General features: G+C 40.3%; 1 protein-coding gene and 1 pseudogene across 2 annotated transcripts; both read right to left on the reverse strand.

Moving 5' to 3' along the window:
• Positions 1 to 32,551: 32,551 nt before the first annotated feature.
• On the reverse strand, positions 32,552 to 35,686 carry LOC306655773 (la-related protein 1B-like; annotated as a pseudogene). Its single transcript has 3 exons — positions 35,669 to 35,686; positions 32,866 to 33,798; positions 32,552 to 32,755 (listed from the first exon to the last, which is right to left on the reverse strand). The product of its transcript is annotated as a la-related protein 1B-like (transcript).
• A 16,509-nt stretch (positions 35,687 to 52,195) lies between these two features.
• LOC306655774 (sperm motility kinase 3A-like) lies at positions 52,196 to 53,533 on the reverse strand (the record flags this gene model as incomplete). The annotated part of the gene is made up of 1 exon (XM_079130390.1): positions 52,196 to 53,533. The coding sequence occupies one exon, from the start codon at positions 53,531 to 53,533 to the stop codon at positions 52,196 to 52,198; it is 1,338 nt and encodes a 445-aa protein (XP_078986516.1).
• Between the last annotated feature and the right edge of the window lie 18,556 nt (positions 53,534 to 72,089).

Here is a 72,089-nt window from a genome sequence, read left to right on the forward strand (position 1 = left end):
TAGACCAATGGCTTTATATGGAAGAGACAGAGATTCAGGGAGGTTTCATAGTAGCCCGAAGTTCGCCAAAGCCAGTTAGTAATAGAGAGAACGAGGGAGAAAGTCTTCCCTTCTTGTTCTGCTCTTGATTCTTCCTCTTTCAGAAGACAGTGCCTCCTATGTGAGTTTACCTGACAGCACAATCCATACCCTGCCACCGTCCTTCAGCAGGATCTTCTCCTTTGTTAGTCACTGTCCCACTTTTCTCATTCCCCAGACAGAAACTGCCCACATCACCCTCTCTCAACAATGAAATGAATCAAGCCACCACCGCTTGATTCTGTCACCTCTGAGTTTCCTCTCATCTCTAGACTTCTGAGGGTGCCTCACGGCAGCTGTCAGCTCTACCGCCCAGCTCACTCCTAAAAATCTTGTGATGTTTTCCTCCTTTTTTCCTGAAGCTGTGTGCTCAGAAACTGCTGGCTACTGTCTTTCAGACATTCCTATCCCTTGTCTTCTTGAATCCACAATCGTTTTTCTCCAGCCAATTTCACAGGTATCCATTTTCTTACTCTGGTTTCCCTTCTTCTCTCTTAAATGGAGCCATTGCCCAAAGCTCTTAGCTGCCTTTTCTTTCTGTCCTCCCAGCCACAAACTGGAAATATAGTCATATGTAGCTTAAAGACAGAGATTCATTCTAAGAAATGTATCATTAGGTGATTTTGTCATTGTGCAAGTATCATAACATGTATTTATACAAACCTAGATGATATGGGTCTATCACTCTGTGACTTTGATGTGATTGAGAGACATCATAAACATGAGATGTTTGAGGCTGCTGCACAACATAAGACTTTACAGTAAACTCTTTTGTGTAAGTAGAAGGGGTACATATAAAGGTAGCAATAAAAGTGTAGTATAGTAAATGTGGTAGCATAGTCATTTATCATCGTTATGAAGCATCATGTACCATACATAATTACATGTGCTATACTTTTATATGACTGGCAGTGCAGTAGGTTTGTTTATACCAGCACCACCACAAACATGTGAGTGATACATTGCACTATGGCATTTTTGTTAGGAAGACCTGGACATAGGCAACACCATTTTGAAATATGTCCTCCATCTTAGAACAGGAGTTACCTCATGGTCACTCTGATTCAGCCTGACCTTAAATCCCAGACAATACTCCATCATCATATACAAAGAAAGGAAATTGCTATCTTGGACTGGAATCCTGAAAGCACCTAGTTCGACATGGAACAGTAACCACCTCAAGAATAGCAACAACCACAAGGATGTGGGTTCCCTGACAACCCCCTACCAACAGCCCAACCACAGAAATTCCCGATTCCCTCATTCCCCTGTATCTACCCCAGGCTGTAAGCAGAAGACCAATTGGTCTTAGTCTCCACTGGGCCCCCTTCTTTAGGTTTGTCCTGAATGCTCCTCTCCTCTCCATTTCCTTCATTCAGTTCTTTCCTCACAATTTCAACAGTTGCAACATCACTAAGTGATAGGAATTTTTCAACTCTGTTATAATCTTATGGGAAACACTCTCATGTGCAGTCCACCATTGACTAAAATGTCATTACATGGTACCTGACTATATACATTTGCAGGCTCATCTGCTTCTCACGTGACCTACTGACATCATCCCTCAACTCCAACAGGAGCTGGAACTCAGTATGTCTGAAACTGAACTCCACACCCTGTTTTCGATTCTGTCCCTCCTCTTCAACTCCACTTCAGAGTCCTTGCCACCATTTTTTCCTGTGGCTTCTAACCAAATCACTCACAAACACAACTCTAAACACTTCTGGCATGCCTAGTACATGCAGGCTCTGGCCATGGGACCAAGAATATGAGATGAGTGAGACCTGCGAATTTCTGCACTTGTACTTACGGACTCAGTGAAGGTCCTGTCCACTCAGAAGATGCCACTTTCCTTCCACACTTGCTGCCAGCCTCCTATTGCAAGCCATCATTACCTCTAACTAGCAGAGAAGCCCCTTAAGAGATTTCACTGGAACCAGCCTGATCAAATGGAGTTGTCTCTGTCTTCACGTGTTTTGCATCCACTCTTGCTTTGTCCCCTCTGATCTGCCCCTGCTGCATCTTATTTGTCCTTTAAGGCCCATCTCAAATCCCAGGTCCTCTTTGATGTTTTCACTGACTTTCTGAGTCAGGAGTTGTGTCTTCTTTCTCACATAGACTTAACAGTCATCCTTTCTGCCCAAGCTGGTAGCTCCATGACTTATGAGTAGAATGTAGAAAACAGTTTTATGTGATAGAAAAATGGATAAGGGATCAACTTCAAGAGAATCACTCTCTAATTGCTTATGCGTAATATACCTTTTTTTTTTTTCCTGGAGGTTTGATAAACTACTAGGGAATAAGAAGATGCTAGGGTGACTAAATTTTATTTGGTTCTCTTAAGGAAAGCATATGTGACTTCAAGAACTTTGCAGGAGTACTCTGGACTTCAGTTCATTATCTAGAAAACAGAAATACTGTATGCATGGTCTTCAAGTCCTCTTCCAGATCTAATATTCTGGAATTAAGGGTTCCTGGGGATTTGGCTCTGTGGCACACTCAGTCTGTTGACTAATTCAACACCCATGCTCAGCTCCTCTCCTTTCCTCACCATCTCTACAGAAGTTGGGAAAGCTAGAAAACCCACTTACCAGCCTTCCTTGCAGCTCCTGGTGGTCATGTGACCTAGTCATGGACAATGAGATATAAACAGAACACTATAAAGGAGGTTTCTGGGAAGGCTTTTGCTTTCCAGGTAATATAGATGGTCACAGCTATCATCACTCTTTTGGCTGGCAGAATTCCAACACAGCCCTGGTGTGGGCACCCTTGACTATGGACAGAACCACGGATATAGACCTCAACTAATCAGTTGCATTGTGTCAATCAAAGGGAGATTATCCCAGGAGGGCCTGATATCATCAGGTGAGTCTTTTGCTGATTTCCTATTGGTTTTCAGGAAGAAAGCAGGGGGTCATGCAACAAGTTGGCTAGTAACAGCCTCTAGAAATTGCATTCTACCCACAACCAGTGATCTTGAGAGAGGACCCTGAACTGCAGATGCGATTCAGCTCCAGCTGACCCCTTGATTGCAGCTTGGTGATTTCTTAAGCAGAGAAGTCAGTTAACCAGTAACCAGACTTCTGACCTTAGAAACCATGAGATAATTCATGTGTTGCATTAAGGTGCTGTTTGTAGCAATTTGTTAAGCAGCAATATAAAACTAAAATAACTAATACATTTCCTTCCACCTTATCTCAAGTCAGGTCAGGTGCTTCAAAAACCATTTTGTAATCATGAAGGAAAGACCGGGGATTACAAAGCTCCTGGTACTGACCTTTTCTTCTTCTAAACCAAGGTCAGCAACTGCCTTTTTCTAAACTTTTTTTAAGCCATAAAAAGAAATGTCTATCTGTATAAACCCATACAAGTTAGCATGCTTTTCTTTTACTTGCAGTTGAAATCATTTCCAACTGATCAAGCAAGCTTCCAAAAGCAGCATGAGCAAATTCTTATTTATTCATTGGCAAGCATTTATAAGGAATATGTAATGTTCCAGATAGGGAGAAAAATCCACCAGAAATTAAAAAAAAAAAAAAAAGGCAACCAAAACACCAACTTTGCCCTCTATAAGCTCAGAGCCTAGTGTTGGGGAGGTAGGAGATGGAAAGGCAGAGACATAAAGATAAAATCAAAATGTCATGCTTAGGCTGGGATAGATATAAGCAGAAGGTTTGGGGAAAGCTCAAAGAAGAAGCACCTAGCACAGACTTTTGAGGTGGTGGGGAGAGAATCCAGAAGTTTGGAATGTGCAGCAGAGTTATGAGAAACGAGAACAAGTTACTTGGAAGAAGTAAAGGTTTTATAAGAATTCTGCTGTGGATGCTGCCCACCCACCCTGCCCTGGGACAGAGCATTATGTCACCCAGAGAAATGCAAAAGGCACATGCTACTCTGTCCTGCCTTGCTCCCTAGATTATTGCCTTAGGCAGCTACCCCAGACAAAACCACATCCAGAGAGCGGCTGACTGATGGGGAATCTAGGTCAAGGTCTTTCAGGAATGTGCTGTGCACAGGGAATGTAAGAAAAGAGAAATGGATTTGACAGGGAGGGTAAGCCCCTCAGTCTTTGAAGTAGAATCTTGGAAGACTTCAGGCTGGGTCAAACTATGTCATCTCTCCTATTGGATTATGGTTCTTAAGCCTAGGAATTTGCTTGGAAATCATAGAAAGCCATTGTAAATCTCCTTTCAAAAAGCAAAAGAACAAATATGTTGAAATTACAAAATGTGAGTTCCAAAACAGGGCCTAGGGAAAAACACTGAAGGTAAAAAGATATTGCAGAAAGTTGAGAGCCACAATAAAATAAATCTTATTTTATCCATTGACCTATTTATTTGAGGAGCAAAAATAGTTTGGAATGGCTGGGAAAGAAGAGGTAACTTCAGGACATGGAGAACTAAATGGCTTTCCACTCTCAGAAGGCATTCTATCCAATTTTGACTCATTTCCCAGATGCTGGGGAAGCTGCCTTAGTAGAAGCAGTTAAGGACTTTGACCCAGGCCTAGGATTTTTTATTATCTCATTTATTTTTTGAAAAAGTCATATTTACTGATATTTAATATATATACAGTCAATACACCCTTTCTCTGTGTACAGTTTGATCAATTTGACAAATATGCACACTAGAAAGAAGGCAGAGAATATTTCCACCACAGCCAGACTTCCCTCCTGCCCCTGGAAGCCCCACTCCAGGCAACCACTGCTTTAATTTATGTCCCTATAGGTTTTCCTTTCCTAGGATGTCATACAAATGGAATCTCATGCTAAATAGCCTTTTGTGTCTGACTGACTTCTTGCACTTACAATAATGCAAGACCAATTTTTAAAAGCTTTAATGTTCTTTGCCAAGGTCATCTTTCTTTTTGATCTAAGTGTTCATGCTTGTCTTAACAAATTCACTGAAGTATGACTGTAGACCTTAAATTGAGTCTGGGGAATACCGGGCAGTTTCTTTTGATAATTATTCTGATGTGTTGGCTCAAATTACACTTGCACAGTGCAAATAATACCACTAGTAGTAAATGTATACATGCATATTGTTCTATTGATTAGCATTTAGAAATGCATAACTTCCTTTTGATAAACCAAGATTATTTATAGACCTGTACTCTTGCCCGTTAGGAACTTGCAAGTGTAATTAAAAAGACAGCATAGAATTAAATCATGGAAGGTGATTGCTGAAAGAGGGCTTAGTGATCATCTAGTCTCACATCATAGAATTTCGCATTTGGCAGTGGGTTTTAAGATTCTCCAGACCTTCCTGTCATTTTAGATTTGAATTTCCCTGGGGTGGCAAGCTCCAGAGCAGACAGATGGGGTACTTAAATGTGGGAAGCTAGCCAGTTGACAGCAATGGCACCTGAGGCAAACTGAAGAGGGTATAGTGGTGCCTATGGTAATTCAAATTCAATTTAAAAAAACAAACACTATGAAAAGTCAATTAATACGTATGTCTGGGCATGATTCAGTCCTTGAGTCATCGTACTGGTATCTTTTCTCCAAGCTTTCAGTTAGGAGAGAAGATACTCCCAAGGTCCTCTCACCAGTTCCATGTGTGCCACTCTGACTTTTAGCTGCCAACACAGCATTCCTCATTACAGGATTTTGTCAACCCTTAACTCCTACTCTGCCTCATCTCACCAGGCAGGCAAGATGGGGTAGGGAATTAAATTGCCCCTCCTAGAACAGCTATCAACCTCAATTGATGGAAATTTATGACAAATATCCCATCTCCCTCAGTCTACGGGAGCTGGATAAGTGAGGTGCATATTATACACTGGCCTCCAGGATTCCTAAGGGAGTTGAGAGTACCTGTTTCCATGGTAGACTCCTGTGTGATAAAGTATCCTTTATGTCTGGTGTCCTTTCCTTGTCTCACTTTCTCATTTCCTACCAGGCTTTCTGGAAACCACTGCCAATTGATCTACTTGAATATGCATCCTCATTTGAGGGTCTGATTCTGGGAGATTTCAAATTTGTCTAGCCAGGGAGTGCTTCAACATCCCCTGATATGAAGGACCTACTCCATCCCAAGTCCCTTGAAACTCTCTTTAGATATCTCTAACCCATAGAAATATCATTCCCTTTCTGGGATGAAAACTTGACTGGTAGTGATGGGCAGGCATCTAGGGGTCCACTCTCTGAGACAACGTACTTTGTGTGAACTTGTCTAGAAACTCCCTCTTTAGAAAGAACCACTCAGCACCATTTTTAGTCACCTTATTCTACCTAATATAGAATATATTCTACACTTCCCTCATTTATCTATGAAGAAATATTAATTGGTACACAAAGCCAGGAAATAGAATCTAGAATAAAAAATACCCAGGAGAAGGAAAATCTCTCCAAATCTGGGAGTTGGAGAAATGTACTCAACTTTTCTCATTAAGTAAGATGGATTACTATACTAAGTAAATCTTTATTTACTACTACTACTGTGAGACCTGGTTAAATGTTAGGAGAGACCACTCCTCCATATTTATCCTAAACAAAGTCATCGTATTAGAGCACTATATGCCTACCCATGTTTATAGCAGCACAATTCACAATAGCCAAACTTTGGAACTAGTTTAGGTGTCCATCAACAGATGAATAGATAAAGAAAACATGGTATATGTACACAACCATAAAGAAAATTAAAATTATGTCATTTGCAAGAAAATGGATGGAACTTGAGGATATTATGTTAAGCATAATAAACCAAACTCAGAAGGTCAAGGGTCAGATGTTTTCTCTTGTATGTGGAAGCTAGAGAAAAAAAAAAAAAAAGGAAAAGAAAGGTGAGGGATGTCTAAAGAAAATTGAAGGGAGATCAGTAGAAGAAAGGGACAAGGGGAAGGGAAGAAGGGAAGGAAAGTGGAAATACTGGGAACTGACACTGGTCAAATTATATTGTTATATTGTATATATGTATGACTATGTAATGACAAATCCTACCATTATGAACAACTATAATATATCAATAAAAAATATGGAAAAAAATGTTAGGAGAGAGGTCAACCCAGAAGGCAGTACCATTTTGTTAGTTGTATAACACATGCATTATGTATAGTTTGTGACCTTCGTCTTTCAGTAGGGAGGAATCATGAGAAGTGCACTGCCTTCCTTTTCAGCCTACCAGTTTTAGCTTAGCATGCTTCCCAGTTGGGTATTGACAGCTGTTCCCATATTTACCACTCAATAGGGCATCCAATGGGAGGGGTATGGCAGGGTGGGTAATCCCCAGCTTCTTTCCAAGAGGCATTCCTTTGGGCCTATTTAAGAGGCAAGGAAAGTTCTAAATTCTCTAAGCAGTTTTCTGGTGGCTTCTCCTACCATCCCCCTCCCTCTTGAGAAGGAAGTTTGAGAAGAAGGGAGAGTTGGGTTAAATGGAGGCAAAACACAGATTTCAGAGCCCTTATGACATCACTTCTAACATGATATTTGAAGTAAAACATTTGATGAATAGTTAAATGTTCTAGATTCTACATTTTGAGTATTCTTTTAGGGTATTCATCCTCATTTCCCCCCCTATAACCTATTTCTGGGATCCAGAGAATGGATGGATTACTTGCTAAAATGTCTTTTCTTATACAAAACCCACTCTGTGAGTGTGCATTCCTGGAGTATTTATGAATAGTTAAAAATTATTTTTGAAAGAGGGATAAACAAGTGATTATTGAATTCAAAGCTACTCCTATTCCTCCCACTTCTTCTGCATCTGGTATAATTACAATAAGTCTGGGTTATGCATGTGAACATCTTCTGGGTTTGATTGTCAAGCAATCAAATAGCATTTCTCGCCCCCACTTAGACCCGTAATTTAGAAGCTTCTCTGCAGTGACACTTGATGCAGTTTAATTATAATGCTCTTCAATACAGAAAGCTATTTAAAGGATGGTGGAAGCTGTGCAGTTTCAGTCCTTTCTCTCGAGATTCAGAAATGTATGTGTGTAGCTGATCCCGAATTGCAACTTGATAACTTGTGCGTGACTTCTAACAGCAATACTTCTTCTTTTATAGAATGACTGATTTTTAAAATATATATTCCTTTCCAAGAAAGCAAGTCCGGCACAGGCTTATCAGTTTGAAACTCTCCCTACCCCCAACCCATTAGAAGAAAGCATGTAAAATTCCACATCATCTCCACTCTGTTTTCCTCAAACATTTTTTTTTTTTTTTTTTTCATTTTAAAATGAAATTCTCAAGCCCCAAATGGGTAGGTGTTTTAATTCAGCATTGAAATAAAGAGCTGCTTTTCCTGGGCATATTCTGTCCTCCTCCCAGGCAGTTACTGGTGCCGACTTGCTCTTAATTATCTTCCAATTCAATGCTAGTCATAACCGCCTGCCTACTTCACACTTAGACAGTCCTGCCCACAGTGCTCACCCCAGCCCCCTCGGGCTGAATCATCTGCTTCTGCCCCCATCCTTTCCTCCTTTCCCTCTGATGTTTCCTTTTTTCACTTCAGTGCCCTTTTAAGAGGGGCACTCTTGCATTTCCAAAGCTTTTTCTCTCATTCTGGATTATGTCCCATGTAAACTCTAAAATCCTCAATTCTTGTGAAATTTTCTTCCCATCACCAAAGATAACTTGTGTTTAATATACCACCAAATCTATGTTTATTACCATTGATTCTTGTGTATGTTAAGGAAAAGGAGGATTTGGGAAACTGGATATCTATCACTTTCATTCAAACATATGATAGATAAAATGGAGTCACTTTTGGAAGTTCCCAATTTGGCAGAGACCTAGGAAGCTTCCCAGGCCTTGGAAATGCAAATAGCCGATTTACAGTTTGACGTTCCTTTCAGCATTCCACTCTCGCTGATTGTTTTTAAAAATGCCGTAGTTAAGTCTTTTTTTTTTTTTTTTCGATTTTTTTTAATTGTAAACAAATGGGATACATGTTGTTTGTCTGTTTGTACATGGGTTAAAGGCATACCATTTGTATAATCATAAATTTACATATGGTAATGTTGTTTGATTCATTCTATTATTTTTTCCCTTCCCCCCACCCCTCCCACCCTTCTTTTCCCTCTAAACAGTCCTTTCTTCCTCCATTCTTGCCCCCCTCCCTAACCCTAACCCTAACCCTAACCCTAACACTAACTCCTCCCACCCTCCCCCTTATGTGTCATCATCCATTTATCAGCGAGATCATTCATCCTTTAGTTTTTTGAGATTGGCTTATCTCACTTAGCATGATGGTCTCCAATTTCATCCATTTGCCTGCAAATGCCATAGTTTTATCGTTCTTTATGGCACAGTAATATTCCATTGTATATATATATACCACAGTTTCTTTATCCACTCATCAATTGAAGGACATTTAGGTTGGTTCCACAATCTGGCTATTGTGAATTGAGCAGCTATGAACATTGATGTGGCTGTATCTCTGTAGTATGCTGATTTTAAGTCCTTTGGGTATAGACCAAGGAGTGGGATAGCTGGGTCAAATGGTGGTTCCATTCCAAGTTTTCTAAGGAATCTCCACACTGCTTTCCAGAGTGGCTGCACTAATTTGCAGCCCCACCAGCAATGTATGAGTGTACCTTTCTCCCCACATCCTCGCCAACACCTGTTGCTTGTATTTTTGATAATCGCTATTCTAATTGGGGTGAGATGGAATCTTAGGGTGGTTTTGATTTGCATTTCTCTTATTACTAGAGATGTTGAACATTTTTTCATATGTTTGTTGATTGCTTGTACATCTTCTTCTGTGAAGTATCTGTTCATTTCCTTAGCCCGTTTGTTGATTGGATTATCTGTATTCTTGGTGTAGAGTTTTTTGAGTTCTTTATAGATTCTGGAGATTAGTGATCTATCTGAAGTATGATTGGCAAAGATATTCTCCCACAAAGACGGCATGGTATTGGTACCAAAATAGACAGGTAGATCAATGGTACAGAATAGAGGACATGGACACAAACCCAAATAAATACAACTTTCTAATACTAGACAAAGGTGCCAAAAATATGCAATGGAGAAAAGATAGCCTCTTCAACAAATGGTGCTGGGAGAATTGGAAATCCATATGCAACAGAATGAAACTAAACCTATCTCTCACCCTGCACAAAACTCAACTCAAAATGGATTAAGGACCTTGGAATCAGACCAGAGACTCTGCAGATTATAGAAGAAAAAGTAGGTCCAGATCTTCAACATGTCGGCCTAGGACCAGACTTCCTCAACAGGACTCCCATAGCACAAGAAATAAAAGCAAGAATCAATAACTGGGATAGATGCAAACTAAAAAGCTTTCTCTCAGCAAAGGAAACTATCAGCAATGTGAAGTTAAGTCTTTTCAAATGGTTAACTCTTGAGTCTGTTTTTTCTCTGGTGTTGTTAAGAGTTGACCAAAGGCTCCTACAAAGCGTGGAAGGCTAGGGGCTTTAAAATTTGACACCTGTAGTTGTCCTCGCTGGGATCCATCTGAACCAACAGAACTGTGTGAGTGCCAGCTGGGGCCATAAAGGTACCATCAAGCATTTCATCTCTGGGTGTTGTTACTTAATTGAATATTTTCAGGAGGTATCCATGCATGAAGACAAATTTCTCCACCTGTTCAAGACAAATCTCTCCTTAATCTCTCTCCAAATTCTGCATAATGCAGACCTCCTAGTGATCCCAATAAGCAAAGGAAGATAAGAAGTCACATGCAAATGATCATGATGGGGGGGGTCTCCTTTTGTTATTAAGTTTATGGTTAAGAGGGAGATGCATCATTTTATGTAAGAAAAATGAGCAAAAAAAAAAAAAAAGAAAAAGAAAAAGAAAAAAGAAAAAAGAAAAAAGAAAAGAAAAAGCCTGGAGTAAGAACATTAGGCAAAAGGAAACCCATCTTTGTGAAGTGCCCAGCGAGCACTGTGCCCTTTCCTCCTATCATTTCACCGAATACCCCACAGAAAGGCATCATTTCTCTTCGTTTGACAAATAGAGAAACTGAGGTTCATGAATAATTATCCCAAGTCCACACTCCTGGAAATTGATGCTGCTGAATGAAACTGCTAGCCAATGTTTGCAGCTAATATTTTACAGTTTTGTGAGCACTCCCAAAGTGCCGGACATTCAGCTAAGCTCTTTTTGTGGCATTTGACTAAAGGCTCACAGCAACCCCGTGTTGTTATTGGTGTTGACATTACCATGATTTTCTTCATAATGAAAATATGGGATTTAGGCATATTTTCTGTTCTATTATTATTTTTTATCTCAAAAAAAAAAGCATCCCTCAAAACAGAAGGCAACAGGCCCTTTTGTTATGGGAAAAGAGGTGTCTCTGAAGAAGGGTCAAAGGAGAGAAAGGAGAACTCCATTCAGGAGTGGGTTCTTAGCTTATGTGACGCAGAAGAATTTCAGTCAGAGGCACAGACAAAGATTAATATAGAAAAGTAGCTATAGATTCAAGGAAGAATGCAGTCCATCTTGTGTCGAGGTCTTAAGAACTCTTGCTCTTCTTGACCAGCGACAAGGAAAGGGGACTCTCCCCAACAAGGCCAGACCAGGATAGGTAGGGCCGACTGACCGCCCACTCCCAGCCCTCCAGGCAGAGGACAATCAGACGCCAGGGAGACCAGTCACAGCAGGAACTCGTTTATTGAGGAAGTCACACAGCTTTTATGTAGGGTGGAGGCTAGGCGGGAATCAATCAGCTTAAAGGTCAGCAAGGCAGGGGTGGGAGAGTTCACGCAGGTGAGAGTCCCATTGGACTACATGGCAATTACAAACTGATCACGTTCGCGGAACTGTTGTTAACCAATCCCTGATGGTGGTCCGATTTATTGTCATTAACTATTGAAACCGCCTTTGAGGCCTTGATCTTGCTCACTCACCAGGGAGTAAGGAGTCAGCCTGAGTTAGTTAACGTGTCATTAGTCCCAACATATCCCCCTTTTTTGTTTTATATTAAGGGTGTGTCTGTCTTAGGTTGCCCCTGGGAAGGTCTTACTCATCATGGAACATCACCCTAGCAGTTTGGGGGTCCGCCTTACTCGAAGGTGTGCCTGTCTTACGTTGTCCACAGCAGAGCAACATCCTTACCTGTCATTGGACAATGAGATTCTAGCCCTCATTTCCTGTCTTAGGTTGGTATGAGCTCCCCATGAATCTTACCTGTCATTGACTACCACCTTAGCACTTCAGGCGGGACCCTCAGGAGGAGCAGGGCTTAAGGGAGAGACACTTAGACCCCAGTGTCCTCATACGAGTGATCCATGATCCTATAGGGCTCCCATTCATCATTATGAAGGGCGGTATAATGCTGTTGGATCACCATGAGCTGCACAGACTTAGCCTAGCTTTTCAGGAAATGGATAAGCTTATCAATTATGCAAGTCCCAAAGGTGAACACAAGGATAACGGTGATTAGTGGTCCCCTAAGCGGGAGGAGGTAGGGGAGCCACCCGTGTAACCCAGTCCAGAGGAAATTAGAGTGGAGCTCGCTCCTACAACGTTCCAGATCTTCTTGTAGGTTTTATCTTGTATAATGCCAGAGTGGTTGGCGTAGAAACAGCACTCTTCACCAAGGAACAGGCAAAGCCCTCCTTCCTTTGCCGTTGCAGGATGACAGTGGCCAAGGAATCAAGTTGAGCCTGTAGAGCTGCAAAGTGCAATGTTAGGAGCTCTGTGTAGCTCTCAAGGAAGTCCACTGTCCAAAGTCATGAGGTCAGTGACCCTAATCTTAATCACTGTTGTTCCATTTTTGCTACTGTGCATTACACTCTTTTTAAATGTCATTTTAAGCAGTTTACATATATTGACTCCTGAGTCTATATGAACATTAGTTAACACAATTTAACATTATATCTAAAACATGAATTAAAGAAAGACTGAGAGAGCTTTTAAGTTTCCTTTTGCGTGGCAAAGTGGCAAAATGCTTTTATGCTTAAACTTTAAACAAATCAGGCTCTCAATTACTTTTAGAAATATATTTAACAAATTTTACATATACCCTATTGATGACAGGTCCTATAATAGAACATTAAATGATAGGTTTACCATTACAGACAAGTTTAATTTGAAGAATAGCAGCTTGATAAATTTTCTGCTTTAAGGCTTGTATACCTGGAAAATATGAACACATTTAATATACAAAGAATAATGTTTAAGTATGTTACTCCATGGAATAACTTTGTAAATTAATCAGATGTCTCTAACAAACACGTTTGAGTAATCCCATACACGTCAACTCTATTCACTCATCTTATTGTAAATACACAAAAAAGATAGCAGACAAGTGTAAAAAAAAATAAAACAAGATGTCAGACAAGTGTAAAAAAAAGATGTCAGACAAGTGTAAAAAAATAAAACAAGATGTCAGACAAGTGTAAAAAAATAAAACAAGATGTCAGACAAGTGTAAAAAAAAGATGTCAGACAAGTGTAAAAAAAAAACAAGATGTCAGACAAGTGTAAACAGTATTTGCCGTCTCTTTCCTCTTGAAGAAAAGTCCTAGAAAAATTGATGTTAGACATTTTATAAACATCAACATTTTATTAGTTTGACCATGTAGAGACTTGTGAGTTAATTTTAAAGACATTTTACTTCTATTAGCTTACCCAATTTAAATTGAACCTTTTCAAATCACGTGAATTAAAACTATTTGGATCCATTTTTTTTATTGTAAACAAATGGGATACATGTTGTTTCTCTGTTTGTACATGGAGTAAAGGCATACCATTTGTGTAATCATACATTTACATTGGGTAATGTTGTTTGATTATTCTGTTATTTTTCCCTTTCCCCCACCCCTCCCACCCTCTAACAGTCCTTCCTTCCTCCATTCTTGCCCCCCTCCCTAACCCTGACACTAAACCTAACCCTAACCCTAACACTAACCCTAACCCTAACACTAACCCCTCCCACCACCCATTATGTGTCATCATCCGCTTATCAATGAGATCATTCGTCCTTTGGTTTTTTGACATTGGCTTATCTCACTTAGCATGATATTCTCCAATTTCATCCATTTGCCTGCAAATGCCATAATTTTATCGTTCTTTATGGCTGAGTAATATTCCATTGTGTGTATATATATATATACATATATATATATATGTATATATATATGTATATATATCACAGTTTCTTTATCCATTCATCAATTGAAGGACATCTAGGTTGGTTCCACAATCTGGCTATTGTGAATTGAGCAGCTATGAACATTGATATGGCTGTATCTCTGTAGTATGCTGATTTTAAGTCCTTTGGATATAGGCCAAGGAGTGGGATAGCTGGGCCAAATGGTGGTTCCATTCCAAGCTTTCTGAGGAATCTCCATACTGCTTTCCAGAGTGGCTGCACTAATTTGCAATCCCACCAGCAATGTATGAGTGTACCTTTTTCCCTACATCCTCCCCAACACCCATTGTTGCTTGTGTTCTTGATAATCGCCATTCTAATTGGGGTGAAATGGAATCTTAGGGTAGTTTTGATTTGCATTTCTCTTATTACTAGAGATGTTGAACATTTTTTCATATATCTGTTGATTGCTTGTACATCTTCTTCTGTGAAGTGCCTGTTCATTTCCTTAGCCCATTTGTTGATTGGGTTATTTGTATTCTTGGTGTAGAGTTTTTTGAGTTCTTTATAGATTCTGGAAATTAGCGCTCTATCTGAAGTATGAGTGGCAAAGATTTTCTCCCACTCTGTAGGCTCTCTCTTCACATTACTGATAGTTTCCTCTGCTGAGAGAAAGCTTTTGAGTTTGAATCTATCCCAGTTGTTGATTCTTGCTTTTATTTCTTGTGCTATGGGAGTCCTGTTAAGGAAGTCTGATCCTAAGCTGACATGTTGAAGATTTGGACCAACTTTTTCTTCTATAAGATGAAGGGTCTGTGGTCTGATTCTGAGGTCTTTGATCCATTTTGAGTTGAGTTTTGTGCAGGGTGAGAGATAGGGGTTTAATTTCATTCCATTGCATATGGATTTCCAGTTTTCCCAGCACCATTTGTTGAAGAGGCTATCTTTTCTCCATTGCATATTTTTGGCACCTTTGTCTAGTAAGAGAAAATTGCATTTATTTGGGTTTGTGTCTGTGTCCTCTATTCTGTACCATTGATCTACCTGTCTATTTTGGTACTAATACCATGCCGTTTTTGTTACTATTGCTTTGTAGTAGAGTTAAAGATCTGGTATCGCGATACCCCCTGCTTCGCTCTTTCTGCTAAGGATTGCTTTAGCTATTCTGGGTTTCTTATTCTTCCAGATGAATTTCATAATTGCTTGCTCTATTTCTGTAAGGTACATCATTGGGATTTTAATTGAAATTGCATTGAATCTGTATAGCACTTTTGGTAGTATGGTCATTTTGACAATATTAATTCTTCCTATCCAAGAACATGGGAGATCTTTCCATCTTCTAAGATTTTCTTTAATTTCTTTCTTTAGTGTTCTGTAGTTCTCATTGTAGAGGTCTTTCACCTCTTGTGAGATTGATTCCCAAGTATTTTATTTTTCTCGAGACTATTGTGAATGGGGTAGTTCTCCTAACTTCTCTTTCTGAAGATTCATCACTTATGTATAAAAATGCATTGGATTTATAAGCATTGATCTTGTAACCTGCTACTTTACTGAATTCACTTATGAGTTCTAACAGTTTTCTGGTGGAATTTCCTGGTTCCTCTAAATATATAATCATCTCATCAGCAAACAGGGATAGTTTGAGTTCTTCTTTTCCAGTTCGTATCCCTTTAATTTCTTTGGTCTGTCTAATTGCTCTGGCTAGAGTTTCAAGGACGATGTTGAATAGAAGTGGTGAAAGAGGGCATCCCTGCCTTCTTCCAGTTTTTAGGGGGAATGCTTTCAATTTTTCACCATTTAGAATGATATTGGCCATGGGCTTAGTGTAGATGGCCTTTACAATGTTAAGGAATGTTCCCACTATCCCTATTTTTTCTAGTGTTTTGAGCATGAAGGGGTGGTGTATTTCATTGAATGCTTTTTCTGCATCTATTGAAATAATCATGTGATTCTTCACTTTAAGTCTGTTGATATGGTGAATGACATTTATTGAGTTCCGGATGTTGAACCAACCGTGCATCCCTGGGATAAAACCCACTTGATCGTGGTGCACTATCTTTTAAATATACTTTTGTATGTGATTTGCTAAAATTTTGTTGAGAATTTTTGCATCGATGTTCATTAAGGATATTGGTCTGAAATTTTCTTTCCTTGATGTGTCTCTGTCTGGTTTAGATATCAGGGTGATATTGGCTTCATAGAGTGAGTTTGGGAGGGTTCCCTCCTCTTCTATTTCATGGAATACTTTGAGGAGTATTGAAATGAGCTCTTCTTTAAAGGTTTTGTAGAACTCGGCTGAGAACCCATCTGGTCCCGGACTTTTCTTTGTTAGTAGACTTTTGATGACCTCTTCTATATCATTGCTTGAAATTGACTAATTTAAGTTGTGTATGTCCTCCTGGTTCAGTCTAGGTAATTCATATGTCTCTACATATTTGTTGATGTCTTCTAGGTTTTCTGTTTTGTTGGAGTATAGATTTTCAAAATAGCTTCTAATTATGTTTTGTATTTCACTAGTGTCTGTAGTGATATTTCCTTGTTCATTCCGAATTTTAGTAATCTGAGTTTTCTCCCTCTTTCTCTTTGTTAGTGTGGCTAAGGGCTTATCAATTTTGTTTATTTTTTCAACGAACCAGCTCTTTATTTTGTAAATTTTTTGATTGTTTCTTTTGTTTCAATTTCGTTGATTTCAGCTCTGATTTTAACTATTTCCTGTCTTCTACTACTTTTGGTGTTGGTCTGCTCTTCTTTTTCTAGGGCTTTGAGCTGTAGTGCTAAGTTATTTGTTGATTTTTACTTCTTTTGTTGAATGCACTCCATGAAATAAATCTTCCTCTAAGTACTGCTTTCATAGTGTCCCAGAGATTTTGATATGATGTGTCTTTGTTCTCGTTTACTTCTAAGAATTTTTTTATTTTCCTCCTGATGTCTTCTGTTATCCATTCATCATATAATAGTGTATATTTAATCTCCAGGTATTGGAGAAGTTTGTTTTTTATTCTGTCATTTATTTCTAATTTCAATCCATCATGATCTGATAGGATACAAGGTAGTATCTCTATCTTCTTGTATTTGCTAACAGTAGCTTTGTGGCATAAAATATGGTCTATTTTAGAGAAGGATCCATGTGCTGCTGAGAAGAAAGTGTATTTGTTCTTTGTTGGATGGTATATTCTATATATGTCCATTAAGTCTAGATTGTTGATTGTGTTATTGAAATCTATGGTTTCTTTATTCAATTTTTGTCTGGAAGGAAAATCTATCCAGTAGTGAGAGAGATGTGTTAAAATTGCCTAGTATTATTGTGTTGTGGTCTATTTGATTTCTGGAATTGAGAAGGATTTGTTTGACGTACATGGATGAGCCAATGTTCGGGGCATAGATATTTATGATTGTTATGTCTTGCTGATTTATGCTTCCCTTAAGCAGTATGAAATGTCCTTCTTTATCCCTTCTGACTAGTTTTGGCTTGAAGTCCACATTATCTGAAATGAGGATGGATACTCCGGCTTTTTTGCTGTGTCTGTGTGTATGGTATGTTTTTTCCCATCCTTTCACCTTTAGTCTGTGGGTATCTCTTTCTATGAGATGAGTCTCTTGCAGGCAGCATATTTTGGATTTTTCTTTTTAATCCAATCTGCCAGTCTATGTCTTTCAATCGATGAGTTCAGGCCATTAAAATTCAGGGTTATTATTGTGATATGATTTGTATTCCCAGTCATTTGACCCATTTTTGTTTTTTGACATGATTTGTTTTCTCTTTATTTGGCTATTCCTTTAGGCTAGTTCCTCCCATTGCTGATTTACATCTGTTGGGGGCTATGCTGTGCGTACTGCGCTGGGATGGTACCTGGCAGCCAGCCAGAGGTTGCTTTGGTCACATTGGCGGTGAGGAGGTGATTAACATAAGCACATCCAGGTGATTTTTCATTGGCTGTATCCAATTAAGTCCATGCACACAATGTACGCACAGGTGTTCCTGAGTGCTCCTGATCATGCCTGCTCATTTTAACCTTTACCATGATTGGGCAGCTAGCTCCTCAACTAATCTTTGCATAATTGGTGTCAGCCCTACCCTTCACCTCCTGGAGAGGATATAAGCCGGCTCTCCTTGAGCACCGGGGTTTGAGGTTCAAGGCTCCAGGTTCGAGGTTGGAGTTTCCAGGTTCGAGGTTCCAGTTCCCGGGTTTCCTGATTCATCAATAAACCGTTCCGAATTCAAGAGCCTCGCTACTCTTTTGTCCCCCACGCCAAATTGACTCTGCTGGATGGCATCATGCATCGTTGTTTTTCATCTCTTCCTCATGGAATATTTTGCTGAGAATGTTCTATAATGCTGGCTTTCTTTTTATAAATTCCTTTAGCTTTTGTTTATCATGGAAGGATCTTATTTCGTTGTCAAATCTGAAAGTAAGTTTTGCTGGGTATAAGATTCTTGGTTGGCATCCGTTTTCTTTCAGGGCTTGGTAAATGTTGTTCCAGGCCCTTCTAGCTTTTAGGGTCTGGATTGAAAAATCTGCTGATATTCTTATTGGTTTCCCCCTGAGTGTAATTTGATTCTTTTCTCTAATGGCCTTTAAAAGTCTGTCTTTATTTTGTATGTTAGGTATTTTCATTATAATGTGCCTTGGTGTGGGTCTGTTGTAATTTTGAGTATTTGGAGTCCTATAAGCCTTTTGTACTTGGTTTTCCATTTCATTCTTCAGATTTGGGAAATTTTCTGATATTATTTCATTGAATAGATTGTTCATTCCTTTGGTTTGTTTCTCTAAGCCTTCCTCAATCCCTATAATTCTTAAATTAGGTCTTTTCATGATATCCCATAATTCTTGTAGATTCTGTTCAGGATTTCTTACCATCTTCTCTGTTTGGTCAATTTTGTTTTCAAGATTAAATATTTTGTCTTCAATGTCTGAGGTTCTGTCTTCCAGGTGTTCTATCCTATTGGTTATGCTTTCTATGGAGTTTTTAACTTGGCTTATTTTTTCCTTCATTTCAAGGATTTCTGTTTGGTTTTTTTTTTCAGTGTCTCTAACTCTTTATTGAAATGATCTTTTGCTTCCCATGTTTGCTCTTTTAACTGTTGAATGATGCGATCATTTAATGCCTGCATTTGCTCTTTCATCTCTTCCTTCAATGCCTGTATTTGCTCTTTCAACTCCTCATTTGCTTCCCTGATTGTTTTAATTATGTACATTCTGAATTCCCTTTCTGTCATTTCTTCTGCTGTACTGTCATTGGGTTTTATTGATATAGTATCTAGGTTTGTTTGGGACATTTTCTTCCCTTGTTTTCTCATATTGGTCAGATATCAGTGGGACTCTGAGATATTGCAGATTTCCTCTATTGGCTTATAGTGTCCCTGTAGATTTCCAGTATTTCACCTCCCAGTCTTCAGTAGCCTGAAGTCTTGGAGGAACTTGATAATGCAGTGCTTCTGAAGAAAGCTGCCCCTAGCCCGCTACTGGGTCCAGGGCTGGGGGCTGATTCTGTGTGGAAATCCTCTCACTGGGTGGTCCTGCTCCTAGAAGCTGGCTATAGACAAGGCTTACCCCCACCTGAGGGAGCCAGGCTGCTGGGGGAAAGCCTCTCCCTGTCCTGCCTTGGTCCCAGAAGTCACCTGAGGGCTGGGGACCATCGCTGGGTCCGGAGCTTGGGGTTGGCTCTGTGCAGAAAAGCTCTCACTGGATGGCGTGCTCCAAGAAGCTGGCTGTGGATTGAGCCTGCCACTGGAGGGAGAAGAGGTGCTTGGGGAAGTCTCTCTGCCCTGCTCCTGCTCCGAGAAGCTGCCCCCTGTCCGGGCCTCCCGCCTGGGCTGAGCTTCACCGGGTAGGAGAGACTCACCCTGCAGCTGTACGTTGGTCCAAGTCTCTCAATACCTCCCCTTCTTGAATCCTGAGTTCTGGAGTGATGGGAGATGCAGTCACCCTCTAGTCCACCATCTTGGATCTCCTTGGGTCCATTTTTAAATTTTAATTTTAGGAGTGCTCAATTTTGATACAGACAAAACATGACATCAGACAGCATGACATACAAACAAAATCAAAGGCCTTGTAACTTTATAGGTGAATCTCCATTGCAATGTAACAGATGTTCAAAATCTCTAGTTGAATAAAAAAAAAAAATAGAACTGATCAAAAAAGTCATGAGCTCAAAAAAAATGTAGAATCAAAAAAAAAAAAAAAAAAAAAAGAGTCTTGGAAAAATGATACGGCCGTTAATTACTTTAGTAAAGCACTATAAAATTTACTTTTGCTGGAGTTCACATAAGACTTTTTGCTCTTTTTTTTTTTTTCCCCCTTGGGTTTGAGACAAGTCTCCTACTGAGCATTCTGGCTTCCTCCATTTACATTTCAATGTAAGCCTTGACTGAGATCTGGATCTGAAAGGGGCTAAAATGTTCCAGCAGAAACTTGATGCCTAGGGCATTTTAACCCCTTTTCCTAGTTAGTAATCAATTCAGGTTTGGATGCAGAAAATTGTGAAACAATTATCTCCCACTACTTGTGGAGGATGGGGCTACTATATCATACTCCTTACTAGGACATGCCACTGATGGTTGGGCTGATTACTCCCTCCACACTAGCGTATGTGGGACCTCGTGGCAGGAGGACTAGGTTGGCTGGGCTGGGGAATGGAAGCAGAAACAGCTGAGTCCAAGTTGGAGGAGGAGGAGGGATTAAGAGGGGGAGAAGATGGAGGTGTTCAAGTTTGCAGGAAGAGCATAGAAGCACAAGAAAGAAGAGAGTTGAAGATAAGGAATCCCTTTCCATCTGCCCGCTTGCTTGCGGAAGCTGTGTGCCAATATCTTTGGTAGCCACAATCCACCTTCCCATGGAGCGATCTTTCATCTCTGCACAGGCCAATTTGTGATCAGTAGTCATTCCTTCCCAAACTAACTTTTTAACATTTACCAGGAAGGCCATACAGGGAGGGGGGGCGGTTAGAGTCAGTGAGTTCTCTACCAGTATTATAAAATGACTGCCAGGAAGATTTCCCGCCATCTGGAAGGAGGAGGGCGAGGGCTTTCATTGGAGTCTGATGGGGCCCCAGAATACAAGATGGCAGCAATGAGCCTCCCCGGGGCGGAAGTGGGCCCTGGCTATGTGTAGAGGCTGGCTGCCCTCATGATTCCTCAACCTTGGGAGGAGAGGACGGAGATGGATTGGGCTCCTCATTAAAGGTCTCCCAAGGTTGTTTACTATGTGGCAAGTTTCTGGAAGGAGATGCAACGGGAGGAGTCAAGGGCTCTTTAGGCAGTGGCTCTTTGAGGGGAACCTTGGAGCCCCCTTTGGGAGGTCCTGGAGAGAAGCAGGCCTTAAGGATGGATAATGTAGGGCAGACTCCCAATGGGGGACCCTCCCCTAAACTGATTTCCCTTTTCCTAACAAGTTGTTCTACACGATCCCATGTGGAACAGTCAAAAAGATTAGTGTCAGGAAGCCAAGGGGCCACCCTAGTAAAGGTGTCCCAGGCTTTTTCCACCTGTGTATCAGACAACTCAAGGCCCCTACTCTTCAGCATGGGTCTAAGAGCTGAGAGCGCAGGGTCACCATGTGTGGTGTGTGTTTGCCCCATCTTTTCAGGGATGCCCTTACCTCGGAACTTGCTTGGCCCGATCTGCCGGTACTTTCGGTTTCGAAGATGCCTCTTCGCTTTGGCTGTGGATCAGCCTTGAGAAGCCCGACGTTGGGTGCCAGATGTCGGGGTCTTAAGTCCCCTTGCTCTTCTTGACCAGCGACAAGGAAAGGGGACTCTCCCCAACAAGGCCAGACCGGGATAGGTAGGGCCAACTGACCGCCCGCTCCCAGCCCTCCAGGCGTAGGAGAATCAGATGCGTCAAGGAGACCAGTCACAGCAGGAACTCGTTTATTGAGGAAGTCACACAGCTTTTATGTAGGGTGGGGGATAGGCGGGAGCCAATCAGCTTAAAGGTCAGCAAGTCATGGGGAGTTCACGCAGGCGAGAGTCCCATTGGATTACATGGCAAGCACGAGCTGATCACGTTCCCGGAACTGTTGTTAACCAATCCCTGACGGTGGTCCGGTGGTCCGATTTTTCGTCATTAACCTTTGAAATTGCCTTTGAGGCCTTGATCTTGCTCACCCGCCAGGGAGTAAGGAGTCAGCCTGAGTTAGTTAACATGTCATTAGTCCCAACAATCTTGAGAGCAAGAGATGTGTTTTGGGGTCCCCAGCTTTTCATCTAAAGGAAACTCGGTTTAGTGGTTATAGAAAGGTATGTGGTATGTGGAATAATTTCAGTGTGGTGATCTCAAGATGGGTTCTGGTGGTCTGGTCAGTCTTGGGATCCTGAGGCTGAAGTGGTCTTCATTATCTGATCAATAGATGAAGCCAGAATTAAAGACAGGCAGTTAGTGTAGAATAGATAATTGGACCAAATCCAGAAAATGGAGACTGATCTGAGTCTGGGAAGTTGGAAACTGCCTCTGGAATATTAGAATGTTCATGTCTCCAGAGCCCTTTGATACCACCCCTCTCAAAAAGGTTGTTAATGAAGCAACTCCTGAGCAGACAGAGCTACTAATCAATGCCCCCTGGACTGCTGCTCCCTTCCTGCCTAGCACTCCACCTTGGCCCTTCCAGCCCACCTGCTCACCCCCTGGCCATTCCACAGACATCTCCCAATCACCATGCAGGATGGGAGGAGAGGAAAGGAGCAAGGTAAGGGAGAGGAATGCAGGAGAACAAGGAAACTTTAGTCTATAAAAGGGGCAGGGCGCTCTCACTTCTTGGGATACCAGAATACCAGCCATGGCCCCCTTCTCCCACCCGGGAGAGGTCTGTGTTACTACCTTTAAATAAAACCTCCTTCATCAACTTGCCTCAGCGTGCTTCTCTAATCTTCAAACTTCAACATTTGAGGAAGTAGAACTCAGCAACGATAACTGGCAGTATCATAGACAGCGCAGGAGATTCTCCTAAACTATAGGTTTCTTGAAATATCATATCTCTCTTCATCTACTTATTGGAGGAGTTAACTAACCGTGCACAGGATGATTTACAGAATTCCCAGGAATTTGGGAGTAACAGACCTGGGAGAATGACTGACTTAGGGAGTGACAGACCTGGAAAAGTATACAGAACTTCTGAATTTAAATCTTATTTTCTTGTCCTTCTGTTATGTCTCCTTTCTACCTGTTTGTATTTAATTCTTTCTATCCTATCTCACTTTCACATACATTTTCTGGAGTACAAATTGTCAATATATGTTAGGAGACAAGAGAGGAATCACATCTTCACAACCCTTAGCATTTCCCCTTGTGAACCAAATGAAAACACATCTGTGGGAAGATGAATAGGGAAGTGGATCAGCCCCACTTATCTTTTTGCAGTTTTTCAGGAAAATTATCTGTAAGGTGGTACTCAATACTTTTTGCTCTGATTCAAGGAATGATTGGGTGGGACTACTAATAATAATGGGGAAATGTGATTCTATTAGGTTAGCTTAACTGCAGTTATGAAAAAACAGAATTTGCATGCAGCACAATTCTGTTTTACTCAGAAAATGAAGGAATTTACATTTTTTTAAAAAGCCCCAACTTGTGTTTCTAACCTATGCATCAAAAATCAGGGGAAATTGGGAGGTATAGATAATAAAAATAATAAAATTTCTAGTTGCTTTTAAGTTATGAACAGACCTTCCCAAATACTGTAACACATTTTCACCATGCACACATCAGTTCAGTTCTGTTTACTCAGTCAGACATTCCTGTCTCCAGATCTTGTGTATCCCACCCAATGTCTGCAGCACATTCCCTTCTGCAGTGTGTTCTATGAGCTCATGCCTTTTCAATTGTTCAATCATCCCCTAAAATTACTACCTTTCAGGATGCCTTTTTGTGCTAACTAGTACAGTGGTAGTGATTTCCCTTGGAATATCTGTCTGAAACAAGCCTTTCAGACTGTGTTTTCTTCACTCGTGAAATGAGAGTCTGGATTAGATCATCATAGGTGCTGTTATGGTTAGAATAATCCCCCCCAAACTGTGTTGAAATTGAATCCCTACTGGGAGGAATTAAGAGGGTGGAAACTTAATTCAACTATGGTATTTGAAGGTGGGATCTTTTGTAAGGTGATCGAGGTTAAATGAGGTCCTGTGCTACTTTGGGACTCTAAATTCCCCACCAACAAGAAGGACTTCATCAAATATTGGCTACTCCCCTTTTTTTTTCCTGGTACTGGGGATTGAACCCCGAGACACTTAACCACTGAACCACATCTCCAGCCCTTTTTATTTTTTATTTTGAGGCAGGGTCTCACAGACTTGCTGAGGAACTTGCTAAATTGCTGAGGCTGGCTTTGAACTCTCGATCCTCCTGCCTCAGCCTCCCAAGCTTCTGGGATTAAGGTGTGCACCACTGCACCTACTTGGGCTACTCAATCTTGAATTCTCCAGCCTTCAGAACCAGGGGCCAAAAACACCTCTTTTCCTTATAAACTACTTGGTCAAGAATACTGTTATATGAATAGAAAACAGACTAATATAGGTGCTTCCAGTTCTTAAATTTTATGGATTTCTAAGTGTAATGTATTAGATCAGCAGACAGGTACTGAGCACCAATACGTGTCAGGGATCAGGCTGGAAAATGGGGGAAACCAGGATGCAGTTCTTCCCTCAAACACCTCATGCTATTGCAGGGAGAGAGGGTCAGAGGTGGCTGGTTTTCATTCGACCTCGTTTAGCCTTAATTATCTCCCCAAAGGCTCTATCTCTAAATAAAAATTACACTGGGGGTTAGGATTGCAACATGTGGATTTGGTGGGGGCACAGGTCAGTCCACAACATTCATCCTATACTATTTGAACATAGAGAGACAGAATGTCTACCATAATATCAATGTATTGAAGTCCAATCGCCTAACATACAAGACAGTGGTTAGGCCTCGCCCAAATGACTATATATTAATTATTTATTTGTGTGTGTGCTGGGACTCGAATCCAGGGATATATGCCCAGTCTTGCATGTTCAGATTTTGTATTCAATTTTTTTTAGTTGTTGATTGGCCTTTATTTTTTATTTATATATTTATTTAGATGTGGTGCTGAGAATTGAACCCAGTGCCTCATGCATGCCAGGCAAGCACTCTACCACTGAGCCACAACCTCAGTCCCTGGTTCAGTTGTTGATAGCTAGTTAGTTTATGTTATTTTAGCACAGAAACTGTACTTTAAATACTAAGGAAACCTATAAGAAGAAGACTGGTTAATAACAATAAGAAATAACTGCTGACAGACTGTCCCTTCCAAAGATGGTCACGGCAATGGTTCCTGTCTCACAAGTTCTTCTCTGTAGTAACCTTGCCACTGCCCCCATCTGCAGAGACATGTTTGGGTAGCCCTAGGATGGCGGCTGGCGTTGAGCCAACAGGTGGCGCATAATTAATGTTAACACGGTGATCTACCTTTGCCTGATTAGTTAATGTCTCCTCTGCGCTAGTGGTCAACAGATGTTCCCCATTCTTAATTGGTACCGTGGCGCATGCTCCAACCGTGCTACTCAATCCTAAGCTGATTGGCTGCCTTAGGGTATATAAGACATTCTCTTCGCCTGGGAGGAGTTTGCAGGATGGAGAACTAAAGTCACACCTCTAGGTTGCAGATCACAGGACGCACTACTGGGAGGCACCTCTGATAGAAAGCACCTCTGATGGCACGCACCTCTAGCACGCACCTTTAGGACGCAGGATGCAGGACACACCTCTAAGAAGAAGCACCTCTAAAATTAAGCAAAGTCTTTCTTCCTCTAAGCAAAGTTTCTTTTCCTGATAAGCAAAGTCTTTCTTCCTCTATAAACTAGCGAACAAGCAAACAAGCAAGGAAGTAGCCCAGATAAAGATAATAGAAGTAGCTCAGTTCCAGTCTACCTCCGATAAATTACCCCGAGATTGTTGCTGCAGGCGGCAACACCCATCAAGAAATGGAGCCCAAATCTTGCCCCCTGGAATCTAGTATGACTTTCTTGTTACTAATAAGGTGGCGCTGCATGATTTCTGAGGCTGTGAGCAAACATCCATCTAATTCTCTTGGCGCACTCACCTTCTGGAAGCGTTCCATCTGGACCCCAGTCATCATGTTGTGAGAATCGGAAGCCATGGGAAGAGGTCTAGTGCAGGGGTTGTGGCCAACAGTCCTGACTGAATACACGCTTTAACTTTTTCCAGCTCAGGTATCTCACAGATGGTGAGATGCCATCACTAAACCAGCGCCTCTAGGACCAGCTGTTCTTGACCTCAGGGATTAGGGTCACTCCTAGACATTTGAGTCATCCTAGCTAAGGCACCAGGTATTGTGGAGCAGAGAAGAGCCATCGTCACATTCCCTTTCCTGATCCATAGAATCCAAGAGCATGACAAAATTATTAATTTAAAATGCCACTAACTTGGGGAGGTTTGTTACAAAGCAATAGTAAGTGACTCAAGACAATTAAATCATTAAGAGAACAACATTTTAAAAAATTTATAATAAGTAAACAATTGAACCAAGAATATACTCTGGGTCCATTTAGTGTATGGAAAAATAACTCTACATGCTTTAATATTGTGCCTGAAAAGATTTCTGTTTATAGTACAGCACACTATTGTATCCCTACAATGATGTTCCAGTATCATTTAGAAGGTGTTAAGTTTGGTTTGTGGTACACAGTTTCAGAAGTCAGGTAAAATAGACCATATATTTTAGAAAAACAAACTGGTTAATACTTTAAATGCTTTGACATTTTAAAAAAATGGAAGCTTTCATTATGGGGTAAATTAAAACACATGATTATTCTCATTCTTTGGTAATACTGAATAAAGTAGCCCTCACCATAATATTTTAGTTGCATAGATTTAATATATATTGTTTTTCGCATTGTTTGTCAAAAGGAACTGTTGGAAACTAGAGTTATTTGTGTGTATACTTATTATTTATGCATATACTTATACATTTTTTTCAAAAGAGAATTTGTGGAAGCTTTCATGTTTGTTTATTAGCTGTATATACCCCAATCTAGCATATTATATAAACTGGAATCATTAAGTAAATACTTTAGCAAAAGTAATGATGCTAAACTTGGCCTCCCTATGGAATAGGAACCATGTCCTATTGCTCTTTTGTGTATCCCCAGTACTGCCTAGTTCAGTTTGGTTAGTTGAATTAACTAAATTGTGATCAAATTTTTAAATGACTTATTCTTATTTCTAAAATTTCTTTTCAGAACATCACAGAGACGTCATCAAAAAAGAACTTAAGCAACTGTTATCCTTAAGTAATACAAAAAAGTATGTAAAATGTCACCCACTATTTTTTATTATTCTTTTTAGTTATGATATAACACCAGGACACACCCTGACATAACCACAAAAGCATGGAACTCAACCTGCTCAAATTCAGTCCCCAGTACTCCCCTCTCCACTCCCCTCCCTCCACTGCACCAATCCCTCTTCAATCCATTTACAGTTTACTTTTTTTCCCTTTAATTAGTGTCCTGTGGATACGCCTGATGTAGGAACCCACCATGACACATCCATGCTTGCATATATGAAAGGTTGGTCAGATTCATTCCACTGTTCTTCCATTTCCCAGTTCCTTCTTCCTCCTCAATTCTCTTCATCTATCCTACTGATCTTTCCTCTATTTTGATGAAATTCCCCCTTTTATTCCTTTTTTCTCTTTTTCTTTCTTGTTTTTTGAATTTTTAAAGTTTTTATTTTTACCAACCCCCCACCCCATTTTGGATTAGCTTCTGCATATCAGAAAACATTCAACCTTTGACATCGAGGCCTGGCTTATTTCACTTCACATGCTGCTCTCCAGTTCCATCCATCTACTGGCAAGGGCCATAATGTCATTCTTCTTTATGACTAAAATATTGTGTATATAGACCACATTTTGTTTATACATTCATCTATTAAAGGGCACCTAGGTTGGCTCCATAGCTTGGCTGTTGTGAATTGAGCTGCTATAAACGTTGATGTGGCTGTCACTGTAGTGTGCTGTTTTTAAATCTTTTGGATATATACTAAGGAGTGGAATAGCTGGGTCATATGGTGGTTCCAGTCCAAGTTTTTTGTGGAATCTTCATACTGCTTTCCAGAGTGGTTGCACTAATTTTCAGTCCCACCAACAGTGTATGAGTGTACTCCCCTGTCCATATCCTCATGAACATTTCTTATTGTTTGTGTTTGTGATTATTGCCATTCCGGCTAGAATGAGATGAAATCTCAATGTAGTTTTGATTTGCGTTTTCCTGATTGCTACAGATGTTGAACATTTTTTTCAACTGACTCTATTTCTTATTTTGAGAAGTGTCTGTGTAGTTCCTTTGTCCACTTATTGATTGGGTTATTTCCTTTTTTAAAATACCTCCCCATTCTAGAATGGATATTCCTGTGCATTACAATAAGCACATCACATGACACACTTTTCCAATGAAAGTTCATTCCCGTGCAGTTTCACACAGTTAAAGTGATATTATAAAGAGCACAGTTATAGTTTAGGTCAGGACTGGCACTGAAAGAAGAGGATCGTGTGTTATGTGTGTTTGTATGTGAGTGTATGTGTGTATGAGAATTGTGTTTAGAAGGGAAGATTTACTAGCAGAAATAGAACTTATAGGAAAATTTCAGATCTCAAAATTCCATATCAAACATCCTCTGAGAAGAGCAGATAGGTACTGAGAAAGGTGGGGTCTGATGCATCAGTTCTAAGAAGACACAGACCTTAGCAACCAGGATAACATCAGGAGTCCCACCTACCTTTTTCCTCCTGGAGATCAGTAAAGCAAATATCTGCTTTGCATTCCTTGGAGGCTCTCAACCCAAAGTCCCTGCAGCTCCATATGGGATCCCCCACTAGCGTTTACCCCAGGATAGTTGAGCCCCAACTGGGGACACATTAGGTAGACATTTCCTTCTAGTTGTTCTATTGCACAGCTCAATGGCACATTTAGATTACAGGGATGAACCGTTGACTGAAATCTTATTTCTGTTGATAAGGTATCTATATGCAGACAATGCAATTGCTCCTGGGAATTTAATTATATAAAATATATGAACTCCACCCTCCAGAATCTACAACCCAATGAAAAAGAAAGGCTCAGATGTTTCTATCTACAGTCATTTCTGACTATAGAAGTTCAGAGTCTAGTCCATAAGTGTGAACCAAGTGCTGGTGGGAAATCTGAAGTAGAAGATAAGTACTTCTGATGCAGAAAATACAGATCTTACTTGAATCCTGCTTTTGGCAAAAGTTATAATTAAAACAACTAGTACTTGGAATCTATAAAAGAAGAAATTTTATTTATGAAACATATACAATGTGTAAGGTATTTGCCTTTTGCTATGTACTCAAATGCATTATCTAGAAGAATCCTAGAAGTAGGTTCATTCTCTCATGTAGCCATGAGAAAACAATCTCTCTACTTGAGAATAGAAGTATAGCCTTTTGGTTTTATAAATAAATAAACAGAAGCTTAGAGAAATGGTTATCTAAGGTCACACAGCTAGGACCTGGCAGAGCTAGGATAGCAGCCTACACTACGGAATGTGTATGTGTGTATGTATTCTATTTACAGATGAAGAATGTGAGATGACCAAAAGTCAATGACTTGCCTACTTACCTGTCACTGAATTTTTTGACAAAGAACATTAAAAAATGTATTTAAAAACCCTCAAACATAACATAACATAATGCAATCTTCGAAGACTGTATTCTCAGAGTATATCAAACCAAATTTTGCATGCCCAATGTCAGGAAAATATCTGTATTTCTTGCCTCTACAATATATTATTTTGATGTTTAAAAATATTTCTGTTCTAACTTTCCTACATTCTCAAGAAAATAAATTTAACATAAGAGTTAATTTGTAATGTAGAATTTATTTGCTTTTATCTATACAACAGAGTATTAGTTGTCTAGAAGCCTTTCTACTTAATTGCTAATTAATTATATATTTCAAGTGGTTTGTAATATGGTTCATTAAAAAAACTAGAAAGCTTTATTGGTAGGCTACAATTAGAAGATTATAGAGTTCCCACCACTGAGTTAAAAGTAATTAATAAAGGCTCAAGTTTCAAAATTGCAAAGACATTATTTCAAAGGTGTTAATTTCTAGATCATTGGAGGTGGTAAGAACTCCTTCAAATATTTTATCTTCAAAAATGTCAAAATTTCTTGCACCAAAGCACGGACCACTGTTTTTGAACCACATTTCTATGGCACGCTAGTGACACAATGAATCACAATCCAAACTATACTACATACCACACCAAACAAGTTGTGCCACTCCTCTAGAGTAGGAATGGGGGAGGAACTGTCCCCAGTTTATATTACTTCCTTTGAATCCTTGAGAACATAACTTCTTTCTATTTGATATATGACCAATCAGAATTCCTAAACAATTCTTTACTGGTTACAAATACTGGAATATTTAATTCAGTTCATTAAATGATTATAATAAATAATAGGGACTTCTTTTGAATATTTTTTTTCATTTGACTCAGATCACAAATGTAAAATAGAAATTATTTGATATAGTTCAGGAGTTGTTATGATTATTAAATGAGATAATATGAGATGATCTCATTAAGATAGTCAAATCTCTTATTTGGGTGTTAGAAGGATTAGAAGTAAGATTTTTGATTGAATTAATAAACTGGTACATCTATAGAACAGAATATTATTCAGCCCTAAAAGTACATGTGCTGTCCAGACATGGCAATAAGTAGAGGAAATTTACATGCATATTATAACACTAAGTGAAAGAAGCCAATATTAAAAGACTGAATATTATGATTCCAACTGCATGACATTATGAGAAAGGCACACTCATGGATATATTTAAAAAGTCAGTATTTACTAAGGATTATAGGGGAAGGAGGATTTTTAGGGTTGGGAGACTATTTTGTGTGATATTATAATGATGGTGGCTTCCATCTCTGTAGCATGGTTTGTTTTGGTATTTACAATGCATCTCAGTGAGTCACCTGTCCCACTGCATGTGCCCATCAGATGACTTCCAGGGCATCAGTAGATCATCGCCCTGATTGTATGTGAGCAAAAGGTTTGACCTGTTCAAACCTATACAATTTAAAATACCAAGGATGGTCCTAATGAATCTATAGATTTGGAGTGATAAGAATGTGTTACTGTAGATTCATTAATTGAAACAAAGGTACCAATCTGGTTGGGTGGGTATTGCTAACAGGGAGACTATGCATATATGGGGGCAGGAAGCATATAAAAATTCTATACCTTCTGCTCAATTTTACTATGAATCTAAAACAGCTCTGAAAATAAAAATAAAAAATGAAGTATATTTTTTAAAAATATGCTTATTTGAGGAGGTTTATTAAAATACTTCATGGTCTCCCCTTAATCATCCACTCATTCATTTGTCAAATGTATATAGAATACCTACTACGTAACAGGAAAATATTAAATACAGGGGAAAAAAGCCTTAGGAAATGATGTTTTATGTCCATTTTGATGTAGGCTACAAACGATATCATCTTTGATGAAGTGTAAGTTCATTAAATTCAAGCTAACCATCCCTCCCTAGTGTCCTCTGCATTCTTGATTAAAAATAGGATAGAGGGTAGGAGTATCTGTTTTACAAATTATCTAGTGGTTTTCAAAAATAAAAGTTGAATAGTTTGAGTTTTAATTTAAGGGTCATTGAAATAGGTGTGAATGTCAAAACCCACACAACCAAAATGTCACCCCCTCCATAACCTCTCAACAAAAATGTCACCTCCTCTTAAATAACTGATTATGTCTATTGTCTTATTCATAGAACACCTTAAAAAATATTAAGCAAATATATCATTTATGGTAACTTTGAAATATCTTATGCTTTTAGAGTTTTATTCTTTTAAGAAAAGTAATAGATGAATGATCACAATGAAGATATTTTTAATTTCATTATGAAAATGGCATAAACCTTGTTGCAAAAGTTAATCTTAAACTGGACAAAATTTTACATACATAATGGATATATAATATAAGAAATGCATTCATGAAAGTATTTTCTAGAACTGGGTTGTCATTTTTTTCTTTTTAAAAATTTTATTCTTATAATTTTATTAATAATGCATAAGCGGTTAATGGACAGGCATCACCAACTTGACTGACTTATATTAATTATCCTGTGGAAAAAGTATTTTCTATATTATCCAACTTACCAATGATTGTTCATAAGCTGGCTAAAAATGTAATCTGGGACCCAAGTTTACACGATAAATAAATCTAACTTTTACAATCAGCCTATGTCCAGTCACACAGAAAGGGCAGGCAGCTCCTGGAATGCCAGCAGTGGTCCTCGGCTCTGTCTCCTGTCGTGGCAGAGGTGGTCATCTCCACTCTTGTGCTGCCCAGGGGTCGGAGGGGACACTCCCACACAGAAGGCAGTCTGGTGGCTTCCATCTCTGTAGCATGGTTTGTTTTGGTATTTACAATGCATCTCAGTGAGTCACCTGTCCCACTGCATGTGCCCATCAGATGACTTCCAGGGCATCAGTAGATCATCGCCCTGATTGTATGTGAGCAAAAGGTTTGACCTGTCGTGCAGACAATCAATCAGCCTAGAGAAGTCTGTCTGTGACCCACTTCTAGTAGGAGGAGAACCCTGAATTGGTCATTTTTCTGGTTCTATCCTTTTCCTCATCTCCTCCCCCTCCCCCTCCTTCTCTTCTTTTTCTTCTCCTCCTCCTCCTCCTCCTCCTCCTCCTCCTCCTCCTCCTCCTTCATCTTTTTCTTCTTCTTCTCCTTCTTCTCCCCATCCACAACTTCTACTTCTATGCTGACCTTCAGGACCTCTAAAATGAGCTTCAGGTTTGTGGCGAGAGCCTGAATGTGGTGAAATCCAGCAACCAGGGAAATAGGCAAGAAACCTTGCCCATCCATCTTCCTCCGAAGAAAGAAGTCACCTTCCAATTTTTCTATACTGAAGTCATATTCAATTTGATGCTTAATATGCTGTTTAAGCAATGCTTTTTCCACAGGACACATCTGTACACCTGTTCTGTCGTCATGGTAATACATCATACTGGTGTTAATTTCTGTTGAAATGGCTGATCTGTCCTTTCACCATGTTCTCTGTGACCATCTGAATAATTGAAGTTCACTCGGGGTTTCCTCTGCCTCATCCTCTTCCCCATCCTTGTCTTCTTCCTCAGCCTCTGAAGGACCTTTGATATTACCCGCTTCATTCCTCACACTGGACACTTCATCCTGATCATCTTTTTTCTGTCTCACCTCCAACTTCATGTATCATTTCTCCTATTATATGGGATGACCTATTTGCTTCAAATTGACCCTGAGAGCTGTTCCTGGATCCAGGCGTCTCCTGCCTCTCTGGTTTTACATCATCTAAATGCAGTGGTACTCACTTGTGTTTATTAGTCTCTTTCATCATCAACTGCTTGACTGGACCTCATCCTCACTGATATTTTCAACAGGACCGTCTAATTTTGTGCCCTGGTTTTCTTTGCTCTCACTGTTACTCCTCTTTTCAACCTTCTTTTTCTTTTGTAATTTGTGGCTTCTTTTTTTGTTGGCTGATGATACTCTGAGATAGCAAAAAGGTTTTTCCAGTGCTCACTAACTCTCTTGGTGTTGGCCAGTTTTCATGTCTCTGAAATCACTGGCCTTATTGGAATTCCTTGTCTTCAGTTTTCCTGCTTTTATAATTTTTGGGAAACTGAGCTCAGTTGCCACCTTGATGGGCCAAGCATGGCGGCTGAATTCTGGGTTGTCATTTCATTTCAAGGAACGCATTATACTGCAAATCATCAATGTTCAAAAATAACTATCCTATAACTAGGACAATGCATAGTAAGGTGTGGTGGACTGCACCTCTACCTGACAAACTTGAACCTACTGCTATTTGTGCCTCTTAGTCGACAGATCTGACCTGTGTTTTCATTATGACTTGTTAAACCTTTTTAATACTGAATTCCAAGTTCAGGTATTATAAAGAAAGAAGACTAAACAGGTGTCCTCTAAAACTGACAACATTGGTGAAAAATAAGCAAGAAGGTTATATGTTTATGGAGTGGCTATAAATAATGAAATTCTCATTGTAAAATGATTAGGTAATAAATGGGTTGTTGAAACAAACTATGAGACAGTGGAACCACTTGGCCAAATTCAACAATGAAAAAAAAGAAATAGAATACAGTCAATGTGCCCGAACAATAGGCAGTGGTGTCTGTGGCAGTTTCAGTGGTGGTGCAGATAAACACAATTTGTTGGTTTCCAAATACTCTACTTTTATTAAAGAGAAAACATGGCATTGGCATCTGTTCATTAGCATAAGTGATATGTGTATCATAAATGCAATGGATTATTCAAAATTTGTGAACAAAGACAAAAAAGATCTCATAAGTTTGTTGAATTTCAAAGGAGACATCTACTTAGGGTAATACTACTGGATCTACTATTGTTCAAGATGATATCAGACTTGACAAGAGAAGCCAGGTGATCCTCAAATGGCAAGAACAATGTCAGTGTTAAATCAAGTCATGTTGGGTGAAACCCACAACATATTGTCAAAAATGTAATGTAACCCTTTGTTTGAAGTGTTTTACTCCTTTCCATGAAAAGTAATTGTTGAGCAGGTCATTAAAGTCATCTTTGTATATTGTGTAGTACATGAAAGGATGTCCTATTTAAGGATGTGCTAATGTCCTATTCAAGGATGGCTTATTCATAATAGCCAAATTATGGAATCAACCCAGATATCCACCAATAGATGAATAGATCAAGAAATTGTGGTATATATATGCAACAGAGTTTTACTTAGCCATAAAGAAGAATGAAATTGTGGCATTTGCTGGTACATGAATGGAATTGGAAAACATCGTGCTAAGTGAAATAAGCCAGAATGAAAAATTAAAAAGGTCTAAAGTTTTCTCTCATGTGCAGAATCTAGAGCAAAATAAGGGAAAGAAGGCCGGCAAGGGTGGATTGAATATAAAAAATACATAGGGAAGATCAGTGGAGTAGATGTAAAAGATTGAGAGGGAGGGAGGAAGGATGGGAATAGAGAGGAAATATGGAATGAATTTAACAAAACCATGTTATATGTATGTGTATATAAATGTACCATAGGAAATTTCACCTTTATGTATACGTAGAACGTATCAATCAAAAATAAATAAATGAGCAAAAGGAAGATCAGTAGAGCAGAGGAAGGAGAATAAGGGGAGGGAGGGGGAGGGAAAGCAGGGGTAATGGGGATTAAAATCAAATTTCATGCATGTATGATTTTGTCAAAATAAACCCAATGACTATGTTTAACTAGAATGCTCTAATAAAAAAAAATAAAGTATTGCTTATATATATGCAAAAGATGCCATAATGGCCCAGTATAGTGCAACCACTCTATCCCAGGCAGGTTGACTCAAGATTTGGGCACCCAGAAAAAGATACATGAAGCCATGCCTTTATTCAATTGGGTGGGCAATCTGTGCAGCAATGAGTCCTGTTCAACTTATATACAGAATTGTAATAAAGCTGGCAGCATGTCAAGTATGATATCATGTGGTTATATAAGAATGTATGTGCACTCTTTTTCCTGATTTACATAAGGCATCTTAGTCATCGCTTCTGGGACATCCGGGTGAGGGAGCCTGATTGACTCCATTTTCTTTGCATCCCATGTCTTATTTATAGGGCAATGTGTATTGTGTTCTTAATGATAATAAAGGCTAGATAAGCTCTACATTATTGTTTCCAACCTATTTAATGCATCTGGTTCAATTTCATTAAAATATTTGCAGAATTAAAAACTTGGGACTTAATGGGTTTAGTCTCCTTCCCAGGCCCTTAAGACTTCTCAAGTGCTGCTTCATCTGTCTGGATCCCCTCATTTACTTGTTTCCTGCCACATCTTCAGTGGGTCCTCATCTTGGAGGGCTTCTTTGTCTTTACTCCCACCTGCCTCCAGTCTGGATAGGTGCCTTTCTATTTGTTCCTGTAACACCCAATTCTCTCCCCTGTCATAGGGTGTCAAATGAAATCAGGTTCATTTTTCCACATCATTTAAAATGTGTTAGTAGTAAAACGTTAATTCAAGTTTGGAACAGATTTTTTCACTTTGGGAAAATCACCAGAATCCTTTTGTAAGTTTAACAGTTTCGCTTTGGAAAAAATTTTAAGTTACCATTAACCTGAAAGCTAGAGCTTCAGACAGAGATGTTAAGTGAGACATTGAGCAACATAAGTTCTGATATATTTAGTAGTAGAAATAACGTCCTTGCAGAGATAAGTATTTTTTTTATCCTAAATATGGATTAATTTTGCCTCTGAAATTTGTCCTTCCCACAGGAGATATGTATATATTTTGTGCAGGAACTTTTTCTCAGCTTGCTTCAGAACAGCTCCATTAGGAGTTACATCTGGCCTTTCTTATAACATCATGCTAGAATGAAGATCTGGAATGATCTGGGAACAGTTTTACCCTGGTTGGACTGTTGGCAACCCAAACCTTTTTTTTTTTTTTTTTTTTTTAATTGAGTAACCTAGACTCTGAAGTGTGTCCTTAAACTATCACTGTGGCCTTCTCTGTACCCTGAGACTTAATGGAACCTGCTAGCTGGGGTGAAATATTAGATGTTTCCACTGTCGGTTATCCTGCTGCAGGAGACAAGACAAGCCTGGGAATGAACAGAGAGAGGAAGAACATCCTTTCTTCTAGCTATAGCCAAAGGGGAGGAAAGTGTAAGAATTTCACAGTGTGAAGAGCCTGGGCAAACATGCCACGTGGAGCAGTCTCCAACATAACAGTGGGTGCTCAACAGTTACTGAATAAATACCTACTTATATTTAATATTGATGGGAGATTCTAAGAGTAACAGGCCACTTATGGGTACTGGTCAACTGGGCATCTGGATATAGATGTGTTAGCTCTGGACTGCACAGTCTGTTTCTTGATGTCCTGTAAATGCCTTTTTCATGTTGCTGCTGTTCTTTTCTACTTTCTGCTGGATACGTGCACAATCTTCTCCCTAATTCCCTAGAGCACAGCTAACAACCAGTGTAACATTAAACACCTAACTGAAGGTTTGGGGCTAACTCGGGCACAATGCAGAGTAGCTTGGAAGAGTTCCTGAGGGATTTACAGAAATTATTTGTGAAGCAAATTTAGTAAAAGAACAGATTTTTCACAGTACTTCCCCAAGGACCGAAGCTATTGTTTTGGGAGTGTTGATGGGAAGGCATGTGTCATTTAGAGACTAGGAGAACTTGGATTTCCTCCCTCAAAAAACACTTGGTCTTTTTTTTTTTTTTTTTTTTTTTTAACCAAACTGTGAGTATCTTGAGAATAGGACTGCATCTTCTTTATCTTTGCTCTATCATTGATTTTAGTACAGTGCCTGAAACATCGGTGCTCAAATAAATGCTTGCTGAGTTATACATGCATAAAGTCTTTTACAATATTATTTGCAACTTAATGAGGTAGCCGAAATAAGTAAATAGCCTTATTTTAAATTGGTTATGAGAAAAATACTAGAATTAATAAGATCTATTGATCCCCCATATTATAAGGTGGTTTCTGTGACTTTAAAATTAGAAAGTGTTTCTTTTCTTTCTTTTTTTTTTTTTTTGTACTAGGGATTTATCCCAGGGGCAATTTACCAGTGAGCCACATTTCCAGTGTTTTTTATTTTTTGAAACAGGTTTTCACTAAGTTGCTTAGAGCCTCGCTAAGTTGCTGAGGCTGGCTTTGAACTTGAAATCCTCCTTTCTCAGCCTCCCTAGCCACTGGGATTACTGACAGGCACCACTGTGCCTGACTGGGAAATATGTTTCAAAAACAGTTTCCTGCAAAAAAGCTGCACCACCATCACATATTTCCAGAGAATCTCGAAATCAGAAGGGCCTTGGAAGTCAGGTAGCTCCCTGACTTAACACATGAGAAAACTGAAACGCAGAGTGGCAAAATAACTTACCCAGAATCACACACCACTTCAGTGGTCTGCATGACATTGCTTCTGATTCTTGTTCTTCTTAGAACCATCCTTCACTAAATAATACCACTCACAGGCCCATGCATAAATTGCAGTTAAAAATGTTTATTTGTATCTTACATTTAAAAAATACTCTGAAGCAGCTGGGCTTGGTGGCATGCCTGTAATCCTACCTACTTGGGAGGCTGGGACAGGAGGATTGCAAGTTTGGGCCCAGCCTGGGCAAAACATAGCAAGACCCTGTCTTATGATAAAATAAATAAATAAATAAGGCTGGAGATGTAGCTCAGTGGTAGAGTACCCGTGGGTTTAATACTTAGCATGGGGGGGGGGGAGAAGGAGAAGGAGAAGGAGGAGGAGGAGGAGGAGAAGAAGAAGAAGAAGAAGAAGAAGAAGAAGAAGAAGAAGAAGAAGAAGAAGAAGAAGAAGAAGAAGAAGAAGAAGAAGAAGAAAAGAAAGAAACAAAGAAAAAGAGAAAGAAAATAAAGAGCTCTCTGAAGCAGTATTTATTGTTGCAGATTCTTAAAAGTTCTAAAATTGTGTTTTCAAATGTGGCTGAATAAAGAACTATGCCAGGACCTTACCCAGGCTAGTGGTGCTCAGGCATCGGTACTTTTTTTTTTTAAATTCCAAAATGATTCTAATTGCACCCATGGTTAAGAATCGCTAGCTTTAATATTTTTTAATTAACTACGTTTTTAAGATTAAAATTATTTTTATTTTATTCAGTGTTCTTATTCATTTTCCAAGTCTTTGGTCTACATCCCAGCTCCACATCCATTCTATGATTAACTAAAAGTCACAAAGAATATGCAATCCCTCACTTGAGTTTCACTAAGGACCAGTAGTAGAAACTTCCTGAATTAGTAAGGCTCAGCACTAAAAGCATTTAATTTGCATTAAATGCAAAGGGCGTCACTGCCTGCCCAGGACAAAGCAGTATTGCATTGCAATTTTAGAGACTAGGTTTCCATAGAATCACACCACTGGCAGTAAGTGGATAGTTTGTACCTCAGTTACCAGAGAAATCTTTACCTAGAGATGCATGTTCTCTATCTTCAAAATCTCCAAGGAGAAATCTTTCATCTTTTGTTATTTTTAACTACACTATACAGAGTGTTCTTTCATTTAGCCACTTTAAACTGCCATCTTCAGTGCAAATGGAGAACAATGAATGGATTGCCTGTTTGCTTATCTTTTGTTAGGTTGGGAAGAGTCACAAATTCACAATCTGGATGCCTTTTCTTCAGGCTAATAATAAATACTTTAACCTGTCATTATGGCCTACATTTTATGACCATTTACATTTTTCCATTCCTCTTCTCTGAAGCAATTAGACAATGGTATAATAGAAGAGTTATTTTCCTTTGCTTTAACAAGTTATCTAAAGATGAAAGATGCAATGCTTATGATTCAAGCCTTAATTTTTAAGTATTATTACATTTGCATGCAAGCACTTTCCATTTTCCCTCTTATTTTATAATTCTAAGATTTAAAATGTAATCACTAGGTTATAAATTACAATTACCTTGCCTTATGTCTGAAAGCAGAATGCAAACATAAAGCTTTCTTGCTTTGATAATTTCTATGATTTTATGCATAACATTAATAAGGACCTGTATATAATTCACATATACAGATTGCACCCACATTACCACAAACACAAGCTTTTCTCAGAGCAGATCGTCTCTGCAGAACCAACCCAGATAATGGAATTAGTCATTAACTCTTCAGGCAGCCTTTACATTTTCTTTATATAGTGTTTTCTATACTCGTGGTAATATTGTGCCATTTTTACCAGCTAGTTAAGATTTCATTGTATAAACAGTAACTGAACATATTCATGTCAAAGATAATCATTCCTTTAAAAGGTTTCTTTGTCAGGTATTCATTAAAGTAGGTTTCACATCAGAATGATAGTCACTAATATAGGGCAAACATCTTACCCATTTGGCAGGTTTTAAAAATTTTTTAATTTTATTAGCACTATATCAAATCCTTGGCTTACATTATGTCTCTTTAAGAGAACTAAGCCCTGTTTTATGAACGCACACAATTGGGAACCTGCAAAGTGGAATAACTTGGGTGTCGTAAAAAGATGAGACCACAGTACAGATATGTTCCTGAATGCATCTGAAATTAATTTTTGGAAATATCTAGTTCCATTAATGTTATACTTTGGAAACAGTGCCTTAATTTTCTTAATACTGATTTTTGTAAGTTCATTTTGTAAAAAATTCTTTAAATAAAGGTTTCTCCCTGTTGATGTTTACAGCTCCTCTCTGCATGAAGCACTGGCATTTTGCTTCAAGACAGGAGGTAACACAGGAATAAATGCAGTGCCAGCCACATTTCCTCTGGATCAGATTTGTGAATGTTGTGAGCGTTGTAAAGGGTAGTGTGGGTGACAGAATTTCACAAAAGTGCCTACACAAAGAGCTGCTCTTCAGAAGGCAGACACCATTTTGTCTCATTTCAAAGCAATTCACAACCTTCTCTAGTTTTTCAGTGGATACTTTCAGACACTAAATTTTTCACCTAAACCTGATGGGAATTGATGAATTTGTAGGGGGGGCAATTTTATTTCTAGTCAGTGGGAGGGGAAATAGAAAAGGGGAATAATTGAGGTCACAGCTGTAAATATCTCTTGAGTTCTCTGAAGAAGTAAAGTGAGAATAACTAACTCTCATGTGTAGTTATATAGACACCGAGAGTCATGAAATTAATGCCAGTATAAAAATAAATCCCCAGCCTCAGATTACTTCATAGGAGAGATCTGTATTTGCTCTGAGAGCTTGGTGGCAGGGGCTCAGGGTAGGGGTACATCATGAATGAATCTCACTCCTTATCTTTCTGTGTGAGAAATCAGCCCAGCACTACTGCCTCAGGAAGCCCGCGCTGAGCTCATCTCTTGAGACTCTGATTGGCCTGTGAGTATGTGGATTATGATTATGTGTATAGCTCTGTGGTTGTTTGTCTGAATATAAGTGATCTTAGGCTTTGTTTGTTTTTGTTTTATTTTATTTTACTTTTTTTGGCAAACCGAAGCATATACATAAAGTTGAGATTGGCTTTCAGAATTGTAACTTGACATTTTCTAACTTGACATTTTTATCACTAGGCACAGCCTACATTCTGGAGTGTATCTTACAATTCCCTTCAGCCTCTGCAGTATGTTATTTTCTATACCCTGAATACTATCACTATTACCCTGTGAGGGAAGATTTCTGTCCCATTACATAAAATTTACCATTTCAATCATTTTAAAGAGTAAAATTTTGTGATACTTATTCACAATGTTGTGCAACCATCACCCCAACCTAGGTCCAGAACATTTTATCACTCCCAAAGACTATCCCATCCTCAGTAAGTGGTCCCTCCACAATACCCCTCTCCAACCCCTGAACCCCATAACTTGGCTTTCTACCTCTGTGGATTTGATTGCTATTAATATTTCACATAAACAGGAGCATACAATATGTGTTCTTTTGTGTGTGGTTTCTTTTGCTTAGCGTAATGTTTTTTGAGGATAATCCATGTTGTGTATTAACTTTGAAGCAATAAGTCATTCCTATCAGGATGGAGTTTATACTGGTCAGTTAGCTGGATATATACTTCTTGAAAAAAAGTTTAAATTATAAAATGGAGAAGTTAATTTGCCATGTGACTAATATTTTGTTTTAATGTCCTTCAATATACAGGGTTTTGTTGCATTAAACAAAACAAAAACAAAAAACAACTAAGAAACAAAATTAGAAAGAACCCAAAACCACATAACAAACATCACAACACATTATCACCTAAATTCAGAGTATGTATATTGCTTGATTCCTACCAATTGCATTTTTACAAGGTCTTCTGGGGGCATCATGGGCAGGGGGAAGAACGTGTGACCAAAGGATGTCATGCAAAAAGGATGACTGTAAGGCAAAACATTTGAATTAAGCTTTTGAAGTCTTCCTTTTAATTGTCCACTTTCCAGCTCTCCTCTAAGGATGAAACACGTAGATAACAAACTTAATTCATCCTAAAATATTTGTGACTTAATGAACTTAAAAACTAATAGAGACATTCTTGCTTAATTCTATAAAACTGATTGACTTTTGGTCAAGAAATGGAGAGGACTGTTCAGGGAAAGATCCTTCCTTGTCCCCTTAAATTTTATCTTATGAACCAATGAGTTCTCAAGCTCCTATGTGCCTAAGATTCACTGTGATGTTTGTAAAAATAAAGTCTCTTAGACCCTAGAGATTCTGATTCAATCTGGGTGGGGATCAGAAATCTGTACCTTTTAGTGTCCTAGGTCAGAGGTTCTCAAACTTTAATGTGCAACAGAATCACCTTGAGGACTTGTTAAAATAAATTGCTGGATTCCATTCTCGGAGTTTCTGATTCAGTTTCAGGATTTACCTAACAAGATCCTGATGATGTTGATGATTCTGGTTGTGAATCAGACTTCGAGAACAATTGTCTTAAGTGATTCTAAAATATTGTGCCTGGGACACATTGAAGACATTCTGATAAACTAAATCAAACTTCTGCTTATTAGGCTAAGTCTGTGTAGCAGCCTGCAAAAAACAAACAAACGAAAACAACAACAACAAAATATGGACTTTGAAGTGGTAGAGAAAATAAAACTCTATCTACAGCAGTTTTTAAATGTTTTTATTAGTGCTTTATAGTTATACATAATAGTGGGGCTCATTTTGACATATTCATAAATGCCTATAATTTACTGCATTTCATTCCCACGTACTTCCCCTTTCCCTCCCCCCAACCCCTTCCTCTATTCTACTGTTCTTCCTTCTATTTATTTATTTTAAGGGTATTATAGTAATACATAAAAGTGGAATTAACTGTAACATATTCATACATAATTTGGTGAATTTCATTCTGCAGTTCCTCCCTGTTCCTTCCCCTTCTCCCTCCCCCAGAGTCCCTTTCTTTATTTTATTATTCTCCTTTATATTTTCATGAAATCCCACTTTTTTATTCCTTATTGTCTCTAGCTTCTGCATATGAGAGAAAACATTTGACCGTGGATTTTCTGAGTCTGGCTTATTTCACCTAGCATGATGTTCTCCAGTTCCATACACTTACCAGCAGATTACATAATTCCATTCTTCTTTATAGCTGAGTAAAAACTCGATTGTGCATGTATACCCCATTTTCTTTATCCAATCCTCTGTTGACAGGTACCCAGGCTGATCCCATGTCTTGACCATTGTGAATTGTGCTACTATGAACATTGGTATGCATGTATAACTATAGTATGCTGGATAAATACCAAGGGGATTGGGATAACTGGGTCATATGTTGGTTGATTCTCTTGAGGAATCTCCATACTGCTTTCTGAAGTAGTTGCACTAATTTGCAGTCCCACCAAAAATGTTTGAGTATATCTTTTCTCCAAATCCTTGCCAGCAATCGTTTGTTTGTATTCTTGATGATTGCCATTCTAACTGTAGTAAGATGAACCAATGTCGTTTAGATTTGTATTTCCCTGATTTATCAGGATGTTGAACATTTAAGATTTTTTTGTTGGCTATTTCTATTTATTCTTTTGAAAAATGTCTGTTTAGATCATTTGTCCATTTATTAATTGGGTTATTTGAAAAATAATATTTTAATTTTTAATGTTAGTTACTATCATACATTATTATTTTATTGATTAAAATAAAATCTAATGTCTAGATTGTAGAAAATAAACATTTGTCAATCATATCTGTACTATTTAAAACTGAAATTAATTTTTAATTGATTCTTGAAAACAAAAATTATACATATGTATAGGGTTAAAATAACATTTTTTAACTTTGATATATATATATATATATCAAAGCTCATAGACTATTGTTGTAGGTTTCATTTGAAATAATGTTAAAATACCAACTGAAGCACTAAGTATTTTGTTGCTTGGAGTTTCAACTAGGAAATTGATTCAGGGGTACAGCCTGCTGGATGTTTCTGATATTGCAAAGAAAAAAATTATCGAGGAAGTTTTACAATTTAGTACCTTTTATTTTAAAAATTATTATATTTTTACAAGTATGATATGGAAACATTGTGAAACTTAGTGAGTTCCAGATATTCCTTTGCTTATTGATCTTTGTTTTGTGACCTTAGGCAATTGCTCAAGATTCAGGTTCCTTCTCTGTATTATGGGGCAACACAATCATTTCCACCTAGCAATATAAATGTTTTGCTGAAAACATTTAAATCCCCAGTATGATGCTGAGCCCATTGTAAGAACCCCTGGCTTTTACACTCACACACACACACACACACACACTGACGTGTATGTGTGTGTGTGTGTGTGTGTGTGTGTGCGTGTATACATATATATGCCAACAAGCAAAAGAGCATCACTTTCTGATCTATGTAAGTTGTCCAAACTTAATTCTGCTTTGAAGCAAAGTTCAGAATGATATGCAATGACTCCATGTAAATGCTTTTCTGCATTTGGACTTCTATAGTTCCGTGCTTCAATGAATTAGGAAGGAGCAGGTACTGAAAGAGTCAAATAATTTTTGCAGGTATTGAAACTTGATGATGAAGTGGAGCATCCGGCTGAATAATTTCCTCTAAGTAAAGCTTTTAAATAAAATTCATACTCAGTGCCTCCAGGCAACTCATTCCTTAATATGCTGACACAGGACACTAGTAAAACCAGTCCTTACCTAAGATAAACAACAAGAAGTTGGCCTCACATGAATGTTGAAGTCCAAACTGTACTGTCTCTGGGCCCCAGCTGTGTTTAGAAACTCACATCTTGGGAACCCAAATCTCCTTTGTGATTCATAGAGTGCACAGTGGTCCCGCCTGTGCTGGGGATGGTTTCACTGGTGTTTTTTGCTATGGTGGCCCAGTTGAGCAATTCAGAGATAAGAATCAGCGGTCTAGAGAATGGCCCATGAATCTGCCATAAAAACAAGTATTTCAGGAATTTCAATTAAAGACATTTGAGGGTTACATAATGTCGAAAAAAACGCTTTGAGATATCCAGCAGGAACTGGTTTTTCTGTTTCAACTTGCTGCAATTATTAGAATAGAATCAAGTAGTATGTCTGTACTCAGTGGGAACGCCATTGAATATCAGCTGTGATTGCCAGGAGGCACTGTGGTTCAAGATAAGTGTGCCCTTTGGGTTCTAGTGTTGCAAACTGCAGTGATTTATGAGGCCCTTGCTGCAGTAAAAGACCATTACCCAAGGTGACACTATTCCTGTCCTTACTGCTGCCCCAACATTAACACCACCCAATGTTTAATCTGGCCTAGGGGCAGCACAGAGTGTTGCACAAGAAGGCATTCAATAAATACAGGGTGAGCAGAATCCTGTGGTATAGTGGTACCAGTTACAGCAAGGATTGGGGTTTAATTGTAAGATATATAAATATAAACTTGGTCTTAAATTCATGACTGAGTAGTCATTCCAAGTGTTTGGTGTGCATCTGCTGTAACTTTACTTCAATTAATTCAGGAGTGGTTTGGGGAAGTTCCAGTCCTGATGTGCCCAGAAAAGACGAGTTTTCAGAACACCTCTCTGGCTCCCCACAACTAGCCTACAGCAGCTTATTTAAAGAGGCACATTCCATCGATATTCTTAAAGTAGAACCACACTAGGGCCTGGGCAAAGTTTATGTAAAGAGGAAACTAATTAGAATTCATTGTATTGGATAACTATGTGGAGATTAGCTAGGACCTGTTATTAATGGCCAATAATTAGGGAATGGTGTCAGGAGATTTCTTTTTCTTTTCCTTCCTTCCTTCCTTCCTTCCTTCCTTCCTTCCTTCCTTCCTTCCTTCCTTCCTTCCTTCCTTCCACTTGGCCATACTGGATAATGTTCTTTTTTAAAAATTTTTTTATTTGTTCTTTTTAGTTATGCATGACAGTAGAATGTATTTTGACATATCATACATACATGAAGTATGACTTCCCATATTTGTTGTTGTACATGATGTGAAGTTACACTGGTTGTGAATTCAATGTATGAACATAGGAAAGTTATGTCTGATTCATTCTAGTCTTTCCCATATCCCCTCCCTTCCCCACCTCCCCCGTTCAATCCGGTGAACCTTCCCCACCTTGTCTATTGTAAGTCAGCATCCCCATATCAGAGAGAACATTCAGCCTTTGTTTTTTGGGATTGACTTATTTCACTTAGCATGATAGTCTCTAGTTCCATCCATTTACCAACAAATATCATAATTCCATTCTTCTTTATGACTGAGTCATATTTCACTGTTTATACATACCACGTCTTCTTTACCCATTCATCTGTTGAAGGACACCTATTTTGGTTCCAAAGCTTGGCTATTATGAATTGAGCTGCTATAAACATTAATGTGGCCACATCACTTTAGTATGTTGATTTTATGTCCTTTGGGTATAGGCCAAGGAATGGGATAACTGGATCAAATTGTGGTTCCATTCCAAGCTTTCTAAGGAAAACTTTCTAGAGTGGTTGCACCAGTTTACAATCCCATCATGGAAGGTCTAAGTTTAAATCGTGACTTGGTCTTTCAGGAGACCAGGAACCCACCAAGAGTTGACTCAAAGAAAAGTCTGCTGATATTCTTATTGGTTTCCCCCTGAATGTAATTTGATTCTTTTCTCTCGTGGCCTTTAAAATTCTGTCTTCATCCAGAAACTTCCAAGGGTTTTAGGAGCTCTGTGTTAGGAACCAGGGGCAGGAAAAAATACACACACACACACACACACACACACACATATACACACACATACATATATGCATATGTATGTCTATGTGTCCTGTATATTCAGGACTATGTGCTAAAGAAGCCTGTGACCTTGAAACAACAATGGACACAAACAAACAAACAAAAAGCCTCAAGAAAATTCTGCTATCTATACCCAAAGAACTGGGAAATGGGCACCCCAGCAGGACAGAAGTCTTTTAATTCTATGTTTTAGGCAAAATTCTAAGGTGTCTCTGGGATTACACCCACTGATGTACATGTCCTGACTTGCGAATATACTGAACTTTACTTCCTGTGATTAGGCTACATTATTATATGGTGCAGTTGACTTTAAGATAAGGAGAATATTTTTCAGACTAGGCACAAAATGGAAAGTCAGAGACATTCCAAATGTGAGAGGGATTAGACATGAGGGAAGTTTTCTCTTGCCAAGATGAAGAAATCCACATTGCATTGTCCCGTGAACAGCATCTAGGAGCTGACAGTGGACCCCAGCTGACAGCAGACAGAGGAGGTCTCAGTCTTCAAATTGCAAGGAAATGAATTCTGCCAATGACATGGAGCAGTTTGCCTAGTTTGAACCTCCATATGAGAATGTAGTTGGCCAGCACTTTAATTTTAGCTTTATGGCACTCTTTATTCAGGGACACCATGAGATAATAAATTTGTGATGTTTTTAAGCTACTGTTTGTGGTAACTTGTCTGTTCTTGATTCAAACACTCTGGAAAAGCCTCCCCCGATCCTCCAGTAGTGCTGCAGTATGGAATTGGTTGGCAGGCCTCTAAATTCTACCCCTGTGGCTATTATAACAAATTACCAGGAATTTAGTGGTTGAAAAGATAAAAAAAAATTTATTGTCTTATGTTTCTGAGATTCAAAGTTCACAATGAGTCCCATTGGACTAAAGTCAATGTGTCCACAGAGATGCAATCCCTCCAGAGGCTTTGGAGGAGGATTCCTACCTTTGTCTTTTCTAGCTTCTAGAGGCTGCCTGCATTCCTTGGCTGGGGACCCCTTCCTCTGTCTTCAAAGCACATCCTCCAACCTCTACTTCTGTAATCACATCTCACCTTTTTCTCTAACCCTCTTGCCTTCCTCTTATAAAGATACTTGTGATTATCCTGAGCCTCCCTAGATTATCCGGGATATTTGCTATAGTTTGAATTTTTGGCCCCTACAAAATTCATGTTGAAATTTAATTATCAATATAATGGAATCAGGCCAGATGCCATGGCTCACACCTGTAAAGGGGCGGCTCCAGATGCTGAGGTGAGGCACGAGGATCCCAAGTTCAAGGACAGCCTTAGCAAAAGTGAGGCGCTAAGCAACTCAGTGAAAGCCTGTCTTTAAACAAAATATGAAATAGGGCTGGTGATGTGGCTCAGTAATTGAGTACTCCTGAGTTCAATCTCCGGTACCCCAAATATGTATACACATATATACACATACATATACATATATGTATACCATATATACATATATATGCATACATATACATATGTAAACATTATATATATAGAATTTATATAAAATTTTATATATGTACATATCTATGTGTATATATATACATACACATATTTTACATATATATGTGTATATAGATAGATAGATAGATAGATAAAATATGATCAGGAGGTAGGGACATTGAAAGGAGGTAAGACCATAAGGCTACACCCTCAGCGTTTAAAGACTTTAAAAAAGTACATTTGGGAGTGAGTCGTCTCTCTCTTTTCCCTTTTCTCTTCTGCCAGGTGGTGATGCAGCAAGGTCTGCACCACCTGCCAGGGCTTTAATCTTGGACTTTTTAACCTCCAGAACTGCGCAATTAATTTCTGTTCATTATAAATTATCCAGTCTTGGGTATTGCTATGACAGGGAAAAAAAAAGACAATAATTTCCTTATGAAAAGATCTTTAACTTAATGAAATCTACAAAGTCGCTTTTATCACGTAAGGTAACATATTAATAGGTTCTACAGATTAGGATATGGACCTCTTTGGGAGGCATTATTCTGTGCACCCTAACCCACTACAGAAGAGCACTGTAGAAGTTTCCATAAACTAAATTGATGTGTGAACCTCAATCTACAAAAATGTGCTAAGTCATGCATCCTAAACAGAAAGAGGTTAGCTACCTGCTGAAAGAGGTGATCCAAGCAGCAAGCAGAGTCTTACAACATAAAATGCAAATGCTTAGGATATAGTCCAAAATTACTGACCATATCAAGAAAATATCAACACCAATGAAAAAGACATCGAGACCAAGATGACACAGTCGTTGGAATTATCAGATAGGGATTTTATTTTATTTTTTTAACTTTCAAGTATTTTTATTATTTATGTATGATAACTAGTATAATTGTTGTGTCAGAACTAATTTCTGGATATATTTAAGATGTGTAACATGAAGTTTTGGTGTACTTGTATATAGTGAAATGGTTCACATGGTCAAGTAAATTAATATATTCATCATCTCATAGTTACTCTCAGATAGGATCTGATAAGGCAGCTATCATAAAAATGCTTCAGTAAGAACACACATATTCTGAATCACGAAAAAAAATACAGAATCTTGGCAAAGGTACAGATATACAAAAAAGAACCAAATGGAAATTTTAGAATAAAAAAATATAACTGGGAAAAGAAAATCTTGAGATGGGCTTAATAACAAAGTAAAGATGACAGAAGCACAAGGGACCTTGAAGATAGAGCAACAAAAATCATCAGTATGAACAGCAGAGGGCAAAAAGATTTTTTAAAAATGACCAAATTCCCTGGAACCAGTGGGACAATAACAGAAGATCTAACGTTCATAGTATCAAAATTCCAGATGAAGAGAAGAAAGAATGCTGGACCAAAAAAAAAGAAAGAAAAGAAAAGAAAAAGAAAAAAACATGACCCCTACTTTCCAAATTAAACCCTAAGAAATCCACACTGTACAGTGTCACTGATGTCAGTCTTCACTTTTTGTTTGGTTGTATTCCTTGTGCTGGTTTGGGGTTTGTTTCGATCATTTTCTTGTTTTTGAAAGTGGAAGTTTATTATTTTGAGAACTTTCTTCTTTCTTCTTGCCTAACATAAACATTTGATGCTGTGAATTTCTCTCTAAGCAATGTTTGCATTGCATCCAGAAATTCTGATGTTGTATTTTAATTTTTGTTCAGTTCCAGATATTTTCTCCATTTTTCCTTTCATTAATCAAAACATATTTCAAAGAACTCAGGAAAAAATAGCCTCTTGTATTTATCCATATATTTGTTATTTTGCTGCTTTCTCTTTATCCCTGATGCCCAAGTTTCCTTCCGGTACCATTTCCTTTCTGTCTGAAGGACCAGTAATTATTTTTGTTAACAAGTCTACTGGCTCTTAACTTTTATTTATATGAAGATGTATTTATTTTACCTTCCATTCTGAAGAATTTTTCTCTATGTAAGAGATGAAGAATTTTTTTCTATATATGAGCTTTTGGTTTTCCTATGTTTTTCCTTTGGGCACTTTAAAAATGTTGCTTCACTACCTTCTGTCTTACATCATTTCTGATAGAAATTCCACAATCCTTTAGCTGGTTCCTTGTTTATCACTAAGCTATCATTTTCATCTGATTGATTTTAAGTGTTTCCCATCATCCATAGTTTGTAAGTGCTCTTGAAGTGTCTGGGCATGGACTTCTTTGGGTTTCTCCCACTGAGGGTTGCTAAGCTGTTTAAGTCTGTAGATTCATGTCTTTCACCACATTTGGAAAATTGAGCCATGATTTTTTTCTCTGCCTTATTCTAACCTCTCATTTTGGATCTCCAATGACATTAATGCTAAAACATCTCAAAGAGCCCTGAAGCTCTATTCTTTAAAAATAACTGCCCAATGGTGAACCTCTTCCTTCGCTGCCCGTGGGATTATGGAGGTGATGCCCCTCTGGATGGAACACTCTGGAGTCTCCAGTGCCTTCCCAGAAGTGTGTTCTCCAACCCCTGCCACCCACTCTCTCCACACACAAGAGGCAAGAGGCATGAAGACAAAATTGGAAGACAATTTTATTGAGAAACTGAATGAGGACTACATACACATCTTCATGTCATAAAAATTAACAGTAGGACATTTTACTCTTGAAAATAAAAATCAACTTCCCTCATCTCTCTCCTGACTTTCTTTTATTTCAGAATAATTTCCCCCCAAAGTACGATTCTAAAAGACACGTCATTAAGAAACTTTTATTTTGAAATCAGTTGCCAAATATGAATGTTATTTTTAAAGTCAGTTCTTAGACAAATGTGATTTATTTCAATAAATAATGGTGGAGTGACTTATATAGGTAAGAGTTCTCTCAGCCACCATGGTTACCAGGGAGACTAAAGTGCAGATTAAAATCCATGGTGGTTTTGCTTTGATTTCTAGGGCAAGGGAAAGTAAAGAATCGCTATCCCTGAGTTTCCACAGTCAACTAGAGGTGGCCAATTGACACTTTTGGCCTGTGAGGTTCGAGAAGTCTGCTGGAGGTGCTCAGGCAATGCTTTGCTTGGGGAGATGAGGAACTCAAGTGGTCAGCACCTGCCTCGTGCTCCCTCCTCACTGGGTGCTGCTGGGCCCCCTGGATCTCTGGCAGCCTTCTTGCCAACAAGAGCATCACAATGCTTCTGGTCCTGCCAACCCTGAGCTGCAGAGAACACTGTCGTCAGCCGCCTCTTCTCAAATTTTGTGTCAGGTGGAAAACAGAGACTCTATCCTTCAAAGCCACCATCAGAGGTCTGTGACTTGACACCAAAAGCACTTGTAATGCTTAAAACAGCAAAAAGAAAAAAAAAAAATTTTTTTTTTTTTTGGTTATGTTTTGTGTTGGTAGCATGGATTGAACTCAGGGCCACTTTGCCACCAAGCCACATCCCCAACGCTCTTTTTCATTTGATTTAGAGACAGGGTGTCACTGAGTTGCTTAGTGCCTTATTTTCCTGAGACTGGTCTTGAACTCTTATCCTCCTGTCTGGGCGCCCCAGCTGATGGATTGCAGAGGTGCCCCAACACCCTGGCCGCTTCTAAATTTAAACCTGCCTTCTTAAAACAAAGCAAAACAAAAAACCAAAAATCTTTGGAACATCAATTTTATTATATAGTTTGTGAGGAAGAGAAATTCATTCAGAAGCAAGTCTGCTCTCCCAGAAGCCAGGGAGGAAGGCCAGGGAAGAGCAGGGCAGGGGGAGGTGTCCCAGGGCAGAGAGTCTCTGATGTGTGTGGCAGGTGGGGGCAGAGGAGAGTCGTGGGGGATCCAGATGCGCTGTGGGTTGGTATCCGAGAATGGGGAAGCCGGAGCCAGGTGGCACACCTCACTGCTGAAGCTGTTTGAGTGCAGCCCTGACAGGTGCCGGGTCCACCATGTCAGGATGCTCAGAGCTGGGGGTCTTCTGGCCGTGCGTGGTCTATCTGTCTGCTCAGGGCGGGTTCCCTGGAGCCACTGTGGTTTGGAGCCTAGGGCGCCTGCGGGCTCCTTGCATGGGTGCCACTCTTCTTCTGGAGGTGGGCTCGCCGAAGCAGGGCACACAGCAGCACAGCTGCCGGATGCAGGTGGCCATCCTCCTAGTGACCGCCCTCCAGCCCCTGTGGCCGTCAACGGATTGGCCTGAGGAGGGACCCTGGGAGGACGAGCTGGGGCCTTGTGCTACCCATCTGCTGAGGATCCTCCAGGGCCTGGGCCTGGGCTGGTCGGGCCTGCGGGGCACAGGGCCTGGCCTGGCGGCTGGGCTGGGAGGGGGCGTGTCCCCATGGAAGAAGCGCAGAGGAATCGCGGGCACACTGGCATTTGCGGTGCCCCTGTGTCCCGATGACTTGGCCTCCTCGGGCTGCTGCTGCTCACAGGGCCAGGGAAGGGGAGGCTCGCTGGCACACTTCTTGGGAGGCATGCAGGGGGGATCCCTGGGGCCCGGGCGAGGCCCGACCACCCGGCGGCGCACAGGCCTGGCCTGGAGCTCCCAGCCCACCCCCTGGCTTCGCTGGTGCAGGAGGATAAGGTAGGTTCCCATGGCCTCATCGAACTTCCGCTGGTCCAGGGACACCCAGGCGTTGTAGGGGTCGAAGCCCATGTCAAACATGATGGTCATGATGGCGGGGTCGGGGCGCGAGGGCAGTGGCTGGCCGCAAGGACCAGGCGGGGCTTCCTCGCCCTGGCTCAGCCACGGGTGCCCCATTACCTGCTGGAGGGTGGGCCTCTGGGCGGGGTCCACCGTCAGCATCTGCTGGATGAGGCTGCGGGCCTCCTGGGACAGGTGCGCGGGGAGCTCGTAGCTGGCCTGCACGATGAGCCTCTGCAGGCCCTTGGCCGTGCTGGCCTTAAACGGGCGCCTCCCTGTGAGCATAAGAAAGAGGGTGACCCCCAGGCTCCACACGTCCGCCGGGGGACCCTCGTATTCTTGCTTCAGGACGATTTCAGGGGCACGGTAAGGCAGAGTGCCCCAGAAGCTGGTGAGCTTCTGCCCAGGCCGGACCCTGGCGCTCAGGCCAAAGTCTATGAGTTTGACCTTGCCGCCCCTGCTGTCCACCACGAAGTTCTCGGACTTGAGGTCGAGGTGTGCGATGCCCCGCTCGTGGCAGTGGCGCACCGCACACACCATCTGCCTGAAGGTCCTGCGGGCCTTGTCCTCCTTCAGCCCACCTGCCGCCGGGATGCAGCACCGCAGCTCTCCCCCACCTGCGTGCTCCATGACCATGTAGAGGTTGCCCGGGGTCTCCATGACCTGGAACAGCTGGATCACATTCGGGTGCTCCAGGGCCATCAACCACTGCGGTTCCAGTAGCACGGCCTGGGTCCCCTCTGTCTTGGGCACGACTTTCACCACCACCTCTGCCCCGGTGAGGAGATGGCGGGCTAGAAGCACCTGGCTGAAGCCCCCCTGGCCAAGCTCCCTCACGACCTGGTAGTGGTCCGTGAGGGCCGCCTCGTAGCAGGAGCTGGGCCCCTGTGGCCCTACACTAGTCTGACTGCACTGACTGCACATCCTAAAGCCGGAACGACAACTAAGGATGCTACCTTAAAAAAAAATAACAAACTCAAACAAAAGGCCCAAACCAACAAACAAAAGACAAAACAAACAAACAAAACCCAAATCAAAAAAACAACGGCAAAACACCACCACCCCAACCACCAACCACCAGCCACCAACCACCAACCACCAGCCACCAACCACCAACTACCAGCCACCAACCACCAGCCACCAACCACCAAAAACGCTCACTATCTGGGAGTCCGACAGGTCACCACCAAGAGCTTCCTGTACTTATGGACAAAAATCCCAGCCGCAGCCTCCCTCTTATATGGCCGGTGGCTGACCTCCCATCACAGTGGCTCCTTGTGAGGTCACAGCAGGCAATGACCAGGTCACATCCGGCCAGAACCCCCAGTGATCATCTCACTTTGGGGCCTCCAGGACCCGTTCAACTCTCATAAGAAGAATAAGAATGGACCCCACAAGCTTTTAGTTGCAAGGTGGTGTGGACACTGAGAGTTACACCTTTAGGGATTCAAACTTGTGAGATTCTCCCGGGCTCTTTTCACTTGGAGTCTGATGAAAATCCCTACTAACTTTGGGCATTACAGGCCTCATCATATCTACACCCCAAGTGTTCCATTCCTACTTCTCCATCTCAGAATGATTGGTGTCAAAGTGTGGTAGCGCTTTGCTCACATGGCGATGCTCCCACCAAATGCTCTGTTCCCCTAGGATGCTCTAGAGCTTGGCATGAACACCTATGGGGCTGAGAGGGAGGGAGCATTCCTCAGCCTTGCCCCACGAGGTTCTCATGAGATTATGCTCTAGAAACCCTGGATGGCCAAAGGCCCAGGGGTTGATACGTTCAAAGTGATAAAGGATAAATTATGGAAGCCAAGATCCTAGAACCAGCAAAGGTGTCCTTCCCACAGGGTGAAGAAATGGAGGCCTGCCCAGATACCTGGGTCCCTTCCTGCTGCTGTAACAAAGTACCTTAGACTGGGTCACTTATTAGCAATTGCAACGCACTTCCCACAGTTCTGGAAAGTGGCAAGTTCAAGGTCAAAGCACCTTGTTGCTGTCTCCTCTCATGATGGAGGGTCGGAAGGGTTGAAGTCCTTCTCTCAAGCCCTCCTCTTCCTATATCCTTCCTTCCTTTCTTCCTTTCTTTCTTCCTTTCTTTCTTTCTTTCTTTCTTTCTTTCTTTCTTTCTTTCTTTCTTTCTTTCTCTTTTTACATACTGGCCATTGTAAACAGGGCCTCAGGCACATTATGAAGTGCTCTACCACTCATGTACTTCCACAGACCCTTGGTTTTTTATTTATTTATTTATTTATTCATTTATTTATTATTTGTGTGTGTGTGTGTGTGAGACAGGGTCTCAGTGAGTTGCTCAGGTCGGACTTGCATGTGTGCTCCTCCTGCCTCCATGTCCTGAGAAGATGGGATTAGAGCCTGTCATCTGTTGGTCGGGAGACGTCCCCCGGCACCAGCCAACACAGGCTCCTCCGCTTGTGCAGGGGCAGGCAGAGGTGAAATGATTGGATTGGGAGAGCCGTAACCTTCAGTCCATCCTAGGTTGAATGGACTGACTTGCTGGTTACTCTAGGCAGTGGGTCACTGGGGTCATGACCTGGAAGGCTTCTTCATGCCTGTAACCATTGCCCCACTTTCCTTCTCTCTCTGCCTCCTGGCTGCCCTGAGGAAAGACGCTTTCCTCTGCTGGGCCCTTCCCCCATGATGGGCTGCCTCACCTTGGCCCAGAGCAACAGAGCCAGCAATTGATGGAAGGAGACCACTGAAACTTGAGGCCTCTGTGAATATTTCCTCCTCCAAGTTTTTCTTGTTGGTTGTCTGGGCCACAGCATTGATAAACTTAATTAATACACAGCCATGGGCCATTGTTCCTAGCTTGACAATGCGTCTCCTGGGACTACTGTGTGTGTGTGTGTGTGTGTGTGTGTGTGTGTGTGTGTGTGCGTGCGTGCATCGGTGTGCGCATTGCTGGGAAGCGAAGTGCTTCCTTGGGCAGCTGGAGAAGCATTCTTAAAGTACACATCCCATCCCTGGGGTCGGAGCCTCAAGGCCTGTCTGCACCCTTGAGGAGTTGGTCCCCACTAGATGTGCCTGTGTGAGGGGAGTGCTTCGGGTTGACCTGAAGGACATTGGATTAGAAAGATCAAATTGAAGACAGAACTATCTCTGGTAAAGCAAATCTGTGACAATTATAAAAGCTAGTGCCACTTGTTTTCTCAACATATAAGAGAATAACGTAGCAGAAAACCCCCACTCTGTTCTATGGTATTGAAGACACTGTGTGCACATGTGACACTGTGACATCACTGACTGAGGGGTGGGCATGGCGAGGCCCAGCAGCAGCATTCTCTGCACTAGTGATGTTCCCCTGCCACACATTCCCATCAGGGTGGTGTTCCTATCTGGTGGCAAATGGAACCCCATGGGAACCACAAAGAAATACCTACAGGGCACACCCAAAGGGAGAGGTAAGGGAATTCATATCCTTGATGTTTGTTTCACTACAAACATCAACAGGAGAGAACATAACAGCATAACAGCATAAGTCACACTGAATCAAACTTGGTCTGGCTTCCAATTGGGACACAAGCCACAGTGAACGATGATTTCACCCTATCCCTTACAACCCCATCTTCGGTAATTACATCCTAACAATGTCATTTCTGACAAGAGAGACCTCATTCTTGGGTGTGGAGGTTTGAACCTATATGTGTCATTGGGGAATCTAATATGATCCCTAATACTCCCTGGTCCTACCTTTCTGAAATTCTTTTCAATAGTTGTTGAATATTGTCATGTAAATATCTACAGGAATCCTCACCACCCTATGTCTTTCTTGGCTTTTCAATAAAGTGTCTTGTGTAGGGATATTTGTGTCTATATTCATGATGGACGTTGGTCTGTCGATTTGGGCTTCTTTGATGGTTTTATTCCGGCGGTGTCTTTTCTGGTTTGATGGTCCGTTCGTACCAGCTTCATCAAGTACATTGCAAATTGTTCCCTGAGCTTCTACTTCCTGGAAATGTGTGTATACGATTGGTATTAATTCTTCAAATATGAGGTAGAATTCTCCAGGGATATCATCTTCTGGAAGAGATATGTATATTAGGAACATTATTTCCTTGATGGTCTCTTGGCTTTTATGTAAGTAGCCCCCTGAGGTGCTTTAAGATATCCTGTCCCCAAAGCCCACGTGGTTACTCTCTGTGACCGTTAGCAGTAACCAGGAGGAGATTTGGGGCTTAGAGGCTGCGGGACAAGGGGTGAAACACCCAGCCACTGCTGCAGCAGGCCGCCCTGCCCAATGGCGAACCTCTTCCTTCGCTGCCCGTGGGATTATGGAGGTGATGCCCCTCTGGATGGAACACTCTGGAGTCTCCAGTGCCTTCCCAGAAGTGTGTTCTCCAACCCCTGCCACCCACTCTCTCCACACACAAGAGGCAAGAGGCATGAAGACAAAATTGGAAGACAATTTTATTGAGAAACTGAATGAGGACTACATACACATCTTCATGTCATAAAAATTAACAGTAGGACATTTTACTCTTGAAAATAAAAATCAACTTCCCTCATCTCTCTCCTGACTTTCTTTTATTTCAGAATAATTTCCCCCCAAAGTACGATTCTAAAAGACACGTCATTAAGAAACTTTTATTTTGAAATCAGTTGCCAAATATGAATGTTATTTTTAAAGTCAGTTCTTAGACAAATGTGATTTATTTCAATAAATAATGGTGGAGTGACTTATATAGGTAAGAGTTCTCTCAGCCACCATGGTTACCAGGGAGACTAAAGTGCAGATTAAAATCCATGGTGGTTTTGCTTTGATTTCTAGGGCAAGGGAAAGTAAAGAATCGCTATCCCTGAGTTTCCACAGTCAACTAGAGGTGGCCAATTGACACTTTTGGCCTGTGAGGTTCGAGAAGTCTGCTGGAGGTGCTCAGGCAATGCTTTGCTTGGGGAGATGAGGAACCCCAGCGGTCAGCACCTGCCTCGTGCTTCCTCCTCACTGGGTGCTGCTGGGCCCCCTGGATCTCTGGCAGCCTTCTTGCCAACAAGAGCATCACAATGCTTCTGGTCCTGCCAACCCTGAGCTGCAGAGACACTGTCGTCAGCCGCCTCTTCTCAAATTTTGTGTCAGGTGGAAAACAGAGACTCTATCCTTCAAAGCCACCATCAGAGGTCTGTGACTTGACACCAAAAGCACTTGTAATGCTTAAAACAGCAAAAAGAAAAAAAAAAAATTTTTTTTTTTTTTTTTTGGTTATGTTTTGTGTTGGTAGCGTGGATTGAACTCAGGGCCACTTTGCCACCAAGCCACATCCCCAACGCTCTTTTTCATTTGATTTAGAGACAGGGTGTCACTGAGTTGCTTAGTGCCTTATTTTCCTGAGACTGGTCTTGAACTCTTATCCTCCTGTCTGGGCGCCCCAGCTGATGGATTGCAGAGGTGCCCCAACACCCTGGCCGCTTCTAAATTTAAACCTGCCTTCTTAAAACAAAGCAAAACAAAAAACCAAAAATCTTTGGAACATCAATTTTATTATACAGTTTGTGAGGAAGAGAAATTCATTCAGAAGCAAGTCTGCTCTCCCAGAAGCCAGGGAGGAAGGCCAGGGAAGAGCAGGGCAGGGGGAGGTGTCCCAGGGCAGAGAGTCTCTGATGTGTGTGGCAGGTGGGGGCAGAGGAGAGTCGTGGGGGATCCAGATGCGCTGTGGGTTGGTATCCGAGAATGGGGAAGCCGGAGCCAGGTGGCACACCTCACTGCTGAAGCTGTTTGAGTGCAGCCCTGACAGGTGCCGGGTCCACCATGTCAGGATGCTCAGAGCTGGGGGTCTTCTGGCCGTGCGTGGTCTGTCTGTCTGCTCAGGGCGGGTTCCCTGGAGCCACTGTGGTTTGGAGCCTAGGGCGCCTGCGGGCTCCTTGCATGGGTGCCACTCTTCTTCTGGAGGTGGGCTCGCCGAAGCAGGGCACACAGCAGCAGCACAGCTGCCGGATGTAGGTGGCCATCCTCCTAGTGACCGCCCTCCAGCCCCTGTGGCCGTCAACAGATTGACTTGAGGAGGGACCCTGGGAGGAAGAGCTGGGTTTTTTTGGGACCCACCTGCTGAGGAGCACCCAGGGGTGAGGTGAAGTTTCCTCACCTTGTTCAGTCATGGGTGCCCCATAACCTGCCTATGGTGGTCCTGTCCATGGGTTCCACCATTAACATCTGCTGGATGAACCTAGGGACCTCTTTATTTCATTTTTTGTGCTATAGGTGTTTCTTGAAGAATTGAGTTCCTTAGCCAACGTGATGGAAATTTGGCCCACTTTTTTTCCTAGAGTCGCAGGGTCTCTGGTATAATGCCTATGTCCTTTATCCACTTGGAGTTGAGTTTTGTGCATGTTGAGAGATAGGGGTCTAATTTTATTTTATTGCTCATGGATTTCCAGTTTTCCAAGCACCATTTATTGAAGAGGCTATCTTTTCTCCAATATATGTATGGTGCCTTTGTGTCTCATGAGATAACTGCATTTACGTGGATTTTTATCTGTATCCTCTGTTCTGTACCATTGGTCTTTATGTCTGTTTTGGTGACAATACCATGCCATTTTTGTTACTATAGCTCTGCAATATAATGTAAGGTCTGGTTGTGATGCCTCTTGCTTTACTGTTCTCAGGATTGCTTTGTCTATTCTGGGCCTCTTACTTTTCCAAATCAATTTCATGACTGCTTGTTCTATTTCTAGGAAAAATGTCGTTGGAACTTTAATAGGAGTTGCATTAAATCTCTTTAGTACTTTTGGTAGTATGGCCATTTTGACAATATTAATTCTGCCTACCCAAGAACTTGGGAGATCTTTCCATCACCTAAGGTCTGCTTCTATTTCTTTTTTTAGAGTTCTGTAGTTTTCATTGTAGAGATCTTTCACCTATTTTGTTAAATTGATTCCCAAGTATTTTATTATTTTTTTTTAGTCTACTGTGAATGGGGTAGTTTTCCTAATTTCTCTTTCGTTGGATTCATCACTGATGTATAAGAATGCAATTGATTTATGGGTGTTAATTTTACATCCTGATACTTTGTTGAACTCATTTATGAGTTCTAGAAGTTTTCTAGTGGAGTTTTTTTGGTCTTCTGAATATACACTCAGATTACTGGCACATATGGATAGTTTGAATTCTTTTTTCCTATTTGTATCCCTTTAATTTACTTCTTCTATCTAATTGCTCTGTCTAGAGTTTCTAGAACTATGTTGAATAGAAGTGGTGAAAGAGGGCATCTGTCTTGTTTCCATTTTAGAGGGAATGTTTTCACTTTTTCTTCATTTAGAATGATGCTGACCTTGGGTTTAGCATATAGAGCTTTTATAACATTGAGGTATATTCCTACAATCCTAGTTTTTCTAGTGTTTTGAACATGAATTTCAAATGCTTTTTTCAAATTTTTTTCAAATGCTTTTTCTGCATCTATTGAGATAATCATGTGATTCTTGTCATTAAGTCTATTGATGTGATGAGTTATATTTATTGATTTCTGTATGTTGAACTAACCTTGCAGACCTTGGAAGAACCCCATTTGATCATAGTGCACTGTATCTTTAATATTTTTATGCAATTTGCCAGTATTTTATTAATAATTTTTGCATCTATGTTGATCAGGAATATTGGTCTCAAATTTTCTTTCTTTGTTTTGTCTTTGTCTGGTTTTGGTATCAAGGTGATACTAGCTTCATAGAATGAGTTTGAGAAGATTCCCTCTTTTTCTATTTCATGGACTAATTTGAGGAGGATCTTCCTTGAAGTTCTGGTAGAACTCAGATGAGAATCCATCTGTTCCTGGGCTTTTTTCCTGGTAGGCTTTTGATAATTGATAAATCCTTAGCCAAGCTAAGGAAGAGAAAGAGAAAACTCAAATTACTAAAATTCATGATGGAAAAGGAAACATCACAATGAACACTACTAAAATACAGATGATAATCAGAAAACATTTTGAAAATTCATGCTCTAATAAAATAGAAAATCTTGAAGACATCAACAAATTTCTAGAGACATACAACCTACCCAAATTGAATCAGGAGGACATAGAAAATTTAAACAGATCAAAGTCAAACAATGAAATTGAAGACACTATCAAAAGCATACTGGTTAATGTTCTTAAACTAATATGAACTGACTTACCCAGGTCACATGGCAAGTCCCTCTTACTTTTAATCAATAAATGTGGATTTTACTTTTGAAAATCTAAAGGAGATGGATGTCTTCCAGGATCACAATGACAGTATTAATGACTTTTATTTTTGATCCCAAGTAAGTATTCTACCTCAGCATCCTAGGAACCAATGTGGAAAAAATGTTGCCTTAGAACAATTAGGAATGTATGAAAAAGAAATATTTCAATTTAAAATCTACTAAAAAAAAAGGATTTAGAAACTTTCACCATATTCTATTTAAAATGAACCTTGAACCACATGCATTTAAAGTATTGTTAAATAAGAAAGAAGATTACAGAGATATTATTTATAGAGTATTTGCTTTTGAGAGAAAACACTCAGTCATGTCATCATAGCAATAGAAACTTTTTATTGAAGCTGATGTGGGAATTAGGAATTATGCCATATTCTTTCTCTGCCATCTAGTGGGAGACTCAAATGATTTATCCAAGTTTGGGTAGATTATGTGCATCATTTTTTCCAGCTTTTCATTTGTAGCAAATCAACTACATTAAACTTAGTAAATGGTGCATATCAAATTATAGGCTGAAAATAAAACTAAAGCAGAGAAAACGAAGCCTAGTGTTAGAAATAACTTTATGGCAGAATGTGCTCAAATTTCCAGCTCATAGCACTAATGACATCAGTGAGAAATTCCATGGATAAAATATAGGACTGATATTGGTAAATCATTATCTTTTATGGTCTGATAACACATCCTGATTTATTCAGCCAAGAAGCTTCTGAGGGCAGAATTCTGAGATTTAAATAGAATAATGGCTTTTCATATGCTCTCTCCTGTCTTTCCTCCTCTCCTCTGCTCTTCACCCTTCTCTGTATGATGAAATTTTACCCATTTTCTTTCTTTCTTTTCTTATTTATGTGAGCTTTATAGCTATACATAGTATTTGGGTTCATATTGAAAAACTAATTTTACTCATTTTTAAGTGTCATATACCCTCTGTGAAACTTGCCTTTGGTCACAGTCTCCCAGCATACTGAAGATACACAGACACACTAACCCTGGCAGGGACCCTAATTGGCCCCTCTTGTTTGTTTGCACAATACTTGGTTCTCACATTTCTTCCCTTCCTCTCCCACCCCCTTTATTTTTAGCAATGAACCCAGGGCCTCATGCACGCTAGGCAATTCCTCTCCTATGGAACTACATCTCTGATCCTTTGTTCTCCCATTTCTGTTACTATATTAAATCCTGTTGTGGCATCCATAGGTTATTGGTCTTGCTTCAGGACAAGGTTTGCACCTTGAATGAGTGAATTCAAATTTTATGGAGTCATTACTATTGCTCATTTATCTCACTCGGTTGGTGGTAGGAGTCACTCAATTCCCATGCCCAGTGACTGGACTGGGGGCTGATGGAAAATTAAAGCCCTGTCTTTCTTTCTTTCTATGTATGAAAGAAAGACACAAAGCCTGGGTGATAGGGTAGGGAGTGACAGGTTGGCAGGAAGAGCTTTTCTAGCGGGTAGGTCATGAGCCTTCCCTCTCTGTACCTCTCCCTCCACCCTTAGTCCTCCTCTCCCCTAACACTAAAGAGACAAAAAACTGAAGAGACAGACATCTCACAGTTGGTGACTTGGCATGTTCCACTTGCACATGCTTATGGTGGCAATGATGGTCCCAGAGGACTCAAGTACTGATAACGACAATTCATGTAAGTGAAGGAAAAAAGCTACTGGAGTTTCCCTATCCCTTAATATGTATTCATATGCAAAATCTCTCTCTTGGGTCGGGCCCCAGAGATCTGGCCTTTCTGGGTTTCTCTTTGAATGGTTTAGGTAGAAATGAGGGCTCCTCCCATGACCGTATTCCAAGATAGTCACTCTTCCTGGAATCCATGGGAGAACCATCATCTGCTCCAGCCTCAAAGAGCTGCTTCAACTCCAGGTTCCCACAGCACTTACTAGTATGGTTGAGAGCTAGTAAATGGAATCTTGATTTGCTGTTTCATTTACATTGGGTCTCTTGATTAAAGTGCAAGTCCTCTGAACAGCCGTCCATGTCTAATGCTTCCCTTCAGAGTTCCCAGGACAATAGTTCCCAGGACCATAGACAATAGTCTTCAAGTAAAACCCTGGTACATATTCTGACCCTGGTTACCTGAAAAACAAATGCTTAAATTATTTTTATATTTTTTGCTATATTTTTTCCTTTTACATCCACTCTCATATCTCTAATGTGTATTTTCCCTTGTTTCCTATACCCTGTCCCTCTTTAACAGGACACAATCTTCCCATGGATCAGAGGCACTGTGGTAAGTCAAGTCCAGGGCAGAATGAGGTGAACAGATAGAACCCTGCGCCAGAGAGAACTTGACACTGTGTGGACCATATTCAGAGGCTACAGAAGGAAATGAAGCAATAAACACAAATTGCATCAGAGCTGTTAGGGTCATAAAGTGTGTTGCAACCATATTCCCAGTCAAGGTCAGCTTTTAACTAACAGAAACTACATGATTAACACTATCTCCTTTACTTTCTAATTGCAGACACGAAAGACTCTCCTCCTCTATCTGTCCTCTGTCCTCTGGCCTGATGAGAATAAGAAAAGCAACGTAAACCCATTTGAGGTTAAAATTGCTATTCTTCTCACCCCAGTCAGAATGGCATTGATCAAGAATAAAGTAACAATAAATGTTGGCGAGGATGTGGGGAAAAGGTACATTCATACATTGTTGGTAGGACTGCAAATTGGTGCAACCACTCTGGAAAGGAGTAATGAGATTCCTTAGAAAATTTGGAATAGAAACACCATTTTACTCAGTTATCCCACTCCTTGGTAAATACCCAAAGGACTTAAAATTAGCATACAACAGTGATGCAGCCACATCAATGTTTACAGCAACTTAATTCACAATAGCTAAGCTATGAAAACAACCTAGGTGCCCTTCAACAGGTGAATGGATAAAGAAAATGTGTATATATACACAATGGAATATGACTCAGCCATTAAAAAAGAATGACTCAATGACTTTTTTGCCAGTAAATGAATGGATCTGGAGAGTATTATGCTAAGCGAAATAAGCCAAAGGTTGAATGTTCTCTCTGATACACAATGCTGATACACAATAAGTGGGGAGGGGAAAAATAGAAATTCAGTGGATTAGACAAAGGGGAATGAAGGGAAGGGAGGGGAGATGAGATTACGAAAGACAGAAGAATGAATCAGACATAACTTTTCTATATTCATGTAAGAATACACAACCAGTGAAACTCTACTTTATGTACAACCACAAAAATGGGAAGTTATACTCCAAGTATGTATGTCAAAATACACTCTACTGTCATGTATATCTAAAAAGAAAAAATAAAAAAAATTTTTAAATTTCTATTCTTCATGTTGACAAGTTTCATTTTATGGAGTTGTCCATTGTTTAGACTGAGCGCACAGGACAAGGTTTCCTTGAACATCAACAAGTGAAGAACATGTGAGTTCACAGAGAATGGGTGAGGTTGAAAGAATGGACATTTTTTTAAGCTGTCTGTTTTATCTCAACTCCCTAAGGTTTCCCTCCCAGTAATGGGAACAAAGCCCTTAAAGCTGTTCTCTGTTCCCAAACAGAGAGTAAAAGAGTAAATTGAGCCTGATAGCCAGATAGTGCTCGAACAGTAGGATTACCAGAAACTATTGACCAGAATCTACAGCCTGTTGTAAAACATTGTGAAACATGTTGTCAGCAAACCCAGACCCCCTTTGAAACTTCCTGGCAGCTTTGTCCCCCTTTTTCCCTTTCATGTGTGACCCCTCCCGATGTGTGGTTTCTGCCTTTATAAACCTACAAGATCTTCTGCTAGGGACTCGACTCCTCGAGTTGGGTCCCAGCGCGCTGGAATAAACACCTCTTGCGGTTTGCATCAAGTGACGCCTCCTGCGGTTGATTGGGGTTGCCGTCCATCCATGGGACAGAGTTGGGGTTTCCTTTTTGGGGGCCTTACAAGGTCACAGAAAACCAACCAGCAATGGCTGTCTAAGGGCTCCAACTAGGAGACTGTTCAGGAAAACTATAGAAAGAACTGCAACCAAGGGAGCATTTCCAGTGTCCTGGTGCCCATCCCAGAAAATGGCACCTCTCTATTTTCAGGCAGTCCAAGATGAAAACTTTGGATACCCTAGTTTCTCTTTTCTGCAGATTTTTCCAAAATTTGTCTCCACTTCCCACTAGTCCAGTGCCACCAACCCAATCTAAGCCATACTGGCCCCACAGGAAGGACTGCAACAGCCTCCTAACTGGTATCCCTGTTCCAAATCTTGCTGCCACCACTTTCTCCTTCAGGCTCTTCTCCACACAGCAGCCAGGATGATCTTGGCAAAGTGCTGATCTTGTATCATTCAAGGCAACAGTGCTAACTGTAACAAGGAAACACCCAACTGTAGTAAAATAAAGTTTATTTCTTGCTCACCTAATTGTCCCATGTAGGCATACCTTGTCAGTGCCAGCCTGGGAAAGGGCAAAGCCCAGTCATCTTAATACCTGAAGTCAACAAACATCCAGGTGGTGGAAGGAGGAAGACCGTGCAAAGTAAGCACATCTGCTCCTTTGATACCTATGTCCAGAGACCCATAAATCCCTCCTGCTCACATTCTGTGGTGAGAGTTCTTCCATGATCTTTCTAGAGGCAAGAAGAGTCCCTCAGGGACAGTTGCTTTCCTTTCCTGTAACTACTCTACAACTCTACAACTCTATAGTGGCAGCTGCCAACTCTCATCTGCCTACTCATCACTCATCTGCCTACAGCTATCCATGAGTCTCTCTAACTAAGTGAAAAATCCAGAACCTCCAGATCCTCATGATCTGGCTTCCTCACTTTTCTGGTCTCAAGATGCTCCAGTCTCTGACCTTTCTGATCCTTGATATTCACTTAGGCAGTTGCTGTTTTCTCTGCCTATAATGTTCTTCTAGTAGATCTCCTTATAACTAAATTGCTTTCCTTCAGTTAAGTAGTTATAGGGTGGAACCTAGGAATTTGCATTTAAATAGACACCTAGTCACTGTGATGCACATGATTGATTATCCATACTTTTGGAAACCCTGGCACAGTAATTAAGAGTATGGACTCTGGGGGTCAGAGACTCCTGAATTCAAGTACTGCAGAGACACTTACCAAGGATATAACCTTGGGCAACTTGCCCTCCCTAGGGCTTGATTTCCTCATGAAATAAGGGTAATAACAGCAATCACTTCATTTGATTGCCATAAATTAAATGAGGTCAAACTAAGAACATAGCAGAGGACCTGGAGCATGCATAGTAAGTTTTACCAAGGACTGCTTTTTAGATGTGCCACGCAGCTTTCAAAAAAGTGGAGAGGGCTCTGGAGAAAAGAAGATGTAAGAAGTGATTCTTCAAGGGGCCAGGATGACTCCTGGCACATGGCTTGGATAGGCTTCATGGAGCCGTGGAAGGCCATCGCAGAGGGCGAAGGAAGGGAATGGCACGTCAGACAGGTGGTCTGAGATGCCATATTATAGTTACTCTGTGATGAAAGGTTAGGTCTGGAACAGGGAGCCTCACCAAGAAATGGAAGCTCTGATTATATGGATTGAACAGATAGACGAGTTAGAGGAGACAAAAACAGAAAGGAGCCACAAAAGGAGGCTGACAACACAAAAATAGACAGGGGAGACGGCTGAAGGAAAATATGCGTGGTCTCTACGTGAGCAGGACCAGGGCTCTGATTCCCAGGTTATCACAGTTGAAGGGAGAACTGATGGCTTCAAGTCAAAAGTTACAAAAATGGTTTCAGAAACTGTCCTCTGAATTTTCCATGAAGTTACCAGTAATATTCTATTTGAAGGTGGCAGCTTATAGGGACAGGAGGGGTACAAGGAGTAGAGGAGCAAAGTTGATGAGAGTGAAAAGTATTAGATGGTTAAGAAGGGGATGTGTGTAGAATGAAGTATATGTTCAAAGATCACAAATGCACAAGAGAAAACTCAGTCAAAACCTGGCCATGGGTGAAGTTTGATTCTTCCAAGTTAGTTTGCTAAGAAAAGGCACCATTCACGTATCCAGAGAGAACATGAGAACATGGTCTTTCTCTCACACAAACTTCCCACATACTTCCTTTATTCTCTATGCCTGTTATACTTTAAACTGGTTGTTGACCTAGATTGAGTATAATGAATATTCTGTGTTGGTAGGGTGAATCCTGGTTTTGTGGAGCTAAAGCTTATGTTGTTGGGTTGATCCTTTAAAAGAAAAAGAACATAAAGTTATAGTTAGGTACAAAAATATTTATTAAGGATAAAAAATGGATTCACACTAAATTACCACAGCCTTAGACATCCAGAACCCTTTCTTCTTATATCTTCTTAGGCAACTTGCCAGACACGCCTACATAGAAATTCAATAAGACCCCTGCCCCCAGAACATACTATCCCCCTGAGAAATGCTCAAGTAAAGGACCCAAAGCTTAAACTTCAATTACTTTACAGCAAACCTGCCTTCCGATTAAGTGTTTCTCAGCTGTACTGAACTCTTTTTCTTAACTCCAAGGTGGGGAAACTCTAAAAATCTACTAACAGACCACTAATAGACTATTAGACTAATAGACTATCCACACTCTTTCTGTTCTCAGCTCCATCTTATTCTATGCTCCAGGAGGCTGAGCCAGAACAGTGTCCGGTGGCTCCCTTTGAGACCAGATCATAGTTGAGTTTGGCCAAGAGGAGCCACCAGCAGAAGCAGAGTGAGGTGGATTATTTCTTTCCCTGACTCTCTTGCTTTGCCTGAAACCTCTCCTTTCAGTCCTCTCCAGAGTCTGGGAAAAGGTCTGTCCCCTTGATCTTCATACCCGGTGGGGTGGTAATGATTTCCTGATCACAAGTCTAAGGGAATATGCCATCCTTTGCTGGTTTCCTTTGACACTGTCCATACATTTGTAAATAGTTGCTTTATTAAACTCTCCCCAAATTACCCAGTTTGAATGCTCATCTAGTGTCTACTTGGACCTTGACTTATAGAATAGAATAATTAGTCAAGAATAAAGAAAGCCTTCAGAAACTTTGGCAAAGGATTCCAAAATAAATAATGAATGAGGAGAAGTAAAAAGCCTTAGCTGACCCTGAACACAATAGCTAATGTATTGTAACAAAAGTATGGACATAACAAGAACATCTGGTTTACTTCCGTACTGGCATGTGTGGGTACTGGGTAAGCAACCTCAAAATCAAAGACTTAGAGACTGTACCATCATGAGTGGGAAGACCTGAACTCACTGTCCACAAATCACATGCTCCTCCAGTCTGGAAGGGCCTTATGAAACAAAAGAAGCCCTTTTGTTCAGTAGGTGGATTATTGGATATTCTCTGCATGAACACTGACTTGCAGAGGTAGGATAACCTTATTACAATAGCCCATTCTGTCACAGGGGCACAGTTCAAACACACTGAGCAAAATCTGCCTCCCTCTAGCCTTCTTTGGAACAATGTAGAGCCAAGCTTGATTCTTCTTCCGTATGGCAGACCTACAGGTATCGGAGGACAGCTGCCAAGTTGCCCTAACTCTCTCAGGGGAAGCACTATTGGCACATTCCTCACGACCCCAGTGTCTTGATGACCTGGCTTATCACTGCTCCTATGAGAGTACGGGGTCCAAAAGTGGACATAATACTCCAGAGGACCTTTGCTTGAAATAGCCATACAACTCTCAACTGGGTTTGCCTCCTCATTCCTCCCCCACAACTCCAAAAACTATTTCTCTTACTTCGGGGACACATTTAAAATTAATTCATTCTCTTCACACCCACAGCTGCTACCTCCTTTAACTAGGCTAAAATTATCTTCTCCTCTCACATCATTTCCTGTTTCAAATGCCTCTTTTTTAGCTGCCAGTGGTTTTTTCCATCAGATTCCAGTTTCTTGATTTGATTGTTACTGCCTGACCCCAATCATTATTTTTTACTGCTTCCTGATTTTCTTATTCTCTTTTCTCCTCTACAACTTTGTGCCCTGTCTCCTCGACTGAATGTGCTACTGATTTCACATTGAACTTTGTTTAAAACACGCTTCCATTTTCATCATTTCCCCAGTTAGAAGCCCCTTCCTATATCTACCTGGTGTTTAAAACTTAGAAGAAACACGCACACACACAAACACAATCCAGATATTTTCTCCTTCAATGTTCACAAATATCCCCATTTTAGTGATGTGATCACATTTTTTTAATTAAATACTGGTGTCAAGAATAAACTGTTAGGACCAAAATTGTATCTCACAATGTACCATGAAAATGTGAAGCCCTTTATAATTATGTAAAACACATAGACTGTGAAGCAGCATAGAAATAACGCTTGAAATAGTATTGGTTGACAGTCATTTCACTGAAAGATCATCATATCAATCATTCAAATTATGTATGAAACTCTCTTTTGAGGGGGTGGGTGGCTACCAGGGAATGAAGTCAGGGACACTCAAGACTGAGCCACACCCCCAGTCCTATTTTGTATTTTATTTAGAGACAGGGTCTTACTGAGTTTCTTAGTGCCTCACTTTTTGCTGAGGCTGGCTTTGAACTCTCGATCCTCCTGCCTTGGTCTCCAGAGTTACTGGGATTACGGGCATGTTCCACTATACCTGGCTATGTGAAACTTTTATATAATATTTGCCACTTAGGGCTCACCTACACTTAGCTTTACTTTTCATAGAAAGGGAAGGCTATAATTCAGGTCAGAGAGCTTTGATGAAAAAAATCTACTCTATGCTCTTGCCTTGAAGGATGGGAGGAGCTAAATACTCAGTACTGAGCATTTGCTATCTAAACCTGTGCATATCTCTAGACAAAAGCCAAGTTAAAAAAAAATCCAAACGATATACAAAGATTGATAGGGATGTCACAATGTTTGTCTACCAGAATTCCTTTGGTTATATTTATACAACATTCATATCGAAGTAGCTCCAAGTCCTCTATAGATAACACCTTCAGAATTTTTGTAACAGTCTCTCCAAGCATATAGAAACCAGAGGGATTATATTGTCTCTTTATGAAGCTCAGTCAGTTAAGTAGAGGCAGCAGAGTCTTATCCCCGGGGTTTTTTTCTCTTGACATGTTGCTGGCCTGCCTTATGTCAAGGCCACACATTGAGGTACTGGTGTGCAAAGAAAAGAATCCTAGTTCAAGGATCCACCCACAAGATCGGGCTCCCTTCCATATGTATCAGGTTAGCCTGAAGGTCCTGCAGAGTAGGATACTGATAAAGGCTCACCTACCTAAACATGCTGAGTATTCTATGGAAACATTTCTGGGGGAAAAATCGAACAGAAGTAATATATGAATGCTAGTCACAAAGTAGGGGCCCCTTAGGCCCCATTCTTCCTTGATGTAATAAGAGAAGACAAGTTTGACCAGCAAACCTTGATGGATTTGCTCCCTGTCCCAACCTGCATCTCAGCTCCTTCCCCAGCCTCTAGCCTTATTCTGGATATTCCTTAATAGGCAACTACTGAGCCTGCTGCTGCCCCTCTCTCCTGGAATTAAAAAAAAAAAAAAAAAAAAAAGTCCATGGATTTGAAGTAATAACCATCTTTCATTCCACAAACTGGGGAGTTTGGAAAGAAGACCAATGAGAAACATCCCTCCCCATCCACATTAAAACAACATGGGAAGCATGAGCCACCTCTCTAGCACCATCTGACAGGGATGGAACCTGAGAAGGAGCCCCCTCGTTCCCTAAGTTATTTGATGGGTGCTTCTTTCACTTCTCATTTCTGTGGGTGTGACAGTCACTTGGGGCTGGGTCTTCTTCTTCCTTGATTATTTTCTGAGAGATTCTTGGAAACAGCCTGTCTTTCTTGACTCTTGGTCTTCTCTGCTTTAGACTTTTGAATGTGCCTTCCTGTCCTACTGTCCCACCAACCTGGGACTTAGCCGCTCCTTGTATTGTCAATGTCTGCCCAGGATGAGTCTGAATTTCCTACTCTCTTATTAAGATTTGCTCCTGAAAGCTAGCCTTCTCCATGGGTACTGTGGCCACTACCCCATTTGCCCTAACTTCTTGTTAGTCTCTTGCTAACTCCCTTTTCTCCTCTTCTATTTGATCCCTTAATGCCCTATGACAATTGCCATAAAAGGCCATTATACTCCCTGCTGGTAACTAGAATTAACATGGCTTCTTCTCCATATAATTTCTTTTTTTCCCAGACAGATTCACCTCCAAAATATGCACAGTAGGCTGTGGTATACACATGCACTGCTAGTAGCTCTGCCCTAACTAGGAGTATATAAAAATCCCATGGCTGAGCCAGAATTTCTGCTTCAGAATATGGTCTGTAATTCAGTATTCTTCTTGCTAAGCTGTTGACCTAAGCCATTTGACGGCCTGGATATGACACCATTTGTTTCCCCTAAATTCATGTATGTCTTACTGAGGAACTGCTTCTCAGTCAGGCAGTAACACATGCCTCTAATCTCAGTTAAATTCAGTATTCCAAGTTCAAGGTTTGCCTCGGCAATAGCAAGATCCTACCTCAAAATAAATAAAAATAGCTCAGTACTAGGGAACCCTTGGGTTCAATCCCCAGTGTTGAAAAAAAAAAAAGTTGCTTCTCTCCTGGGAGAAATATTTGCAAAATGTATACCTGACAATAATATACCTATCTGTGTATATTAGGTAAAGAATTTCTAGCCAATATATGTGAAGAATTCTTATAGCTCAGTTAGGCAAATGACCCAATTAAGAAACAGATAACAGCTTTTACAAAGAAAGATATTCAAATGAAAATTAGTAGATAAAAATTTGATCTATGTCATTAGTTTTAGGGAAATAAATATTAGAATCACAATGAGAGACCACTGCACACATATCATAATGACTGAAGTTAAAAGACATAATAGCAAGTCTTGACAATGATACAGTCTTTGGAACTCTCAGACATTGCTATGGAAATATAAACAGCATAGCTATTTTGCAAAGAAGCCTGGCATTTCCATGTAAGGTTAAACAGGTACCTACTATATGACCCTATCATTTTATTCTTAGGTATCTACCCAAGAGAAAAGAAGTGTCTAAACAAAGACTTGTTCTGTGTTTCGTTAATCTCAACTTTATTCATAAAAAAACAAACTGGAAATGATACAAATGTCTATCAGCAAG

This window comes from Sciurus vulgaris, assembly GCF_902686455.1.
Source record: "Sciurus vulgaris genome assembly, chromosome: 3".
Taxonomy (NCBI): domain Eukaryota; kingdom Metazoa; phylum Chordata; class Mammalia; order Rodentia; family Sciuridae; genus Sciurus; species Sciurus vulgaris.